The sequence below is a fragment of the Amaranthus tricolor genome, chromosome 6 (genome assembly GCF_026212465.1).
Source record: "Amaranthus tricolor cultivar Red isolate AtriRed21 chromosome 6, ASM2621246v1, whole genome shotgun sequence".
In the NCBI taxonomy this organism is placed as follows: domain Eukaryota; kingdom Viridiplantae; phylum Streptophyta; class Magnoliopsida; order Caryophyllales; family Amaranthaceae; genus Amaranthus; species Amaranthus tricolor.
In genome coordinates, this window is record NC_080052.1 from 20,957,465 (window position 1) to 21,029,553 (window position 72,089).

General features: G+C 31.0%; 4 protein-coding genes and 1 long non-coding RNA gene across 7 annotated transcripts; 1 reads left to right on the plus strand and 4 right to left on the minus strand.

Annotated features, from left to right (window-relative positions):
- Window positions 1-1,473: 1,473 nt before the first annotated feature.
- LOC130814703 (diacylglycerol kinase 4-like) lies at window positions 1,474-19,291 on the minus strand. Its single transcript, XM_057680853.1, has 12 exons — window positions 18,520-19,291; window positions 15,551-15,673; window positions 14,142-14,279; window positions 13,892-13,977; window positions 11,706-11,793; window positions 10,807-10,882; window positions 8,093-8,175; window positions 5,432-5,502; window positions 3,349-3,426; window positions 3,041-3,128; window positions 2,722-2,838; window positions 1,474-1,939 (listed from the first exon to the last, which is right to left on the minus strand). Exons 1-12 carry the CDS (start codon window positions 18,883-18,885, stop codon window positions 1,781-1,783), a joined length of 1,473 nt encoding a protein of 490 aa, XP_057536836.1. The 5' UTR covers window positions 18,886-19,291; the 3' UTR covers window positions 1,474-1,780.
- Window positions 19,292-25,335: 6,044 nt separating this feature from the next.
- LOC130814704 (uncharacterized) lies at window positions 25,336-28,883 on the minus strand. The gene is made up of 4 exons (XR_009042473.1): window positions 28,506-28,883; window positions 28,200-28,281; window positions 28,026-28,097; window positions 25,336-25,610 (listed from the first exon to the last, which is right to left on the minus strand). It is a non-coding gene; the product is annotated as an uncharacterized LOC130814704 (long non-coding RNA).
- A 5,571-nt stretch (window positions 28,884-34,454) lies between these two features.
- On the minus strand, window positions 34,455-40,742 carry LOC130814705 (uncharacterized). Its single transcript, XM_057680855.1, has 9 exons — window positions 40,603-40,742; window positions 40,378-40,502; window positions 39,744-39,844; window positions 38,112-38,307; window positions 37,934-38,026; window positions 37,463-37,522; window positions 37,269-37,343; window positions 35,274-35,354; window positions 34,455-34,876 (listed from the first exon to the last, which is right to left on the minus strand). The coding sequence occupies exons 1-9, from the start codon at window positions 40,676-40,678 to the stop codon at window positions 34,502-34,504; spliced, it is 1,182 nt and encodes a 393-aa protein (XP_057536838.1). The 5' UTR covers window positions 40,679-40,742; the 3' UTR covers window positions 34,455-34,501.
- Window positions 40,743-44,917: 4,175 nt separating this feature from the next.
- LOC130814706 (uncharacterized) lies at window positions 44,918-51,196 on the plus strand. Of its 3 annotated transcripts, none has more exons than XM_057680858.1 (10): window positions 44,918-45,067; window positions 45,434-45,551; window positions 45,630-45,716; window positions 45,816-45,940; window positions 47,635-47,731; window positions 47,829-47,906; window positions 47,997-48,216; window positions 48,319-48,542; window positions 49,884-49,952; window positions 50,822-51,196. In XM_057680858.1, exons 2-9 carry the CDS (start codon window positions 45,468-45,470, stop codon window positions 49,932-49,934), a joined length of 966 nt encoding a protein of 321 aa, XP_057536841.1. In that variant the 5' UTR covers window positions 44,918-45,067; window positions 45,434-45,467; the 3' UTR covers window positions 49,935-49,952; window positions 50,822-51,196. The 3 variants fall into 3 exon arrangements, with proteins under 3 accessions (XP_057536841.1, XP_057536840.1, XP_057536839.1); XM_057680857.1 differs by lacking the exon at window positions 44,918-45,067 and adding an exon at window positions 45,090-45,356; XM_057680856.1 differs by lacking the exon at window positions 44,918-45,067 and adding an exon at window positions 45,135-45,356 and having other exon boundaries at window positions 49,884-51,196.
- A 1,931-nt stretch (window positions 51,197-53,127) lies between these two features.
- On the minus strand, window positions 53,128-54,321 carry LOC130814707 (uncharacterized). Its single transcript, XM_057680859.1, has 2 exons — window positions 54,122-54,321; window positions 53,128-53,646 (listed from the first exon to the last, which is right to left on the minus strand). The coding sequence occupies exons 1-2, from the start codon at window positions 54,315-54,317 to the stop codon at window positions 53,267-53,269; spliced, it is 576 nt and encodes a 191-aa protein (XP_057536842.1). The 5' UTR covers window positions 54,318-54,321; the 3' UTR covers window positions 53,128-53,266.
- Window positions 54,322-72,089: the final 17,768 nt, after the last annotated feature.

Consider the following 72,089-nt stretch of genomic DNA (forward strand, 5'->3'; position numbering starts at 1 on the left):
ATCAAACACAACCCCTAAGCCAAACACATAGCCTTTTGTTTTTATCTCTTACTCAATTGTAATTCTTCTTTGAGAAGTGTTGTTTATACTCATTCTTGATATAATATAAACAGAAACTACACACCACGGAGGACGTAGCCATCATTGGGTGAACCTCCTTAAATCCTTGTGTCCTTTTGATTAGCTTACATTGTCAAACGTTGTTTTGTTCATTGTTGTTTGTATTGTTCTTAGCATCGTATCGATTTTGGCAAACATTTTCAATTTTCATTAAATGCTCCCTATTAGACACAATCTTAATTTTAACTCTATTTTAAATCTATTTTTCTTAAAATAATTGAACCAAGTGAGAAACATTCATTTAATTTCTCTTTATTTAAACTTAGTTATATGTAGTATTAAAAAAGTAAAGAGCTTGAGTAAGACTAGATGTAGGTGATTCAACCCTTTTGGGTCATTTGGTGTTTCGCCTTCCTTACGATATCTTAGATATCTTCTAGTATCTTTAAATTTGCTCATTAAAATTCAAATACATGAAAATCTTTTAAATTTTAGAATGCAAATTAAAAGCGAGTATCTTAGAAATTTGTTCTCCAAGATTATTAGAATAGAAAAATTCATACATTCGATTGAAATTTCTATATAATCTCCCAAAAAGCTTTCATATTGATAACTCACATGTTGCAAACTCAATGAAATTTCTATATAATCTCCCAAACAGCTTTCATATTGATAACTCACATGTTGCAAACTCAATGAGACCAATGAATTAAGTTTAAAAATAATACAAAAAAATGTAACGGCCCATTTGGTTAATCATCATTATCCAACCCAGTATATCCCGTTCTTAGAAATCTAAGGCTAGGGTTTGGGGAGGGAAGGACGACGACAACTCATACCCATAAAAGAGAGCACGGCTAAAGGAGTCCCCCGACTCGAGAAAGATAAAGAGACGCGAAAAATACGAGCAAGACAACTTGAAGGCCTATAGACAGAAGGATTACTACAAAAGAGAACAAAGAACTAAAAAGAAAGGAAACGGTAAGGGCAAAGGCAAGGGGTTAAGGGCACTAAGAGGTCAAAGGACAGACATCAATAGTCTAAGACGTGGATATGACGTTTCCAACTTCTTCTATCCCTAGTCAGGTCCGCAGAGAGGTTTAACGGCCCATATTGTTAGTGATACTAAATGGTGGTAATGAGAATGATTTATAATGTAAATTTTCATCAAAAGTTTATTATCATTCCCATGGTGATGAAACATTGATCACAAAAACGTTTTTTTATTTACAAATTTTCCATTACCACCTAATACTACTTCTCCTAATAGTAATGCATTAAAATGAATTTTAGGTAGAAAATGAGATGATTGAAGTTGAACAAGCATGACCATCAAAGTAGCCAAGAGATTTTTCAAACAAAATTAAACTAATTTTTCATTTTTATTACTACCTATCAAACAGGCCGTAAAAGTTCAAATGATATCCGAAGATTAGATTTAACAATTCAGCTTATTTTAATGTTCATAACGCTCAATCATACAACACTTTTACCAGTAGTTTTCACACTTTGATCATCTCAAGCAAGGATGCTTAGCTCGCTTGTCTCAACTTTGTGGCCCGCAAGTCGATATGAGAACTACGCTGGTAGATTAATTTACATTTTACAACAAACTGATACAATATACTACGGCTTCTAAGTTCTAATAATGAATTGTAGAAGTAAAAAAAATTGAAGACAAATACGGCGTGTCATAGCATTGGCAGGATAGAAGAGAGTGTTATTCGCCTCGAATCATTAAAGATTGGAATGGCACCCGCTTAATTTCCACAAATGTCGAATACTCTTTATCTAACGGCTGTTTCCATGGCTCCCCGTCCATCTGCATAAATGATCTTCTCCATTGACCACCTCGTACTTCAAACCTTATCGAAGCAGCCTGAGATACCCAAGTTGAATTTTGCATGAGTTTGAGTGAAAATAACATCGTCTCTATCAAACAAATAAATGTGTACTTTCCTATAGAAAAAATCTTAACGAGTTTGTCTGGAAAGCGAGAAGATTAGAGGAAAAGCAAGGGAAGAATACAAGGACCACGGGGAGGGGAAATAAAGAGGGAAGGGAAAGAAAGGCCAGAGGACCAAGAAGTGGCTGGTTTTAGCCGTTCAAATATTTCAAATTTGGCAAGAATTGGTTTAAAACAGGGAAAGCATTTAGATCTTTACAATTTTCCTTCCATTTTTATTTCGTTCAAGAAAATACTAATTGATGCAAAAGTCCAAACAAAACGGATAAAAACAAGCTCAGGTTTGGACTCTGGAGGGCTAAGAATATAGTCGGAATGGCTACACTTGACCTGTTTGGTTGTAACAATTCGTCACATGATCACTCCATGGGCCCACTCGTGTGAATACACCCACGGGGCACCCGTGGCCTCGGGCCCACAAACCCATGGGTAATGAGTATTGACTTGCATACACACTTGATATGGTTTACTCTTTCCCAATACCATATGGTATTAGGAGGATTACCCATCAAGCATTATATACAAGTCTACAACTCAGTATTTTAGTTTCCAACATGACCCTCAAATTATACAAACCAAACAAGATTTTGCACACTGCTTGCCAATTTTTTTCCATGAAAAATTAATAATTCAGTTCGGATTTATAACACAATTTGATATGACTAACAAAAAATAGAGATACGAGTACTACTGACCTGGGCAATGTGCTTGGCCAATATCAATTCTACCATCACAAAAGAGGCATGCCATCCATGCTTTAGACCAAAAATTTCAAGAAGACCATCATCAGCATTGGCCTCAACAAAGCCTCTCTGTCGAAGTGACGAAATAGTTGAGACAATATTTTAGATTAACACAAGAATCAAATGCCAAATCGATTTCAAAATGAGCAATAGAGGGCAAGATTGTAGCAACAAAGGCCGATGGTGAATAGGGTTTTGAAATAACAAATAAACATTATCAGGAGTAAAACATAAGAGAAAGAGTGAGGCATAGAGGTGGTGTAAAAATAACCTTTTGCATGTATTCAGGTCTCAAATTTCCCCATGGATTTCTTCCGCTTGCATAATTATGAAGATTCAATGCCACTATTGATCTTACACTGATAAATAGAGGCAACCAATATAAGTGGTGAACACAAAATAGCACTCCTAAAAAACAACGATGCCAAAACCTTAATCCAAAGATTGGGCTTGGCTACATGAACGAATGAAATGCTATTTATGCATCAACCATAGTTGGCAGAGTGCAAAAACAATAAGCTGAATCATGTCGACAAGGACTCAATGTCACTAGAAGCATGGTGTACGATTAAAACTTACTTTGGCGGAACCCGTACTTGCTCCCATTCTGAACAATTGACCTTTTTGATATGTATCCTCAATATGTTATTCAGTCCCCTGCAAAAAAAAAGGCTGACAAAATTACTAAAAACCGATATAAGAAAATCTGCATCATGAAAAAATATTCTTTAGGTTCATAGGAGATTGACTTTATTAGTTTAGTGAAGAGGATGACATCAAGAGAAAAGAATCAGGGAGTGTTTCTGCTCAAACTAGAGCGGTAACATTTGAGAGGTTCCTGTTATCTTTCGAAACAAATTTGGTTATCAATCTCTCAAATCAAACAAGTTTTAAGAGATTTGTGTAATTGAATTTGTTTCTAAGAGGCCAAAATGCAATACCAAACGGGCCCTAAGATAGTACTCCCACCATCCCATTGAATTTGTAGCATTTTCCATTTCAATCCGTTTCACTTAATTTGCCTCATTTCTATTTTTGGATAATGGCTCACCACTTTCTTTTAATCTCATCCATACATTTTAACCCTTTTTTACCTTTCATCCACACAATTTATTTTCTCTTTTCATTGATTACCACATAAAAATTATCAAGGGACAAGGACATGCATATGAGGAGAAGCTATGAAGGTACCATGGACTCAAATAACACGTCCAACAGGATCAAATTCCTTAAAACCATATGGCTCAAATCCAAGAATCCTAGAATAGAGAAAAAAAAAGTCCAAGTCTATTTGCAATTAGCTGTTTCAAACCTTGATCAACAAATTCACTTTCTTAAACTTAAAAAAACTGCAGTCAATGACTTCATTTGGACATGCTTCGAGTCATCAAAATATAAAATGATTTGGGCTTTCTGTTAAGAAGCCCGATTATGCATACTAGTGCAAATAATAAAAGGATGCATCATTGAGTACACTGAAGATAAGATGGAGGCTATAATCTTTGCAGTCAAAGAGAATGAGCTAACTAGGTCTAGATTAAGGCCATGGACCAAGATCTGACCCGGATCCATGGGGTCCAAAAATAGGTGGATCCAGATTATTAAATTAGGGTGGGTTCGGGTCTAGACTCCAAGAGTCATGCCCATCCCTACATGTCTAGTGTTTGTATATTTAAATATGATTCATGTCTTTAGCTGTATCATGTACTAAAACATAAATATAAGGCCATGAATGAGAGGAGGATAATCTGATTTTGATGATTGAAAATCAGTTTCCTTTTCCAGAATTGTTCTCTTGAAAATCTATGAGTGCTCCTCAAATCAACTCGACTTTGATTTAATTCACGAGAGCATTAACGGTCCGTTTGGTTAGTGGTACTAAATGGTTGTAATAGGAATGATTTATAGTGTAAAATTTCATCAAAAGTTCCATGTCATTCCCATGGTAATGAAACTTTGATCAAAAAAAAGTTTTTTTGTTTACAAATTTCCATTGTCACGTAATACCACCTCTTCCAAAGGTAATGCATTGGAACGAAATTTATGAAGAAAATGAGATGATTGAAGTTGGACAAGCATAGCAATCAAGGTAGTCAAGAGATTTTTCAACTAAAATTACACTAGTTTTTATTCCCATTACAACCGTTTATTAACACCTAACAAATGGACCGTAAGAGAATAATTGACTGTGTGACTAACCCATCAAGATACTTCTTAGTTATGAGTACGATTGAGTATTTTCCAATAAAGAAATTGTAACGTCTTCGGTTGCATTAGGGATGTCCCACAATAATTTGAATTTGGATCACGACATAAGATGTTTACGCTGATTTCCGTTGACCTACCACAAGCCTCCTCCTTTACCCAAACTTGCCATCAGCAGTAAGAAACACTTGCTGATTATAAAACTACAAACTATTTCTTTCTTTAAAGTAAGCTTGAAACATTAGAGTCCCCTTTATACATTTATATTTAAAAACAATTTACACCATTTTTATGCTAAGGATTAAACAGAAGTGCCTCATAAAGAGTATGGCATGGACAACAATGTCTATGAATTAGAAAATGTAAAACTAGAAAAAGAATATTCAGTTCAGAAGCAACAAATTAATTTCAATAAATGACGGTATATAAAAGTTTAGGAGCATAAAAGAAGTCTTACCTTAAGCCTGGATCACTTGCACATGGTGTGAAAAACCAACCCTGGGTACAACTGTAGCTAGAATAAATCATCTGCAATATGGAGTATAGAATTTTCATTAAGCAAAGGACAGTATATACCATGTTAAACCTTTATCTACATTAAGACCACCAAAGATAATAATTAAGCTAACAGTTTAAGCTATAGTAGCGATGACACACAAGTAAAATTTCACGAAGTTTGCAATGCATGTATGAGTATAAATTTGATGGGTTGAGGGTAAATGTAGGCATAAAAAGTATTACTCGTCATGGAAAATGGATATAAGGACATAAGTGCCACTTATCTATCCACCTCATACCCGCTTGCTCATATCCGCACACCTCTTACCCACCATATATTATTTTATAGTATATGCTACTTACAGAAGAAAAAAAGGGGAAAAAAAACTAACAAACTTCTTAAAAAGATTTAAAATTATAATTGACCAACTAAAAGTGATCTAAACAAAAATGACCACATGGGTGGGGCGGGGATGAGGTATGTCTAATGCGGGTGTAAAATGGGTATAAAACACACATGGCGATGATTGGTATACCAGGCTGAATAGTGGCTGACGATGGTTTTGTAGAGATGTTCATGTGGGTAGGAGTGGGTATGAAAATTGTACCCGCCATGGGATATTGGGTAGGTAGTGGTTACAAATATTTTAGGTGAGTGTAGATATGGTAGTAAGCGTACACGTAGTCGTCCGCCTTTTTAACCATCCCTAGAATGCAGTCTGTACATAAATAACTATGCATTTTTCATTTGATTGCAATGGTGGAGGAAAAGAGATGTGGGAGGAAAAGGAAGGAGAGGGACAGGCAAATGGACATGTGTTTCCCTTCAAATCATACTAACTTTAGAGGCAATTGATGCTCAAAGGGAAAGGATATGGGATCCTTTCATTTCTTTAATCGATAAATAATAAAAGTAAAAGTGTTGAGATTAATGGTGACTTGAGTGCACAAATTGATGTGTGCATTCATTTATAAATTATGCGATGGAATCCTATGAGTATTTTAATGGGTGCATTAAGATGGTAACTTAATGTGAGTGATTAATGATGATGTTTAAGAGTGAAGTTAATTGCTTGCTTTATGATGGCACTTAATCATGAGATAAATGAGATGATGAATGAACATAATAAGGTGTGTTGAAGACAAATGGTCAGATTTTGTTCTATGTGCTCGTTCAAGGAACTTGAAGAAAGTCCCTTGCCTTGTTCGAACACCACAGTCAGTAGCCAATAGAAGCTTCACCTGCAGCATGCTCAAACAAGCAGGTCTGAATCCAGCAAACAGTAGCCTCCTGCATCTCACGCTCGAACGAGCAGATCACTGCCTTGAACAAGCACTTCAGTCAGACTACCTAGGATTCGGTTTTTTGGGGCTGTTCAAATACTAGAAGCTGTTACATTTTTTTTTATTCTTAGCATGAAGTATGAATTACTCTGTAAATAGTGAGCTCATTTGTTCATCCAAACACATCAAACACAAACCCTAAGCTTAAACACATAACCTTTGCATTCTCTTACATCATTTGTAATACTTCATTATAAGAGTTGTAATTCTCCATTGTTATAATATAAACAAGAAACTACACACCACAGAGGACGTAGCGATCATTGGGTGAGCCTCCTTAAATCCTTGTGTTCTTTTGCATTTGTTTTATTTCTTTTGAACATTGTCATAGTCATTGAAATTTAATCAGTTCATCAACTTACTTCGAAGCTTGCGATCTTAGTAATATTAAAGGTTAAGTTTTGAAATTAGACTCTAATCAAGCAATCATTTCAAAAAGGATTTCATCTCTCTTTCTCCCTTTGCTTTCCCTAATGGCTGGCTATTAGACTCTTAATTTTATGATATTTGTCAAACCACAGGTGAAATCTCAGCTTGTTAAATTCAGCTTTGAAGAGGCATTTATAGTTTTCAGAAACAAATGGTTCCCACGATTATCGCCAAGGAGCAGCAAAAGAAACAGATCGAGGTTAATATTCATCTTGTATATGTACTACAAGTTCAATAGGATAATTGCATGCAATGCAGGGAACAGATTCCAAGTTGACGACGTGCTTATATAAAAAAGGAAGAAACTTACGAAGTAGCCATATCTTAAGAAATACAAATATTAGAGCACTGAAAAATCAGTATTGAAACAGGATGCAAGTAAAACGTTGGCATAAATTGCTAATGACATACTGAGGTTATTGTTTTGCTTTATCACGTCACAGACAGTCTAAACGGAAACCTACAAACTCAAGTCCCTGACATTGCATAAATAATATAGCCAACCAGAAACATAACATTCAAAAAGAAAAAAACAAAAACAGGTATGAAATGGTTGCAATACAGGTAAGCATGAGCCCAGTGAAAAGCAACTAATATCGTAACACTCCCACCAAAGAACAACAAAAATAATCAAATAGTTTCCTTTCAAAAAAATAAAAATGCAAATAACATGCTTTTCAGAAATGTTTTCACATAATTTTTTATAAAAAAATGTCGTATTTATTTCCTATGAAATAATCAGCCTAAAATCAACATGTTGGGTTCAGAAACAACGAAGCAAGAAAACAAAATGAGATGCAAAATAACGAAGAAGAGTTTATAATAAACTTCAATATATTAGACAAACCTTATTAACAACTGGCCCCTTGGCACGGTTCGGTTTTTCATTACGCAAATTATGGAAACCATAAGCAACTTGTGCGTCCATACCTGCAGCCACGCAACAGTTAAGGTTTTGCATCACAGAACATCTTTGACAAAACGACTCCAATGCCACATAAATTTTTAAAAAACTAAAACCGATTCAGCTTAGCTATTGGCATATTGTATGCAAGGTGGCAGAGGGGGTCATGGCTGTTGATATCTGCCTTTGTTACCTAATTTGCTTTTTAATTCACAAATCACCCATAAATAGGCCAAAAATAAATCACATCCAACCATAACCCGCTTGTCTTAATTTACAAGGGATTATCAAATTAGGTAACATAGAACGTATAATAGACTAATAGTTGGAAAACAGGTAAAAAAAATAGTCTGCAAGGACAGATAGTATAGCCAACTTCATTCTGATAATCTACAGTTCAACATATAAGTGATGCTACAAAGTAGATTTTCAGACGTGAAGCTATAAAGATGAAGACGATAGATTGGAATTATATTCTGAAAAGTCACAGAAAACATCCTTTTTATTGATTTGAGTTTGACACATCTAGAAGAAAACCAAACAAAATAAAATATAATTATCTAATTAAATAATCTGATGCTTTTCCTCTTCCTACTTCCCCTACATATAGAGATTACAACTGATCTTTTTTCTCTCTTTGCCAAGTGCATGGCTTCTCTCATCAGCCTTCTCTCCGATTTTGACACATTTTCTTGTAACTACCTTTTTTTTAATGATTCTTGTAACTTACCTAATGCTTCTTCTACAAGCAACTTCTAACAAACTCCTATGGTCTGTGGATAGTCCTGCTGTACCCTACCCCACCCAACCTCTCCCCCGCCCACTCCCCCTACACACACACACACACATACATAAGTCTGATTTTTAGGCATTATACCCAGTGGACAATGCACTAATATTCTACTTTACATAGTATAACCATCATGATTTACACAAGCAATCATACCTAAAATGTTTTACAAACTTGTCTTTTTCATTGGCTCTTTTACAGCCCCAATGCACTCAGTCAAAAGAGCACAAAATTATTGAAAGATATACATGTTTCATCCTTTCTTCAACGATCAGATATCTCCTCCTACACGTGACTTAGACTTAAACATTTTTAAGTATTTAAACATTCAACAACATAACCACTAACCAGAAGAAAAGGAGATCAACTGAAAAGCAAAGCTATATACTTCCATAAAAGGATCGTCTGAAATACCATCTTAATTCTCAATCTAGACAGCTACACCCATCATCCCTATGGGAGTTTTAGGACTATCGGTAAGAGTTATAAACAGGTGTTCACTTAAAGGCTCAGAATTATCTTGTAATCACTGCAACTCTACAGGGATCACATCCATAATAAAGTAGAACTCATGAACTCCTCGTTAGTGTTTACAAACAGAAACTTTCATAGCAACGGAAGAATCACCACATAAGAGTTTGATACAATCATGCATTGTTTCTCCATAAAATGTATCAAATAAGATTTGTTGTGGGTTTTTGACGGTAAAACTATCTTGTGTTCTACAGATTGTAAGCCAACAGAATAGGACTACAGTCAACATAGAGCAGTATGTTGTTCCCATAAGTTGCCATCATTAATGTACTCCATACATTACTCTTAGCTTGTCAAATGCAGACTATTTGGGTCAAATTTTGGATGATGGGAATCGGACTGTCAGTAACTTATAACTCCAAACTAATCATATTGAATTTAATATCATAGATTTCAAGGAGTAATAGAAGACACGTAATTTGAACTTATTCAAGGAGTAATTGAAGACACGTCATTCGAACTCATGACAATCCTAAAGTACATGTATATCAGAAATGATGACAAACTTGCCTAAGAAAAGCTAGTTGCTCGATTTAAAATCTGCCTGAACCAAGGCTTTTGTATTATTAAAAAAAATCAGGAAATAAGAGCTAAATATGAAATAGGATTACTAAGTTCAAGGAGAACAAAACAATAATGCAACCATGATAGTTGAAATGGCAGATAAAACATATCATGTATGATGGTATTTGGGGCTCACCCGACCTTTGAATAATACTACAAATTCAACTCTGAGGAAACCCACTAATCTTCTCTCTCCCTCTCTTCTGTGCATTGTGTACAAGATAATTTTCTACTGCAAACAATCAAAACACTGGTCATAATTTATATAACGCGGTATTTCACATCCCATTTTCCTTATTTCCATTTTTCCATGCTCAATATTAATTTCACAATTTTTGAGCAATTGTTCAGTGTAAACAATTTAAGAGATAAAAGACAGTTTTAATAAAATAATCACTTTGTAGCAACAAATTAATAACTAATTAGGCTTAATATATCATTCAAGCCTCATCCATCAAAACCCAACACGATCTTCGTGGACTGCTCAACAGCCTGATTGTTTACTTGCTTATAATTAATTTCTAAAGTGGCTTAGATAGTGTTTGTGAGTGAAAAGTATGAAGCCATGGCTGTATGAGCAGAGAATTTAGCACTAAACTTAGTCATCTAGAGTATTATAAACAGCTTGACATCAAGATTAAGTAAAATTGAGAAATGTGAAGGACGTGGAGGAATGAAAACAAGCATAGAAGGGAAATGAAGCCACAACAATTACTATATGAATGAACAAGAGAACAAATTACAAATGTGTGAAAAAATAGGTATTTACCAATACTGAAATAATTGTAGAACACTCCATCATAGCAACTCTTTTTCTCAGGAAGCTGGCCACCAAGCAAAATATCCTGAAAATTCCAAACTGCCACTTAAGAAAGATATGGCAAACTCCACCAGACCTTGATAGTAAAATTAAAATCTACTAGATGCTCAATAAGAAACCAACACTAGCAGTCAAAGCAGGGTCATATAGTTCACTAATCTTCTCGGCTCTCTCAAATTGCAAATTGCGAATTAAGGATGGTTATGGACAATTTTAGGGCTATTTTGAGCGAATCGCGAATTCGAAAGGCAAATTAGCTGGCGAATATGTTACATATATTCAAAGAGAAGCTCCAGCACTATAAAATTGTAACACTGAGAAAAGTGAAAAAAAGTGAAAACTGCAGCTTAATTCACTTAGGGTGTGTTTGGATGGAAGGAAACAAACGGAAAGGAAAGGGAGGGATTTGGAGGGATGGGGATCCTTTGTGTGGATAACAAAATGGAAGGGAAGGTATTTGGAGGCGAGGGATTTGGAGGGATAGGATAAAGAATTTCTGTTAAGTGTTATTTTCCTTCCATTTCTCTTCCCTTCCTTTCCCTTCCCTCCCTTCCCTTTCCTTTCCTTTCCTTTCTCTCCAAAATTTGCTATTAAGGAGTTTGCAAAAGATTGTCCAAAGGGGAGAATAAGAGAAACTAAGCATGAGATGCCATTATATTAATATATTAAGAAAGAGCTCTAGGAGGCATTCCTAAGCCAATTATCAGTACCACTAGACCCAATACTCATCAAAAACAATGTCACTCGTTCGCTATCATTTCCTCTCCATTATTTATACTATTCTTTTGGTTCAGTGATTTCTGGACTGATGATTAGAGAAGAGTGCAAAAACTGGTGATATAGAATACCTGATCAAGAGTGCATTCTCCAGTGGACTTTAACGAATGAGGAAGTTTCATAGCTTCTCCAGCAGGCATGGTTATTGACACGTGCCAACTGCAAAAGTAATAAAAAAAATATGTGTTAACGACAAAAATTACATGAACTAAAAACAAATAAATCTTATCCTTTAAACATTGAAATCAAAAAAGGCAAGTTCAAATCCTCAATGATCTTCCATGTTAGCGTGAATAACTAGTTATACAAAACAACCGAGCTTTAGAAGTGCATATCCCAACACAGCTATATATTGATCTCTCTTATATCAGGTATATCAACACTTCGCATGAAAAAAATTTATTTCCGAGTCTACCCTACAGTGCTTAACCAGTTAACCCAATCAGATGCTCTCCGTAGATAGATTGATTAAAACACAATTACTAGGCAAGCGTCTGACAATCCATTTTTGACCATAAGTTTACCCAATTTCTTAATACATTAATGACAACTTCTATCGGCGTGCTTGATGCCAATGACACTTAGTAATACAATTTCACAAAGAACTGATCAACAATTAAACAATCAAGTACTAATCGGACACCATATACAATCCAGTAATGTTTCACCACAATACATTCAATGCTCCTGTTGCAAAAGCAGGCTGCGTTTTATCAGACAATGTCTGCTACTCATTCTTCAACAAGATTGTTTCAAAGCTATGAAAAATCCTTGGAAATTACAACAATAATCATTTGAATTAAAAACCATAAGGTTGCGTTTGGAAACAAGCATTTCATTTTAAATTGTAGATTTCAATTATGAATTCATTAAAGAAAAATTTGAGAATGACAAACTTAGAAAAGTCATTCTCAAATCCTTATCTTTAACCACTTTTAAAACATTGGTGGATTTGACTCAAATCCAAATTTGAAAATTATTTATTTGTCAAATACTAAATTTGAGTCAAATCCATATTTTCAAATGAAATCAACATTCCCAATTATAGCATAAAGGAATTTCTATTAGAGATAATAATATTGGCATAATTAAAAATTGTTACAATTTGATTCATGCATTTTACTACAAACAAATGTTGTTGTGCCAAGTCCCAAATCACAAGCTATTGGTGAAGAGTTTGATCACCGCATAGCTCATGCACTATCTTGCATACTTGAGAGTGAAGATATGAGTGACATGGGTTATGGAGGATTGCAGTTTGGCTCACTTGATGAAGAGGATCAAAGTGGATGATTTGGTTTGCCTTGGAGAAGGCAGGGGAGTACTCAATATGAGGTATGGCATGTGCCTTGAACGAGGCAAGGCACAAGTGAAGAATGCTCGAGCAAGGTAGCAGCACACTTGAAGATCATAGGCTGCTAAGGCTGCCGCTCGACCTGGTCGAGCAAGGGAGCTCAGTCGAGCAAGCAGCAGTCCCATTTTGACGCATGTTTCTGTTTTGTGTGGGAAAGTCTTGGGCTTCAAGCCCTTTGGTCCTAGGGTTTCTAATATGTCTTAGACTATATATATAAGGGTCTTAGAACATACTTACAGTATATGAGAAAGCCTAATACTTAGAATCAACTAGGGTTTCAACTAAGACAGTTCATTCTACTTGTATTAGTGCATTTGAGGGAGATTAACATTAAAGGTTCAATCTTTATTTTGAGAGAGTGTTCTCAAAGGTTGTGAGGCTTATCATTGATGTATTGTTGAGTATATTAATGAAAGTAATCTTTTTTTGAGAGAGAGGTATCCTTAGATACCTCATAAATATTGTTGTTGTTCTTTGATGTTGTGCTCTGTTTTTAGTGCTTTCTTTGTCATTTGTTCTTCACCAAACATCCCAAACCCTTGCATTTCAAATGTCACCAACACTCATGTAGTTAAATCACAAGCTGGCTCCCAGCCTTATATAAAGATTAATGAATTTGGAGCCTTCAAACCATGAAAACATTGAACTTTCTTACCGCATGTATCAGTATTGCACATACAAAAGACACAAGAGAAGCACCAGAAATGACAAAACAAAGACCTAGGTTACCTAGTTCATCCAACAGATTTGGACATGCAAAAAATCTGAAAAGATGCAATGGGAAAAGAAATAGTTTTAAACGAGAAGTAGAGACAAGGAAGAATAGAGGGAGAACGCTCAAAAGGCATGTATAACCAAAAATATCAAACATGTGCAAGGATCTCAAAGAGCAGAAACAATTACCCATCTAAACGACAAATAGGACCAGAGCTAGCCTTTAGAAGAGATCTTTTGACAGCTGACTTCCAAGCAAATGGAAATGAACCACCCTGTTAACAGGTGAACCGATCACAAACAATAAAAGAAGCATGGCTCAATAGGATGCTCTTAATTATTTGATAATTTAACCCAACTTCCAAAAATTGAAAGAAATATTGATGAAGAAATAAGTTTTAACGCAATCAGAGACAATAGGTAAGAAGCTAGAATTTACCCAGCCAAAACTCCTAGACAAATCATTCCCAGTGCCAAGGGGAATGACTGCCACTGGAGGAATCGGATTTCTATCCTGTTTGTTAAGTTCACCTAGACTTACAAGTACCCAACCAACTGTACCGTCCCCTCCAGCAACCTGCCAAAACAATCTATTTCAGTTCAGCAACCAAAGCCATTTAGATTAAAACTTGTTCATTCATGGATACTTGCTAACAGAGATGAGATCAAGGAAGCAATATACTTTTGCAAACTTGCACACATTTAAACAATCTGTTAATTCCTGCATTTGTTTTCTTTATACTATTGTTCAATATATATTTATAGTATTCATGTCCATTGGGTTTCATAACTGCAAGTCTGCAACATTTCATTATTCAATGACATTAACGGCTTGTTTGGTACTCGGTATTAAATGGTAGAAATGGTAATGAAAAATTAGTGATTTTGATAGGAATATCTCTTAGCAAGTTTAATGATCATACTTATTCTCCTTCAACAATCTCATTTTCTTTACAAATTGCATTCCAACGCTTTACCATTTGAAAATATAGTATTATATGGAAATGGAAAATTGTGAACAAAGAATTTTTTTTATGTCAAGCTTTCATTGACATGAGAATGACACAGTACATATTATGAAAATTTACATTACAAACATTCTCGTTACCACTAATTAGTACCGATAACCAAACATGCCGTAAATGACTTCCTAGTTCTTACCTAGGATTCCAACTAAGCAGCGTTTGGGGGACAGGTGTACAAAACATATAAGTTGTTTTCCAATTGACCCTTGACAACAAACAACTTCAAAAACTTCACAAAAATATGCCTTTCTAAGTCACAAAGTAGGGGAAGAAATTAAAAAAAATAAATAAACAAATAAGCAACGTTAAAAGCATAGCCCCAAAATTATAATTCAAAACATTTCAAAAACTGCTATACATGTATCAGACTCCTTATTCTATAGTATGAAAAAACAGTTAGAAACCAACTAAAAAAGAAAAAAAACCAGAGCATGTTACACTTCAAATCAAAAAATGTTATGCTTGCCATGTCAATTGTCACTTTGAGACATTAGTACATAGCCATCGAAATCCGAAACGTGAAACAAACTCAGGAATGACCGCTTAATCTACTCTCTTGAGTCCTGACAGGTTAGTAAAAGATATGTAAACAAGCAGAGGAAGCACTTAATATCAAAATAGAAAACAAAATGTAAGGTGTCATTGCTGCAAATAGGAATTCTGTAATTTTCTCAAGATAAATCAGAAATCTAATGCCAATACACTTTTCATGGTAACCTTTGTCTTTGATCTCCTTAAAATCCCGTTTGTGCAACGAAATGTGGGCAATAAAGTCACCACAGTACAGAAAACATTAAAAAAAAAGTTTGAAAGGTATACATACCACCACTCTTAACTTTTCCCGAACCTCTTTTGCACAAACATCACCCAAACCAGCCAACTGTTCGAGGCAAGCCAATCCATACTGTACAAACTCATTGGGCTTAACATCTGAAAGGTCAAATACCTGAAATAATAACAAGAAGGTTACTTTTATTGCAACAACCCCAACCAGAAAAGACAATGCCACCCAGAAACAACTCTGTACAAGAAAATATCAATGGTTTTATCCTCAGAGTGATCGCTTTCGTTCCTTGCAAGCAAATCTGAACAATTGTTTCAAACATTTAGAAGTAAATAAAAGGACCAAAATGGTGTCTGGACATTTAGACACTAAAAGGTCGTTGACAAGCTTCGTCGATGGCCATGAAACATTTGTGTAGAGCCCACCAAGAAAAAGGACACATACTTCAAGACAAGTTAGGTAGCAAGTAGTTCACCAAATAAACTTCTGCAAAAATATAAAATCACATCATCATTTCACTATAAATTCCTCTGAAGAACCCATTGTAAATCATTTAAGCTCCATTCTCCTGAAAACCCAATTCAATTCCAGCAACTTCTTCCTAAAATATCATAAAAGATGCAAAGAACTACAAACAATATAATATTTAGATGTACAGGAATCAAGAGTTCTAAGCGCCCACTGCTCCAAACTACTTAACGTCACTCATTAGAAACACATGATTCACAAACACCCAAATCCCCATAAAAGACCATTACTTAAAGAAAACAAAATAAACCTCAAATTCACAGATTTCAACCTTTTACTTATAAAAACCACCCCCGAAACCCACCAACCGAATCAAAATCTAAGAAAAAACATGAAACCTTTGCTCTTGCTTCAATCCTAAACTTCTACCACAGTTTCATAAAAAAAATTAAAAAATTTTGCCACCCCTTTTGCTTCAAAACTCATTAATTCCCATTATCCCTAAAAAAAATTGGAACTTTAATTCAACAAAATAACCCATGAACTATTAGTTGATCGCTGAACTAAAAGAACCCAGATAACCAAAATAAGCCATGATCACTCAATTAAATATAATAAATACTTCATAAATTATAGCAAATCCATTTCTTTATAAACCCCGAAATACAGAAATCAACTAACCCAATTCAAAAAATAAATAAATAAATAAAACCCATGAATGATCATTCAACTCAAAAAAAACACCAGAGAATCAATTACTTGAACAAGCCAATGATTACTCAACTATAACATTAATAAACAAATGAATGAATAAATTACTCAACTAGTATTTTTAGTTTTATACTTCTGCTTCTGCTCATTGTATAGAACATGTTCATGTCTGAACATTTATTTGTTTTTCAATAAATGGTCTAGTTCCGAAAATTAAAGGGATCTTACTAAGTCTAGTATTTAGATGATTTAAAAACAGATTTTTGCCAAATCTAAATTCAGAAATTCATTAACAATGGAGAAGAACATAACATATATACTTTTAAAGAAACACAGCGTCCTCCTATGGAACTTGTTTCAATACAGAGTAATTTGTTTTTCTAAGTAGGAGTAAGAAACACAGTAGATGAATGATGATTTGGAATGTCGGAATCCGACAATAAAGAAACCAAACCCATAACTATGAAAATAACCCAAGCCCAAAAAACTATTCTGACACAACAATGAGTCTTGGTATCATCTTCATCACCATAACTGTCATCTTCTTCTATAACTCTTTTCTTCCCTTCCTTTTCCTCCAAACCCCTATTCGTATCACCGTCTTTTACGATCCCTTCAAATTCTTCACCCACATCCTTGTCATCAGAACTACACTTTTCTTCTTTAACATCTTCATTTACAATCCCTCCAAATTCCATATCTCCATCCTCATCATAACCACCAAAAAATTCCGGATTTTCATACACCTTAAACCTCATCCTAGGATAATTTCCGTTATTAAAATGATCATCGAGTTCATCTTCATCATCATCACGATCATAAACTTGATCTTGATCTTGATCTTGATCAAGGCAGGAATCAATGTTGGAACGCATAATAGGGTCATAGGACTCAACGGATGAAGAAGTGGAGCGAGCATTGGATGATAAAGCATGTAGACCTTTTTGAAGGAATTGGACACGGCGAATCATCTGGAACAAGTGACGGGTCTCGGATGGATTAGAATCCGGGTTTGTTTTCATAGCCAATTCAGCGTTAATCATTTTGTAGATGAATATTATATCCTTGTTAATCTTTTCAGAAACCGAGTTTATTGGGGGTGTTGATGGCGAGTTGAGTGAGTCAGAGAAAATTGGAGTGAGTTTAGATTGCAAGTCAACAAATTTTTTGTGTAGGAATGAATATTTCTTCTCCATCTCTTACTCCATTTCTATCCAGTCTATAAATTTCTATATTACACTTTTTTAAATATTTTTATAGGGTGGTTATTAGTTACTTATAAAAACCACCCCCGAAACCCACCAACCGAAAGAAAATATTATCAAAATCTATGAAAAAACATGAAACCTTTGCTCTTCTCTCCAATCCTAAACTTCTACCGCAGTTTCATAAATAAAATAAAAAAATTTCGCCACCCCCTTTTGCTTCAAAACTCCATAATTCCCATCATCCCTAAAAAAAATTGGAACTTTAATTCAACAAAATAACCCATGAACTATTAGTTGATCGCTGAACTAAAAGAACCCAGATAACAAAAATAAGCCGTTATCACTCAATTAAATACAATAAATACTTCTAAATACTAACCCAATTCAAAAAAAATAAATAAATAAAACCCATGAATGATCACTCAACTCAAAAAAAACACCAGAGAATCAATTACCTGAACAAGCCAATGATTACTCAACTATAATATTAATAAACAAATGAATGAATAGATACCCCAGTTTCTTACTATAAAAGTATAAACCAATCCCTCGCGCGCGCGCACACACAGAATAAAATCAAATTAAAAATTTATTAAAAACCCACACAAAAAAAAAATGAACCTGTTCTTCACTGATTAAGTGCTGAAGTCTCAACATAAGTTCAGGGCCATGTCTACCACCACTTCTAGAATTAATAAAAACAACTATTGGAGCTTCTGGTGTTACACCGACTTCTTCAGCTTCCAGAAGATTTGCTGAATCAACTCCACCATTTACATCTTTTGAGTTAATTGCACGACGCATTGCTAACCGTAGATACTGTGGAATCAATATCTTACGGCGGAGAATTTCTTTATCAATTCTTATTCCTAATAACCCACATCCTCTTAATGAATCTATCACTGATGATCTTGCTGATGATACTGATGTTCTGTTTGATTCTTCCCCTGTTCTTCCTCCCACTACTGAGATTGTCGTTTGTGCCATTTTTCTCTCTCCACTAATCTCCGTCGTTTTACACAGTCAAAAGATGAATTTTTATTAATTTTTAATGGAATGGAGAAAAACAGAAAAGAGAAGAAAAGGATTACCGGACTGTCATGAAAAGTGATGGGTTATGAGTGTAACAGCCCGGTGAGAAAAAAGAGGATGAAGGTTGAAGACGGAGATGGCTATGGAAGTTGCAGTGGTTTATTTAATTTAACAGGAAATATGATTTTTATAGCAAGAATAAATGCATTATTAAATACAAACTTGTGAATTTTGGTTGGATTCTTCTTTAATTTTTTTTTTCTTTGATGGAATTTCTTTGAAGTACTCCGCTACTTCCTAGTCTCCTATTGCTGCTGAGCGAATTTTCTTGGAAAATCGAACTATAAGTCTATAATAAAAGTAATCCAAATCCTTAAATAAAATTTAAAATATATATATATATATATATATATATATATATATATATATATATATATATATATATATATATATATATATATATATATATATATATATATATATATTACTCCAATTCCTATATGTTTACGGAAATTTCGTTTAAAAAACTTTTGTTTACAGAAATTAAAAAGTTAAAATATGGTTGATTTATTATTTTATTTAATATTTTTGCTATTTCTTAAAGTTGTTTTTATTTGTCATTTTATAAATTTTTTGGACAAAATTAGCTTGGTTTATTCTCATTTTAATAATTTAATAATGTTTATAGTCTTCACATATATTTCTTTAACTTCATTTTAACATTTTTTATATTTTTTATAGTCCCTATATGTTTTCACTAACTATAATAATATTTTTTTTATAGTTATGGACTTATGGTCTTCATATTTTTTTCCACCAACTTTTTTTTATTATTTTTAATGTTTATAGTCCCTATTTTTCCTCTATCAAATATATTATTCAATAAAGTAATTGAGTAATAAATTTAATAGAGAAAAAGTGAAGACCATAAACATTAAAAAAAACTATCATAAAAAACTTGATGGAAAAATTTGTGATGCAAATAAAATGATTCTTTAGGAAAAAAATAAAACAACCAAATTAGCAAATAAAAAAACTTTATGGAACATTCACAACTATTATTCTCCAGTTTCAATTAAGTATAATTTTGATTTAGAATAATAGAAAAATAAAATACAACTATTAAGCGGATAAAAAATACTTTCACCGTTCTAAATTACTCGCAATGTTGGAAATTATGCATTATTTATCCATCATCTTTAATTTATGATTAATTTTTAATCTATAAGTTAATAACGTAGTTAAGTGAGATTTTTAATTCATTCTATACAAAGATTATTAATATCAAATTTTTATAATTTTTATTATGCATAATTAGAGATATTGAAGATTAAATTAGTGCATTAAACTGTATGAAAAGAAAAATGTTGCAAGTGGAACTGAAAAATTATTTCTTTTATTTTTTAGTTATAATAAAGTATATTTACATAAAATTCAAACAATTAGAGACAAAGGAACAATTAATCTTATCTCCGTTACAATAAGTAGTGATGCATTTAATTCTCATATACTATCTCTCTCAGTCTGCTATGTGAACTAAAAAAAATTAATAGAGAGACATAATAATATATTTTAATATTGTACTAATTTTTTTAATACAGATAGTCTAAGGATTGGCACAATGAAAAATTAGAATTATAAGTAGAATGTCACATGAATTTTGTTTGAAAGTTGGTAATATTGGAATGTTTTTATACTTCTATAGTTGTAGTAGTTATACCTTGTTTATATTGGTATTCAAATCAAACGGCGAAACATACTTCTATTAATTAAGTGATAAAGTTAATAAAAGTGAAATTTTAAGCATGAAAAAAATGCAAGCAATAGAATATCGTAAATAAGAATATAATATTATAAAGTATATCAAACAGAATAAACAACTAATCGTTTGTCCCCTTTAATTCACATATAATATGTAAAAATAAAAAAAAAATTTGCACCAATGGTAATTAATGAATATGATTGACAATATGTGTATATATATAGCTCACTACAACTCATAAAAATAAAAATATATTTATAAAAATTAATCGAAATGACGAAAAGATTTTCACAAAACAAATATTGAAGTGATCGGAGTACATGTATATTACTCATTTTACATCAATTTTTAAAAGTCGTTACTCTTTTTATAGTGTCATCATTTATTTAATAAAATTACAAAAATGTCCTTAAATTTATTTTTGATTATTATTATTATTAAACTAAAATTATTAATAATAATTAAATTAAAATAAAAAATAGTAATTATAAATATAAAAAATAAAATAAAAAATGGAAAATGGACCTAGAGCACTTTTTGTACTAAACACCTACTTGGTATAGCATAAACACCTATTTGACATAGCATAAATCCCTACTTGACATATTTGACATACTCTAAAACCCCTACTTTATATACCTAAATCCCGACATGAATTAACTCGACATATATAAACCTCTACATACGATAAACACCTATTTGACATATCCTAACCCCTTCTTAACATACTCTAAACGCCTAGTTGACAAACTTAATTTCCTACTTGACATACCATAAATTCCAACCCTACATTAAAAAGAATAATAGACTTGTTATTTCAAGTGTATTGTTTTTTAGATTGATTTTGAGATGTAAATTATCAAATTCAAGTATTACATCTTCCAATTATGTTGTAAATGTCAAACAAAAAAAAAGTTTGGTTCGAAAATAGTTTAGAAAGCAATTTTGCGTGAGAGAAGAAATAAATTGTTTTAAAAAACGTGGCTCGTGAAAATGTCTTTTAAAGATATACTTCCTTTATTCCTTTCATTTTACATCATTTTCTATTTTAAATTCATCTCATTGTATCGATTTTTTTAACAATGATTTCACTTATATTATTTTAATTAGATTTACAAATAATTAATACTATATAATCTTACTATATATTTTTGTTTTCTACTTATTCATTGTCTTATTTTCTAATCAAATTTTTGTTGGATGTAAAATAAGAGAGGCCGATGGAGTATCTTTTAAGAGGGTGGGTGAAGTTAAATTGGTTGTCAACTTGTGGGATGAAATAATTGCTTTTGGGAGGACGGTTGGGAATTGGTCGAATAGTTCGAATTAGCACACTCATTAATTGGTTAATATAGGATCATGTTACATCCATTCCTTAAAGTTGTTTTTATTTATGATTTTAAGTTGTTTATTTATTATTTTTATAAATAATCATTTTATTTATATTACAAATTTTTGACATAATTAACTTTGTTCTTTTTTATTTTAATAATGATAATGATTATGGTACTCTCGCATATTCTACTAACTTCATATTAATATTTTAAATTGCTTATATTGGTCCTCACATATATTCCGCCTATTTTATTAAAATATTTTTTAATAGTTATGGTCTCCATACTTTTTTCCCCTAATTTTATTTTAATATATAATTTTCATGTTCAAGGTTATTACTTTTCTTCCATTAAATTTATTATTCAATAAAATGACATATCACATATCTAAAACATTTTATTTTTCTTAATCCTTTTTTAACATTTCTTGTGGGAATAACTATAAGATTTGGAGAAAATATTATTCAATAAAATAATATATTTACCGGTTAAAATTTGTTGATGCATATCTAGAAGTACTAGAAATTGTGATCTTACAAATTGGTTCAAGGTTGAAAAATCAATTCACCCATTAAAAAAGTAACATTCAGGTAGGAGGTTGAACATTGAATTTGATCATTAATAGAAGGATTAAGAAGAGTCTTTGATGAATGGATTCTTGTTCCGGTCTTCTAGAAGATCTTAGATAACAGAAAAAAGATTATTTTGTAGTTGATCATTCTTTAGTTCACAATTAAATAAAATGATTGATAAATATTAATAGGGTCTCGTGGGCATAGTTATAGTCATCAATCTAATATTCGTATAAGTTGGGGTCCGAGGGAAGAAAATAGCGGAAAAACCGTATTTGTACCCCTTCCAAGAAGAGAGCAAAGAGGAATGCACGCACTTAAAAAGATCTCAAATATGTAAGTCAGATGATGCTCTTCCCGAGGAACATATAGTATGAACTTGTACCTAGCTGACTTGAAGGTTGAATTGAGGTGGTATAACCTATCATCGAGCAGAGTCTAGTCTAATGTTGTCATATACAATACTTACACTTTAGGTTCAAAATTAACCTACACTCGACTTTAAATAACCTATACACAAGATCAATCGTGAAATGTAGACAATTGAATATAAAATTCATCATCTAAATGTGTCATCTATCGAAAATCCAACTTTTGTTGGATATAAATATGAAAAAACATGTCTTCAAATTATCTGATATTCAATTTGACTCATCATACTATTCACTTGACCTAGAATCAATTCGACAATAACCGACTCAACATAGCTAATACCAACTTGACTCGTGATTAAACTAACGTTAAACTAACAAATCATTTATTTAGTCAAAAAGTTAATTCAAAATAAAATCGGCATGGATTCAAATCGTATTAACTCCATTACATACTAATTCAACTAAAATTCAAATTTGTCTAACTATTGACCGTCTAGGGTTTATATTTATACTGCAAGCATTAAAATGATGGAGCTTACAAAATTGCATTTTTGTTGATGAAAATTATGTTGATCAAGAGATGAGTTGTGGTTACTAGACTAAGGAAACAATATTACTTTTTTGGCTGATGAAAATTATGGGTGATCTTTTGTAATGCTAACTAATCATCAATAGAACTGACTTCTCCTTAATTAAGTGGGTCTAGTTGTCTTTAAATGGATTTGTCATCCTAATTTTTAAACTTCACCATCTTTTTTATTTTATCGTCAACCCCCCTCCAAATAAAATTACGAATTTACCCTTAATTTTTTAAAAATTACAATTTTGCCACTCCCTACAAATTTCTTATTTATAATAATAATAATAATAATAATATTAATATTAATAACAACAATAATAATATTATTAACTTTTTTATATTCTTTTAAATAATAATAATAATAATAATAATAATAATAATAATAATAATAATAATAATAATAATAATAATAATAATATAAATGAATTAATAATAATAATAATAATAATAATAATAATAATAATAATAATAACAATAATAATAATATTATTAACTTTTTATATTCTTTTAAATAATAGTAATAATAATAATAATAATAATAATAATAATAATAATAATAATAATAATAACAATAATAATAATAATAATAATAATAATAATAATAATATAAATAAATTAATAATAATAATAATAATAATAATAATAATAATAAAATAAAAATAAATGAATTATTATTGTTGTTATTAATATTATTATTATATTATTGTTGTTGTTGTTGTTGTTATTATTATTATTATTATTATTATTATTATTATTATTATTAATATAAATTTTCCAAAAAGAAAAAAAAAAAAAAAAAAGTGAATCGCCCAAAATTGGGCGATTAAACCCCGGTTCAATCGCCATTTTTTTGGCGATTGAACCGGGGTCCAATTGCCCGGTTCTGGGCGATTCATTTTTTTTCTTTTTGAATAATAATTGTTATTTTTAATTTTATTATTGTTTTTATTATTATTATTATTATTATTATTATTATTATTATTATTATTATTATTATTATTATTATTATTATTATTATTATTATTATTATTATTACTGTTATATTATTAATTTTATTTATATTCTTTTTGAAGAATATAAAAAAGTTAATTATTATTGTTGTTGTTGTTATTGATATTATTATTATTATTATTATTATTATTATTATTATTATTATTATTATTATTATTATTATTATTATTATTATAAATAAGAAATTTGTAGGGAGTGGCAAAATTGTAATTTTTTAAAATTCAGGGGCAAATTCGTAATTTCATTTGAAGGGGGTGGCGAAATTTAGTAACTCCCTTTGTCATTACGGATTGCCCACTAAATATGATTTTTTCTTTTTGGAAAATAACCTACTTTTATTATTCTACTAAATTTGCCTCATACGTATTTGGTTGGTGGGAAAATCAAGTAAAAAGAGATAAAAATAAATATTGCATATGGCGAGTAAAAAAAATGCGTGAATATGATGAAAAGTAAGATAAATATACTAATGAATCAAAGTAAAAAAATGGGTCATTACCAAAATTAATAATTGAGTAAATATAGTGAAATGAATTATAAAGGAAACGGAAAAAAGTTTAATTGTTGTGAATCATATGCTGTGGTTTCTACAAGACACAACATAAAATTAATTGAAAATTTGAGGTAAAAAAAAGGATAGGTATATATTGCGGTTTTTGAAAATCCGCAGCATATAACACTGTAACCGCCTCGAATTATGAAGACAAAGACTAACTGTAATTAGTATTAACCAAGCAGAAGCTCACTTTTACCATCACAATTGAGGGGGTTACTTAAAGGTTAAACCAATGTCCAAGTAAAATACTTGAACCAAAACCAAAGCAATATAACGAAAGTCTTAACTGTCCAAAATAAAGGAAAATTACAACCAAATCGAAATAAGTCCAAAGTTCAAATTACATCTTTAAAATAGTTCAAATTTAAACAACTAACTAATAGTCTCTCAAATACAATGAAGGGATCTAAACAAAAGGGAGTCATACTCCAACTTAAGTTCATCCTCCGTTCGCATATTAATTCTCCGCCGAGGTGCCATGGGGGTTCACTCTAAAAACAAAACCATTGGAATACATACAAAGCATAATATCAGCAAAATGCTAATTATAACACACTAGTATCCGTCAACCAAGTTGTTAAAATATTTTGGTTTGAGTAAATTCATTTTGAAAGATGCTTTTTCATTTGATAAATCAAATTATCATTCAAACTCAATTCAATGGTTTCATAATAATTCCAAGTTCTCATTTTCATTATAAATCATAAGATCTCAATAGATCTAAATCAATTTCAAACTCATATTATAAGTTTGCATGGGTACTCTGTGAGTGATCCTGTGACTCGTTTGGTAGTCGGTCTACCGTCTGCGACATGTCCGGCAAGTGTAACACAATTGTATTGTGAACAATACGCGCTCAGCATTGGTGAGCCGTTTAATCATGCACACAACATTTGTTGTGGCATATGTACCCGCCATTTAGGCTAAAACATTTTTTGTATATAATATATATCTTGTAATTTCAATAGCATTTGAAAAGTAAAAAATATTATTTTTTTCCATGTGATAAACATCTTTTATTTGCAACATAGCAAAACATACTTTATTTACAACATAGCAAAAATGAAATCATAATCTTTCCTACATAGGTATAACATGCTTAGCAAAATCATATCATCAAACATAACCTTAGTATTATATTGGGGCATCACTAGCATGTATGAAAATGCATCATAACAAAAAGTGATTAAAGTTCAATACGATTTTTTAACGAAACTACTAAAATGTTTTGTTTCAATCCTTCTTAAAGTAAATATAACTTAAAAGAGTTTTGAAATTCATTCTAAACAACTAGAATATAGTTCATAAGTCTATAAAATCATTATCACGGAAGATTTCATAAAACACTATTTTCTTAAATACGAGATAGTTTTGCCGGTAATAAAATCGATAATTGATTTATAAAATACATATTAATTCTCCAACAAGGCCCAAATTAATCAAGTCTTTATAGTACCTTATTTAAAATGAATTTAAGGTTTTCCCATCGAATTATAATTGGTTATGCCAATTTATAACGATTTTATGATTATTTTCGACAATTTAGGTATTTACCATTATTTAAATGATGTCTTAAATCCATAAAATTTATAAACCATCTAAGTTAACTTATTTTATACTATGAGGCAGTAGGTTATTAATACAATTATAAGTTTTTTTATATAGGTCTATTTTTACTCAAATTTAATTATCAATATTAAACCTTTTAATAATTAAACAAGTTTTATTAATTTAATAAATTAGTAAATAATTAATAATTAGCTTAATAAAATTATACCAAAGCTCTAGAAGTCATATGAAACTTTTATTAGCCCATTTAAACTTATAAAAGTCATGTATGATATTTTATTATTTAATATAGGCATTTTATCAATAAATAAAATAAAATCAGTTTAAAATTATTTAAGTCTGAATAAAATAATATAAAAAATTCTATGATTATATGGAAACTATTTTAAGGGATATAAAATTTTAAATAACTATTACAAATCACTTGGGGTATTTTAAATAATTAATGTCATTATTTTACCGATACAACAAATAGAATTTATTTAAGTCCATATATGGTCACGAAAATTCATATAAATTATTTTAACATGTATCTAATATTTATATAAGTTTCTTATAAAATTTTCATATCCAAAGGAAGTCATTTAGTATCTATTTTATATTTTACCGTTTTCTAGCTTACCGATTTTTAATAACCGAGTAAAAATTATTAAGGTCCCTAAACGTCAACAAAAGCTTTCCAAACTTTTACCAATTTTAGTTACTGCCCATATGAGTATGTGATAAAAATTTCAAGTCCATATGTCTTTATTTTCTAATTTTTTTGTATTTTACTATTTCACAATTTACCGATAAACAATTTAACGATTACTCAAAAATCATGAAAAATTTCAAACTAAATATATTCTGGCCAAATCTTGTTGGAGACATTATAATATTGTTTTATTAATTATTTTTAATGATCAAGAGTTTATCTAATACCATATTTTATAATAAGAGTATTTTAACACCTTAAAATCCATTAAAATATCGATTTAACGAATAAATTTCAACAAAAATATCCAAGAGATTTTCTTAACATATAGCTACTGGAAATTACCTTTAAAATGAATTTCAAATATTTTCAAAGTTCATATAATCATTTCCATCACAATAACTTTCACAAATTAGTGTTAGATATGACTTTAAACATACAACAATTTATAAAATCAACATACATTATGCCCACAATAATAATACATGTAATAAATTATTCCATACTCAAAATTATCATTTTGACATTATTTTTTCAAGATTTAAGAACTTCTCTTTGGGAATTTTATTTTTAAAAAAAAGTTTATACACAAACTTTCCCAACTTATTCTTAAATCCATTAAAAATCAACCCATGTGACATACCTCGATCCTTTGCTCCAATAGTACTCTTTAACCTTTGTACAACTTCTCAATAACTAAAATCCAACTCCTTTGCTACAATTATTTTTAAAGAATTCAAAAATAGCATTATTTCAGATCTTTCTATGTAACTTAATGACTTTTGATTTCTAATTAAAAATTGTTAGATTTACTTACTCTTTGATATTTTGTCACTTTGGAGATTGATTAGTGTTGAGCAACACTTGTTGAACAAGTCCCACAACTTGAGAGTTATTGGCTAGGAAACAAAAAGAGGAGATTGTAAGTTGATGGAAGAAAAATGTTTCAAATTTCCTTCTTTTAGCTTAAATTTCTAGGCCTTCTTAACAGATTACTTTTCTTAGTTATTATGATGAAATACCCATTTTATAATAACCTTAGTTTATAGAAAGAATTCACGTAAAAAGAATTTTACATGAACAAATTTTGACAAAACTAGTGAAATAAAGGAATAAGCATAACTTAGTCTATTATTGATGGTTTTCTTCAAGTTTGGTCTCTATGTAAAGCTCTTGAAATGAAGATTATTATTATGGAATATTTGAGTTTAAAAACGTAAATTTTCAGAAGTTTTTGATGGGTTTTTAAAGAAGATTTGATGAGAAAAGAAGGTGTTTTAGTAGTTGAAACTTTGTAGGTTTCTAGTGTTTGTTCTTGAATGAATTTGGGAGCAATGTATTTGTGTTTATGGCTGGATGAAATGGCCTATTATGGGTTGTTTTTACTTCTTATTTTATCCTTTGCATGCTTGTAATGATGCACAATCTAGATTAGAACAAAGAGGATTTTTGGTAGAGTGTTTAGATTGTGTATGTAAGTGAACAAAGAGCTAAAAAGGGGTATGGGACAACCAAATGGGGCTATTGTTTAGGGTTGATTTGAGGTGATTTTTATCCTCAATTTGGATTATTATGGTGTAAGAAAGATTTATCTAAGATAGTTTAAATTTTGGGTAAAAATTATTGTAAATGTAACAAGTTATGTAACTTGTAAGTCATGTTTAAAAATCACTTGCATATGTGTATGAAATATTTTACTTATTCCCAACTTGGGTCAATAAAGTTTTCGAGTAAGTATTATAATAATTCTGAAATGTTGTAGGTAGTTGCTCAACTTTAAGTTTTACCTTCAAAGATTACGATAGCTGTTATGATTCATAACCACGTTACAAATTAGCGAGTTTCTAATCATCATAGATTTTTTTTATTACTACCATCACTAATTAAATAAAATTTAGACGTCAAATTCGTGATTAAAATGAGATTAATTTCTTCGACCATTTCAGTACATTATTTTAAAAAAAAAAAAAGGTATATGTTGTGGTTCTTGAAAAACCGCAGTATATAATACATTATATGTTGCGGTTTTTCAAGAACCGCAGCATATATCTATCCTTTTTTTTAGAAAAAATGTGCCTTATAATCTTGTTCTTTATGCTACTGTTTCATTTACAACGTTAACAAAAACCCTTCTAAAACCCACGAACATACTACTTCAACCCACGAACATACTGCTTCAGCCAACGAACATACTACTTCTTCGTTCTTGATACAGCTGCTTCTAAAATCCTTCTAAAACCCATGAACATTACAATTGCTTCTTCGTTCTTCTCTCATTGTTGTCTTTCTTCAAGCTCTCAAACCCACGAACATCAAGTTCTTGTACTTGTTCAACCCACGAAATTAGGGCTTAGTTCTTGTTCTTCTTCAACGTATAATTTTTTAAAGCTCATTTCAAGTGTTCAAGCTTCATTGTGTTTTAGGGTTTAGTTTTTTATACTAATTTTGATTTTGTTTTACATTGTATAGGTTACACATCCCAATTGTAGATACACATATCTAAACCCACGAAAATTCAAGGTATAATTTTCATTTTAATTTTGTTTGATATTTTTATGTGTTTATATATTTGATGTTATAATTAGTATGTTAATTATTTAAGTTCTTCAACTTCTTTATTTAAGTTCTTTAAGTTGTTTAATTTTTAAGTTTTACATTTTTTTCAAGTTGATGTTATAATTAGTTTGTTAATTATTTTGATATATGTGTATTTTATTTACTTAATATGTATGTTAGTTTGTTAATTAATTATGTATGTAGTTTACTTATGTATGAATAATCACAATAATTTACTTATGTATGTAGTTTGTTAATTAATTAAAATATACAAATTTGAATACTTTAAATAATATAAACGGTAAATAGGGTTAAATAGGGTAAATTTCACCGAGTTAATTAGGGTTATATATACACAAAAGTCCAAAATCTAATATATGTGTTTGGTAGTATAATTAGTTTAGATTTTGGACTTTTGTGTGTGTGTGTGTGTGTGTGTGTATATATTTATATATATATATATATGTACCATTATTGTATATATATGTATTATTTATGATATATATATATATATATATAAATATATATATATATATATATATATATATATATATATATATGTACCATTATTGTATATATATGTATTATATATATATATATATATATATATATATATATATATATATATATATATATATATATATATATATATATATATATTATATTTGTTTATTATAATGATCGAGTGTATATTAGTGATGAATTTATGGCGATTATTTGGTGATTGCAATTGTGTATATTACTAATAATTATATTCATTGGATTATTAATTAAACGAAAAAAAGCAAAAAAAAAACATCATTATATGCTGCAGTTCTATGGGAATCGCAGCATATAGTGTGTTTTTTGAATTAAAAAAAAACACTATATGTTGCGGTTCCCATAGGACCGCAACATATAATGTATTTTTGTGTTGCGGTTTAAAACCGCAGCATTTAAAATAAGCGATCTGCTGCTATTACTAATGTTTGAGGTCAAAATCGCAGCATATAGTGGTAAAAAAACCACAACATTATTTAAGGTTTTTTCCACTAGTAAATAGAGGGTACATAATTTTAGTTTTTCCATTCTTATTTACATGTTTAATCTCTTTATCATTTCATCTGCATACATTTTATTTGTGTCGTTCTCTCGTAACTCACCTTACTATATCTAAACAATGTAAAGTGTGACATTTATAGAAAACTCAACAAAACTAATACCATAATATCTAATCATCATTCATTCTACTAAAACAATAAAAGAATATGCTTTATGTCATTTTTATACATCACGTTTTCCCACCTAAATTTATTATTAGTAATTGAATATGGAAACTTTGATTTTTAATTAAACTTTATTTCTTAATGAATAATAGTAAGAAAAAGGTCAATTTTCCAACTTGGATTTTTCAAATACACTTTTTCAAGAAAAAAATAATTTTGGTAATTTTGATTTTAGTAAATTTAAATGGCTAAAATTATTAATTATACCTTATTTATGATACAAAAACAATTTTGAATTAAAAATAGTTGTTAACTAAAAATAACCTTATAATTAAAAACTCTTTAATTGTGTACTAATATTCAGAATAATGTCAAAATATATGTCAACTTAATTATTCAGCTAACTTCAATATTTGAAAAATAATAACTAAAATCTTGTCTAGAATAATTTTACACTGATAATTATGATAAAGGAAATTATATTTAGAACATGTTATCAATAAAGTGTTGTGTATGGGTACTCCGTATATTTATTTCATAGAAGAAAGTTTGATACAATGTTTGCCTAATAATTTAGCCTTTGATTAATAAACCTTAAATTAATATGTTTACTTAGACTAATCATTTTACTTAGGAAAGAAAAATTTTCATTAGTAAAATTATTTTTGATTAGTATTAAAAATTATTTTAATTAGTGAAATAAATTCATTTATTAATAATCTTTTTAGTTAGTAAAAATAGTTATAATTAATTAAAATTGTTAGTTCAGAAAATAAACAATTATATTCAATATATTTTTTTATATAAATTAACAAACTAATACATCTGTGCATCGCACATGAACATATACTAGTATTTTATAAAATACAGTTGTATAGGTTTGTCAATATTTCTATTTTATTATGTGTTTTACTTTATAATATTTTTATTTTAGGTAATGTCTCCAACTATTTCTTTAAATTTTTACGAATTATTTGTTAAAAACAACTTCGATGTTTGATTAATAAATTTATATTCCTAATTTTAACTAAAACGTGAAATTAATAAAATTAAATTAATTTTTATGGTGTATAATTCATCATATCATCTATAAAATTACAATTTAAACAGATAGAAAAAAATTATTTATAGCTAAAAAGCATAAAGTAAACAAACTATTTTAGAAAATTTTTATTTTAAATTTTTTTGTCAATTTAATAAATAATATATAAAAATATTATTAAATCTTTCCTCCGGATTTTAATAATTGCTACAGTTGCTGTAGCAACCATTGTTCATCAACTGATCTTATTTGGTATATAGTTCTCCATGTATAATGTAAAACATAGTCAAGTGAGATCTTATTTGATTCGTCTTAATGAATATTTTCATATTAACTTTTTAGAATTTTTTATCATATAAAATTAAAGATATTAAAGATTAAAATCGTGCATTGGATAGCGAAAAAACAAAAGTGTATTAACTATTAAAAGCCATGAAAAATGGTACTTTTGTATACTATAAAATTAAGGAGATACTATTACAAAATCATGATCTTTAATTTATGAATGTGGACAAATTATTTTTGGAAATACTTTATGGCTATTGAAAGTGTCGGTGGCGTAGTTGTAAATAGAGATACAACAATAAATGATCCATGTATCCACATCAAGGTTGAAGTATGGAGCTAGCTATAGATGTAGATTTCGAATGTTTAATTATAGTATGGAGCTGTCTATTAGATTTTATTAGGGCATGCATCAGAATTAGGAAGCCAGCAGATTTACCAACCTCACAACCTCAACTACCCTTTCTTTAATTCTTTTATTAATCCATCGCTCATTTGTTGCCATCAATTCTTGAATTTCATAAATTACATTGCAATCATTTCTTGAATTTGATATTGTCTTGATAGGCTAGTCTTGTAAATTTTAGGGTTTTTGTGTCAATTATATCTAAAAAACCTTAAAATTTAAGAAAAAATATAAAAAACTAATATATTATAAAATTTCTCCATTTCTTAAAATATTTGTATTTAAGTCTTTATTACTTGGTTATTCTCGTGTAAAATAACATACATCTGTTTGCGATAATTAAAATTAATAATAAATCAAATATGTATAAAAATAGATTTTTGAGCGCATCTGATTACGGAGCCCTATGCTGTAGGTTTGGACCGAAAACTCCCATAGTTCTTGAATTTGATACATTCAGTGCAATCATTTGTTGAATATGATGATTTTTCAGAATATTTCATATATAGAGAGAAAAGTTTAAAGATGATTTTTCATGAATATAAAAAACTTAAAATTTATTTCATATATGGAGAATATTAATATTTGGTTAGTACTTGAGTGACGTTGAGTGATGTTGAGTGATATCGAGTGTATAATGATGATTGTATTATTACTAAAGCTAAATTTATTTATTTTTGATCCAAAAAGCTCTTGATCATTCCATTGGATACACATTTTTTATCCTGACTTACATGTGACCAACAAATCAAGAGATTCTTATAAAATATCTTCTTTAGACCGTAAAAAAAGGAGATTAAAACCTTTTTTTTCTCGTAAAAATATAGAAAACAGAAGAATAATATTTTCTCTCTCTAAACACCATTAATAATTAATATTATCTAAGTTCTTTAATTCAAAAAATTCTAAGGCACAATACTAAGACTTCACATTCACCATAGTAAATAATTATATTCCTTCCTGATCGCTGAAGGTTCCTTGAATTGAAAGAGACTCAAATTTATCTTCATTACATACTGACTTAAGCATCAATGCAAGTATTTCGAATTCCCTTAGGGCTAAATTTGTTTTTTTAGCAAATTCATCACCATCAATAAAAGGGAAATTCCACTACTTTCAAGGTAGATATTATCTCAAAAGACCTAAACACATGCTTCTCTGTCCCTATGATATTGTGCTATTTAACTCATATATATAAGAGTTTTTTAAATCAAATAGTGCTACTTCTAAGGGAGTATTTTACAAGATCTTTAGGCTAAACTCAAAGTTTAATGGTTTTCACCCTCTATATCTAAAACAATGATAAGCGTATGATATTTTTCTTTTACGTTAGGATCAATTTAGCTAAAAAATATTAAATTAATAGAAAACGAGTTCAATGTAGGAAAAAGAATAATCAAAATTTTCCATAAAAATCAATTAGTAAATAAAAGCAAGTTTAATTCAGCTAAAAATTCATCAAAGGTAAATTAATTTTGTTTCAGCAATAATAATTCACCCAAGATTAACATAGTAAAACAAGATCATACTTGATTAAAAATAATAATAATAATAATAATAATAAAAAAAAAGAAGTTAAGTTCAATAAAAAAAAAAAAAGAAGAATGATCAAAGATAAAGACCAGCTAATTATCCAAGTTTGTGGCTTTCCACATAGTGTAATTGCATCTGTTTTGATTACTTCTAGAAACATGAGAAAATGGCACCACATTATCCACAATAACATTGCCCTTACAGTCAATCATATAGGATATGTCTAAGCCTTCCAAATTAAGATGATAAGTTATAAGACTTGAATCACAGTTTTCACTAATTTGATGGAAGATTTCTTCACCAACTTCAGAATCTTCAGCATTCTGAGAAACATCTTCAAGGTTTCCGACTATTTGATTGGATTCATGAGGCCGGTGTCTCTGCGATGATGAACGTATGTCCCATGAAAGAACCTGCTGAATCAATTTCTCCATTTCGTTGGGCGATGAATACAAACTATTTCTCCCCTGAAAATAGATCATATGACAAATTAATCACTTGGAAAATAGGGACATTCAATAGGTATATCAATATGGACAAAAAATGGATAATAAGGTCCGGTGATTCGGTTCATGATATATATGAAAGATCATTAGAATTGGTTTTTTAGTTGTAGATTAGAATTGAAGATGAGGAACGAATAATGTATGCTTTTTGTTTGCAAGGATCTCACATGTTGTTTTAATTTGGTTCATGTAGTCAACTCCATTAGTTAAGGTTAAGGTTTTGACATTGTTGTTGTATTAGATAGAATTCCTTTTCAATTGAATTTGATGCATTAATCAATTAATGGAAGGAGTATTTGTTAAGCAACACAAAAGCACAATATAAGACTATTATTGCTGCATAAAAAGAGTTACCTACCACTGATTCCCAACAATTAAGAAGAGCAGAGTGGAAGACCTCAGAAAACGTAATAGAAGCCACGGTTAACAATTTTTCTTCCTGCAAGATCAAGAAAGGAATTAAGACAGTTTTGATAAACCACTGCCTAATTTTTTCATAAAAAGCAGGAAGGACGGCCAATTAATAAGAAATTATTTTATATGTTTATTACACGTTTGATAACTCAAAGTGGTAACAATAGAGATCAAAAAAGATACAACACACAAATTTTGAGAAAAATACTTTTAGCCTCCAACAACGACAGAAGAGAAAAACTAGACAGCACTGCCGAGGACTGAAAATTATGCCTTGGCTAAACGAGTTAAGAATGAGATGAAGCGTAACAGCTAGTATTTCTTGCTTCCAGGAATCAAGAAACTCTCCCAGATTAAAACTACATTTTAACCAATCCCTTTCATAATCATATCTTTTCTCTCCAACACTCTATCTATACTTCCAATCTAAAATTTACCCTTCATCTAACAATTCTACTCCTTCTTTTCGACTTTTCCAATCTCCCCCTTTACAGAATCATTTCAGTGATGCCCACCATATCACTCCAACAGCAAGCTTCTTATTGCATAGTCCTAAATGACTAGTGACTACAAACTTCGGAAAACAAAACAAAATTCTTCATTTAAATATAAATGACTTGCATGCAAGATATAATTGCTTTGTTTAGAGTGGTTTGGATTGAAGGAAATGGAGGGAAAAGAAGGGGAGGAGGAATCCCTTGTTTGGATAATAAAATGAGAGGGAAGGGATTTGGAAGGAAAATATGGACAAGTTTTATTAAGAATGCAATCTCTCCTAAGGAGAAAAGAGTTGGAAGGAAAACACTTTCCTTCCTTTTCCCTTCCCTTCCCTTCCCTTCAAACAAACAATATACACTATCCCTCCTTATCACTCTCCTTCCTTTCTCTTCCTTCCCCTTCCCCTTCCCCTTCCCCTTCCCTTCCTTTCTTCTCTCTCCTAATTTGCTATCCAAACATCGTGTTAGAGCCCTAATAACCAATAACTTTATTCCTTTTAGACCATGCATGGAAAGAAATGATTTAGGAAATAATAGGAACCGATTAGGAGGCAGTGAACAGGTGGAAAGGGATAAAGGGTGTTGATGAATATTGGGACTTACTGAAATTACTACACCCATTTGGGAGTAAATTACACTCTATGAGACATGGAAAGTTATCACCCTCATTCACCATTAATCTATTTAAGTTTACTGTTTTAGGCAACAGTGTACCACCCATTGAGGCTTCCACAATTGATATTTCCACCGATTAGTATCCTCCCAATGGCCCCAACGTACAAGCCTAGCAGGATCTGATCTTATGTTCTACGGCAGAATGAACACATTCAAAAAAACATAAATCGTAATCAAGCCTGTTGAATGAATCAAAGACAGATGAGGCAGGACCTAGAAGAAAATTATGAGCCAATTATAGGCCACATTTGCATATATATTATTCAACAAGCCAAGATGAGAAGGCATGGCAGAGATAGCATTCAAAAATTTTTTTTAAAAAAAAAAAAAAAAAAAAAAAAAAAAAAAAAAAAGAGGCTACGTAGCCCATACATAGGTTGAGCTTGACAAGCATCAACTATCTCATATATTTCCCCATCCCTATAAACTCCCTCCAATACCTACACTGATAAAGCCATTGAACCTTAATTCTCACTTGGGCCAATACTAATGTAATCTAATTGACATTAGCACGATTCTCCAATATCTAAAGGAGAGTGAACACAAATCCTTATACCTTATGTGAGACAAGAACAAGCATGGGGAATCAATATATCAATGACATAAAGGAGACCTACACCCTCCGAATGACCAAGGAGTACAGGGAAATGATTTTAAACCCACTAAAGAACCAAAAGGTGATATGTATACAGTTCCCAATCCATCTCCAACAATTGAATATTTCATAATATTTGCAAGAATAAATAAGAAAAAGACAGTAAATTTACCTTCACCCAATCTGGCACCATTGATTCTGGTATACTGTCACAATATGGAAGATATGGTTTGACATCCAATACAGGCTGCCAATAATTTTAGACGACAAAAGCTACATGTTATACTTGAAGCCATCAACAAATTAAGTTTTCTAACCACCACAACCTTCAGGCTTCACAGAAAATATGACCAAAAGGACACTTACTGTTCCGTCAACCAAATCCACACCAGAAAGTAAAATCATGTTATCTTGTACAGCCTCAACCTGGATAATGCAAAAATGTATTGCCTAATATCAGCCTAGTTCATCAAACAGCTGCTGTATCTAAATTGTCAATCTTCCAAGAATTTCAAGTTAGCTTGTCAATCTGCCATGAGTTTCAAGTTTTGTTTCTTCCTTAAACTTTGATATGCAGAAACGGAAAAGGAGTAAATAATCACAATTCAACTTTTCTCAAGGAAAGTACAATTTTTCAACTTCCATTTAATAGAATCTTTAGCACTGTCCTCGTGATTAATGGCAACAACATTCTTAAAATTGTTTAAAATTAACCCCTATATGTGAAAATCCCGACAATTTTGCATGCATTAAGCCTGAGGGGCATTCATATTTCTTAGCCTATATTTTAATCAACACCTTTTATCAACAATAACATCAAAAGGGAAGAATACATACCTTAGCAACAGTTAGACCAATAGGACAGGGACGATGGGGGGTTCTTGTGGCATATACTCCCTTTCTTCCACCTTTCAGTCTCGGCACCCTCACCTAATCCATTCAAAGCACAAATTGTCCAATCTTGTTTGGGAGTGAGCCATAAACAATGAGTATACTAAACAAGAGTAGTACAAACCTTAGCCTTGATCTTCGATCTTGAAGGTTCCAACCATAATTTATCCAAATCAGTATTCAAGTGGAATATGTATATAATCCAAACATGAGAATACTCTTCAAGACCTTCCAACGAGGAAGGGGGAACCCTGACTGGGTCAAACATCAAGCAAGCTCTAGCAAGTGGCACTAGCAAAGGTTGTCTTGGCGTACCATTCCTACAACAATTGGAACAGGAGTTTAACGACAATACAGAAAAAGATATCAGCTTTAACAGCACCCTACGTCATCAAGATCTTTTGAACTCAGACTATGCTTGATAGCTGGTTAAATAAAAAAAATGCAAGGAAAAGGAAAATTCATCTTTTAGGATTAAGGAGTCAATTCAAAAAGATCAAGGATGTAAAGAAAAAGTTACATCATATGTCAATCTCCAGGCTAACATATTAATTTGAAGAGATAAGAAGAGAACAAACTAAACTAGAAGACTAGTCCAGTTCAAATTGTGAATTGTGAAACCTCATCAAGTACTAACACAGTAATACAAAACTTATACATATTTGCACTTCTTGAAACAGATTTACTTAGCCAATGTATTTAGATCCACAAAAGCAACTACAAATAAAATGTAAGCTCAAGATGGCTGCTATTTTTCGTATTGTGGCTTCAAACACAGTCTGTCATACGACTCAGACCTTAACAGTTCTCTCACAATCCTTTATAATTATAAATATCCAAGTTAATGCACATAGGAGCCATGCATTCACATAATAAAACATAAAAAAAAAAGATGAAAAGAAAGATTTAAAGAATAAAATCATATGAAGAAACCAAGTCAAGTAAGCTAGACTCTGGGACATTCAGTTGATTTGATTTCATTTACCAACTTAAATGATGTGTAAATTTACTACACATCAGCACATCATGCTTAGCCGGCTTGAATTTTATTTTATGGATCGTATAATTCTACACCTCTGCAACATTACAGAAAGTGCCTTGTTCTTCCATACATTTTCCATAACTTGGTTGCATTGTTACAGCCTAAAAGACAGCATGCAAAGTGTCCTAACACAACTTCATTTTGATCAATTGTGGTGCATTATGGACTCGCAAATAATTGTATCAACCCACTAATATCTTCAAACACTCTGCACTCTAAGTTGCATAAATTCGATCCCCCAAGCCCCAACTAGGAGATAGAACCTTGGCATTTGCATTGGGGTAAGCATGTTATTGTTGTATTCTTCACAACGTAAATGCTAAGCATATAGAGTCTGTTGTATGGTATAGCACATTTCTTGTCACAAGTCTTTGTCAGATAAGAAAAGAAGAACAAGTCATCCCGAATCAAACAAGTAAATTTTAGCCAATAACTACATACAAAATATTCTCAGTTACAGGTTCATTTTCTGTATGCAAGCTACGGATCAAGCCATCTAGGTTAATCATCCAGTCAATCTCCAAACTCCATAACTTCAGATTATTAAGTTTAAAATTCATATAGCACTAATAGCAATAGCTAAAAGGATGTAACAAAGCAAGTAATAATGATAAACTTTCCTTCATCATTTTTTACATTTTCTAGTCAGATATTTCAGTTTACGAATCAGTAAATCAACTAAGCGCTATTTCGGAGGGGAGCATGGCAATGTACCTTGTAGTGAAGCAAGATTGGACTGTACCGATCGGAATCATGGGATATGATGCTGGCCCACAATTACCTGCCTTCTGTTGCAGCAATGCTTTTCTCAAATCCTAAAATGAGACATCAAAGACCGCATGAACATTCTATGCATCCATTGCCTTGAATTACTTACACAAAAGCACATGAAATTTACATAATATTGAAACAAACTAGGCAGGAATGCAAATAAATAAGAAAAGTGAAGATGTGTTGCTTTATACTTTGTTTTTCTCTCAAATTTCAATAGTTTGATTCATATAATCAAACCCTTCTCACAGTTTTAAATACAAATCTATTAAAACCATTCCGAGTTTTCAGATTAAGCTGTCAATTGATTCCGATAATATTATTATGCATTCAAAATAGTATGAAAACCCAATTTGATTTTCTTCACTATAATATCTACATTCAATGTTAACCAAAAAAAAAAAAAAAAGAAGGCAACTAATTTATTTTTTGAAAAATTTAGAGTAATAAACTTAAATGTTTCCAATACTATTACAACTACAACGCAATCAAACTAACAATATTATTTAAAGTAGTTTCTACAAAGATTACAATCATAAAAGAAAACTTCTTTAAATACCACAAGCATAAGATTAACCTGTTGAGCTCTAATGCGACCTTGACGTTCAGCGGCAGTTTTATCAAGAGAAGATTTAAGTGATATTTCCAACTCTCGAATTTTTGATTCCTTGGCTTTCGATTTCTTCCCCAGTACACAATAAACTGTTCATAATCCAAGAAGTTAAGCAAAAAATTGTTAATTTTCGAGTATAAGATGAAAAGAAAAATGCATTATTGAAAAGTCAGAGAGAAAGAGAAGTACCAACAATGGCTGCAACAGTGAGGGCTAAGGTTAAGGTAGTTGGTAGCCATTGTGATCGTGTTATTGAGATGTCCATTAACCCAAAGGTGCAGGGTTTGTGTTCAAGAAATGGAGACCGGAGTATTTGCGTTCTAATGTAATTTATAACATTTTAGGTGGTTGGGATAGGAACACCAAATTAAATTAATCAAGTCCAATTAAGGAATATGGTTTATATTTAGATTGAAAATTTTTTAAGTTGAAATATTTTTGTTTGGATTAACTTTAAGTAAAAATTAATTTTTAAATCCAATTAAGGAGCTTATTTTCAATATTGGGTTTAAATTATTAGTCGAATAAATCATATGTAACTCTACATGTTGAAAGAAGACTCAGACGATATAGTAACAAAAACAAAATTTATAGAACTGTTGAGATTTACGGTGACTTGAGTGCACCAATTGATTATGCATTCATGTGTGAACTCATGGGATGGAATCCTATAGAGTAGGTTAATGGGTGTTTTAATTGAGTAACTTAATGTGTGTTGAATTTGATGGAATAATTCTTGAAGTAATGAAGGGATTAATGTGTGTGACTTAAACATGGGAGTTATGAATCTTAATGAAGAAGTGGAAAAGATGCTCTACTATGCTGGGTCGAGCAAAGTTGTCAGAATGTCCACTAAAGGCCGCTCGATCGAGCGAGTTCCAAGGTGGGTCGAGCGAGCAGACAGATTGTATCCAGTAGCTTCCTGTAGCCCGCTCGACCGAACGAGCCTCTGCTTTGGTCGAGCAGACCTTCTAACGCACCTAGGATGCTTTTTTTGACTCTTCAAGTGCATTGGGTTGTTTCATTGTCATTTATTCATAGCTTTAATGTATTAAATGTTGCTTAGTGTGATCTCCCCTATAAATAAGTAGTTCATTTGTTCATCCAAACACATCAAACATAAATCCCTAAGCCTAAACGCATAGCCTTTGCATTCTCGTACATCATTTGTAATACTTCATTCTAAGAGTTGTATTTCTCTATTGTTATAATATAAACAAGAGACTACACGCCACGGAGGACATAGCCATCATTGGGTAAACCACCTTAAATCTTTGTGTTCTTTTGCATTGTTTTATTTCCTTTAAACATTGACGATTCATTGAAACTTATATCGGTTCATCAAGTTACTTCGAACCTTGCGATCTTGGTAACATTAGAGATTAAGTTTTATACTTAGATTCCAATCAAGAAAATTATTTCTAAGAACTTCTTTCGTTGTCATTGGAATTAAATTCAATACACAAGAATTTTATTCTCTTGCTAATTTCTTAAGAATTACACAATGTTGTATGGATGACCATAGGAACTTAATTTTAACACATAATTTTGTAATTATCAAAGGGTATTATGGTGATTAAATTCCTATAGTTGTAGAAATTAATTTCCTTTGGAAGTTTAAATTCGTTTAATCTTAAACCAAACGCAATTTGGAAGTTTAAGTTTAAATTGGTATGAACCAAATAAGCTCTTGCTTTAGGAAAAATAAGCCTTTATTCAAGAATTTGAATTTTATTTTGCTCCCTCACTTTTGCCTTTTGTCTTCTAATTTAGTTTATAGCATAGATTTGGTTTATAGTTAAAAATTTGATTTGGATTGGTCTAAAAAAAATTTAAACAAATTAATTTGGTTTGATTTGATTTAATGTGTTTTGAATTTGGATTTAAAGAATCAAAAATTAAATTAAATTTGGTTTTTTAAAAAACTAAATCGTAAACGAACTTTCACCTATAAATATGCTTGTTAATTTAAATTGAAAATAATGTTTTTTTATACATTTAACTAATAAATTTATACGAAATAATACTTACTTTTGTCATCAACCTCATTTTGATCTTTGTTATTTAATTATTAGTTTTTTTAGGCATTTATCATTTGCTTATGACACCAATCATTTGATAATCAATATTAAAAAGTTTTTTATTCATTGTCCAATTGTTTAACCTTAGTTTATTCTCTCATGACAATCGTTTATCACAACACTTCATAATACTTATATGTTATATAAACGCATTCTAGTTGCATTTGAATGAGAATCATGTTTTATCTCAATTGGAGCAAGTATTGATTTTTCTAAATAAGGTCATTAATTTAATTTTAACCTAATTCCTCATCTTCTCTCATCCTTCCCTATAAACCAATAAAAAAATATATTAAATACACTCTAATTTAAAAATGAAATATTACATGTTTTTACCTTTATGCTTCATGTTCTGCCTCAACTGATGAATAGGTAACACTTTTCTTGAAAAATTGATACTCCCTTTGGTTCACAGCAATTGTTTCATTTGATTTTTACTCTATTCATCGATAACTCTTAATTTCTATTTTACGCTTAATCTAAATGTTAAAATATTTAATTCGTCTCAATGTAATTTTATTAACATAAATTTTTATAATTTTAAATTATACATAAATAGATATATTTAGAATTGAATTAGAGCATTTGATAGAGTGTAAAAACAAATGGGACAATTGAAGGTATATTTAGGAATGTTCACGAGGAATATATTATTTTTGAAATATATTAAATGGTGAATATATTATTTTATTGAATAATAAATTTGATGGAAGAAAAATGATGACCATAAGTATTAGAAATGTAAAAATAAAGTTAGTAGAAAAAATATGGAGACCCCAACTATTAAAAAATGTTTAAATAGCATTTGTTAGTGAAAAACATATAAGTAATATAAAAATATTAAAATGAAGTTAATGGAAAATATTTAAGAATCATGACTATTATTAAAATGATAGGAGTAATACACAAGGATAATTATATCTAAAATTAGTCATATAAGCAGAAAGATTCTTCTGAAAAACAACAAATAAAACAACTCAAAATATCAAATGGGAATAAATTTAGGAACAAAGAGAGTATATAATTATCCTTTTTTTATATAAAACTCAATACTCTATTCTCGTAGTCCTTCCATGTTCCTCACTTACGATTAAAACCCATATAAAATATTTGATTCACAAAATATCATATTTGTCTCTATTTGTTTCATTTTATTTTCTTTTTGTAGTCTCCACTTGTTTCCTCTTTCAATTAAAATTAATATAAAATATTTTCACTATTTACTTTATTATTACTTCTATCACAAAGTTTCATCGTTTGTAATTCCAATGAACTTTTCTAATAAAAACAACTTTTAGAAATGGAGAAAGTATAATTTGGTTTGATTTTATTGTTTAACCAAACCAAATTGGACCATGGATCACAGTAAACTCAACTACCCGTTACTTCCTTCGTCCCTCTTGACATTATTTTCTAGTTTTAGGTTGTCTTTCTTATTTTGCATCATTTATATTAATTGAAGTCATCTCACTAGTTTCTTTCCACCTAATCCATAATTTAACTTTTTTTAATTTCAAAATACAAGTCAATCTCTTTCTTGATTTATCACTCCCTCTTTAATTAAGTTCTCACAAACAATGTTCGTGGAAATTAAGAAAAATATAATATTTTAAATGGTGGCTATATTATTTTATTGGATAATAAATTTGATGGAGTAAAAGTGGAGACCATAAACATTTAAAAAATATTAAAAGAAAGTTAGTGGAAAAAATATGAAGACCACAACTATTAAAAAACTTTTTATATAGTTAGTGAGAAACATGTAGAGATCACAAGCAATATAAAAATATTAAAATGTAATAAGTCGAAGGTATGCGAAAACCATAAGTATTATTAAAATATTAAAATGTGGATAAACAAGGTTAATTTTGCTCAAAATTGGTGATATAAATAGAAAGATTGGATAGAACAGCCCAAAATCGCAAATGAAAACAACTTCAAAGTACTGAGAGAGTATTAAATACGAAGGGGGTGTTTGGTTCTTAACTTTTTGCTTAGCTTTTTGGTTGGCTTTTGATTTTTGAGTCGTTGGTTGGTTAAACAGCAAAAAAAAGTGTTTGTTAAATGACTTTTAAAGTAGCTGAAAAGCTTGCTTTTAAGCCAAAATGAAAAAGTTGTTCCAGTTAGCTTTTTTGGTTGGCTTTTGGTTTGTTAGCCCTCTTTTTCTCTAATAAACAGCTAACAACAAACACTTAAATTTACCAAACATCTCCACAAACAGCTAACTTAAAAGCCAATAGAAATAACCAACATTTCCAACTGGTCAAACAAACCAATTGAAAAGCTATAACTAACAACCAACAACCAATTTTCATATAATCTTTCATTTGTTCCTTTAAATTCACAACCTAAAATTTTAAAACTATAATATATTTCAATTTTAATATGCAAATTCAAAGAGAGATTTTTTTCTTAAAATTTCTTGTTGATGCTAAATCAAGAGCAAAGAGCCAAAGATGAGTATTTGCTTGTTTAGCACCTACTTATCTAATATCCATCGACTATCATTTATAAGTAGAACAAAAAAACAAGGGTGGTTGTCTTTCCTGGTTAAGAGTTTTTATTTCACCAAGGTAAGAGAAACTCCTGCATTCTCCAAGAACAAGTTTGACTTTCAATGATCACATGGTTTTCCTTTTTTCAATAATTTGATTTCAACAATTAACAGTACTTTAAATTTTAAACATACTCCTCTTTGATATGGGATAATGCAGATTTTTACTTGAAAATGTTGAATTCATCTCTACACATCTTGTTCTCTTTTTTCTTCTTTGGGTTTTCTAAATTTTCTGCACTTGAAAAAGGCTTAAACTTTGATGCTTCTAACAATACCCATGTAAAATTTAATTCAAATTTTAGCAGGTGGGCATTAATTTTCAGTTATTTCTTGGATTTATATGGATTCAGTGTTTAATTTATGCTTAAATTGATGATTGTAGCTGGGTATCAGCTGAATTTGTGGGTAATAAAACAATGTTGACAGTTCTGAAAGAAGACTTCACATTTCCTGTTGATTCCCGCCCATTTAATAATTGTCATGCTTCTACAATTGTTGAGGTGAGATTGTTTAATAATTTCATTATTTGACTTAATTTGTTGTAGATAGTGTTGTTGACTGAGTTTAGAAATTTGTAGGTTGAGCAAGAACATTTTCTGGTTGCTTATTTTGGGGGAACTGCAGAAGGAGAGCCAGATGTGAAGATATGGATGCAAAGATATAAGGTATTAATGCCATTTTCTGTGTTCATAGATTGTTTATTGATTGGATTTCTTTGGTGAAGAGATTGGTTTGATGTATTGAAGAATTTTGATATTTTGTAGGATAGTTCTTGGAGTGATCCTGTTGTTGTTGATGAACAAAAAGATGTTCCAATGTGGAATCCTGTTCTTTTTAAAGCATCCAATCAATTGATACTGTTTTATAGAGTTGGCCAAACTGTTCAGAAGTAAGTTGCATCTTTTTGCTCTTTTGTTTATTTGTAATTGTTGCTTGGAATTAAGAAATTGTTTGGATTGATGTAAGGGGACGGATTTGATTTTAGCTGATGGTTGAGGTTCCATGATATGTTATATACTCTTAACATTTGAAGGGATACAATTTCCTTTGTTGGTATACCAATTCGAATTTTGGTATGGTGGGATTTGAAAGGAATAGTTTGAATGAATTAAGTCGCTTAGTTTTGTTGATAACATTTTGTTGATAACCAAATCTGACGAAAGTAGCAACGCTTTTGAAGGAAAATGATAGTTCTTTTCCTCCACTTTCCCTAATTCCTAAACAAACATGGGATACTTGCCCTAGTATCTACTCCCTTTCCTTTCCCTTTCCCTTTCCCATCCCTCCTAAATTCTAATCCAAACATAGAGTAAAAGTTTCAACAATTGCTACGCCATGAAAGATGTCGCAAAAGAACAATGATGCCATTATTATAATGGCCTGCTCGGTTAAAAATATTTGCATTCAGGAGTAACCAGAGACACAATGATGAAGATAGGTGAAAGTGTTGGTTTTGCTTCATGTCTGTCACATATAGTTAAACACTAACCGTCCATACTTTCTTCAAACCTGTGTCTAGTGTTCTAAGTGTCAAGGATCTGACATAGGTGAAGTAGAGACTTTGATTAGCATAGGTGTTCGTCTAAGGGAGGACAAAAAGGTGGCGGGCTTATTACCCTTCCCATGAGACTAATAGTTCTGGACCAAGTAATTCCCCCCTCTAAAATGATCTTAGGTACACTTACATTAGGTTCTTACTTTTCTTATATGAGATCTTGCTATTACGTTCTTTTTCTATGCACATCGAGAAGAAAAAAATGGTTGAAGGTCTATCTATTACTTTTGAGTATAAAATGTCACCCATGAAAAGTTAGAGATTGTCAAATAGAAAATGACAATGGTCTAATGTAACACTATCTTATTCAAGAATTACTCGTCTATTCCTTATGAGTTGATTATAGCTCGATTAAGAAACCATGAGTAACATAATTTCTTACTAGCTTCGTTTATGACATTTGTCAACATGTATTGTCATTTTGATAAACTCCTGCCCTGCACAAAATGCAACGCCAATGGGTTTTGAAGCTTAAAAACAAGGCCGCATCGCATTGGCTGCCATGTAAAGGTTTTCAAAATAAACGAACAGATATTTCTCGCGTCTTAAAGGTGTATAAAACCCGCTATTGGGCCTTAATAAGAGATATCTTATGTTTTCGACCGATATTTAAGCGTTACAATAATTGTATCATTCCCCTGACCGCATTAGCATTCCGTTCGCGACTATTACTGCATTTTTACACCATGAGCACAATGGTATTGGTACCACTTCTATATCTGTATGGTATTGTTATTCACTCTGTTACTCAGTACTCACAACTAATATCTTTTTTTAGCTTTTCTGGATGGATTATAAGCTGTCAGATCAATAGTTGTGCCTTTGATAAGCCTATTACCTGATTGAATGCTTGAATGACTACAAAGTTCAGCAGACTGAGCTTTATGGTGGGAAATGTTTATTTTTGACATGTTCTATATAGATATTTCGGTGCTCGACGCTTTGACTTTAGTATCATCTAACGTAGCTGAAAATGTAGTAGGTTTAATCTTTTAATTTATACTTGTTACTTGGTGTATTAACTTCAGTTGGACTGGATGTTTGAAGCGTTCATTTGATGGAGGTTACACTTGGACTAATAGAGAACAACTTCCTCCTGGCATTTTGGGGCCAATAAAGAATAAGGTTTAGAACAAGTTTTTCCTTGTGTATAACCATTTGAATACATAGCATCCTCTAATTCCAAGAATTTTTCAAATTCCTCTGTTTCTTTCCTGTTCAGCCTATTTTGCTGGATGATGGCCGGATGATATGTGGGTCTTCTGTCGAAAGCTGGAACTCTTGGGGGGCTTGGGTGGAGGTCTGTCATTTTAAGACCATGTAAATAATTTTTCGCAGGATTATTATTTTGGCTTTGCTTTGTGATTCGTTCCGCCTTCCTCTTCTCCAGGTAACATCAGATTTAGGAAAAACTTGGAGAAAAAATGGACCTATTTGTATCCCTAATGAGGGTCTAAGTGTGATTCAACCTGTTCCTTACCAGACGGCAAATGGGAATTTACGGGTTCTCTTGCGATCTGTTATTGGAAAAATCTGCATGTCTGAATCCCTTGATGGTGGCGAAACATGGAGCTATGCACAGCCGACGGAACTCTCAAATCCTAATTCAGGTGCCTATTATAAAGCATTGACTTAAAATCTTCATTACGATTCTTTAGTTTCATACTATAGTTTGATTTCACTAACTTGAACCAAAAATTTGCATGAATTAGGAATTGATGGGGTGAAGTTGAAGGATGGTCGTTTTGTACTTGCTTACAACATTGAATCACGGGGATTACTCAGAGTTGCCATCTCGTACGACGACGGTGATTCATGGATTGATGTTTTGACACTTGAGGATACCCCTGGCATGGAGTTCTCTTATCCAGCCGTCATCCAGGCCACTGATGGATCAGTCCACATCACTTACACTTACAAAAGGACACAAATTAAGGTTTTCATCTCTGATTTATCTATTATATCTTTATGTAGTTCTTCCAAAAAATCTCTTAACTGTTAATTTAATATTTTTTGGGAAATTACATCTTCAATTCATATGACATTATAAGAAAACAATGAATATATTTACCAGAGTTAGGTAAACATATAATTCTTATATGGATGAACTAGATGAAGAACCACATCATATTATCTTTGAATAGTTCAACAATTGAAGTACCACAACATCACATAATAATCATGCAGATTAGTTTCTCAAAACCATAATATATACCCAACGTGGAGTACACCTTTTCTAAAGCAATACTTCACCTCATAGTGCAAAATTGCGCGCACTACTATATTACGACTGTATTAAGAATTTTGGAGCTTACTGTGACCGAAACATAGGTGAAACAATTGCAGAACTATCTAAATTAACGGTGAAAGTTGTTCCACAACCTTTATCATGATTGCAAGCACATCTTAGATTTTGCACCATGTTTCACCCCTCTTGGGTTTGCATGGGATATTGTTGAAATTTCTATGAGATACAACGGTTGCTCTCACCTTTCTTGGCACAAAGAAGTTGATCAATGGTGTGTATTCGTGGAAAGAGATGACTTAAAACTAGCACAACAGAAGATGCCAATCCCTCACACTAAAGCATGTGTTCGGTTGCTGAAATGTATGTATTAGCTGTTATTGTTCATCCTTTTAGTTCACAAACTAGACTCTTATACATAGAGTAAATAGCTTAAGTGCTTAATAACATAGTCATAGCACTTCCCAAAGGTTATGCACGAAACAATATCCACCCACTACGATAAACAACCATACAATGGAAAGAGAAAAATGTGCAGAGCTGGGTAGACCTGGCATCAGTTCATCATATTGGAACATAAATATTAACTTAATGGTAATAAAATCACTCTCCAAAATGGAACGAAATACTGGAAGAAAAAATGTAAATCCTAGGAGCAATAAAAGCAAAAGTTGACAAAAATTATATTTGTAACTTTGAATATTTGAAACATAGACCACTTACAACATGCTTAGAGGCCTTATTTGATAGACTACCATAATTAGAATATTGTGTATATTCTTATTTTGTATGATATTGTGTAATATCTTGTTTCCTTGTATTTATCAAATCATTGTAACACTTGGGGAACAGGTCAAACAAATGCTCTAAATTCCAACAATATTTATAAACTTCTGACACCTGTAAACAGCAAGTCAGCAACATACTGTTCTCATACTAATCTAGACATCTAATCTTTAGTAGTACATAATGTGATGTGCAATCTGATTATTCTAATAAGTTTACTGAACCGTCGTCTTGTTTTTGATGCAGCATGTTGTCCTTCAACTTAACGGACAAGGACAAGGAGAGGGTAAACCTTAAAGCATTTGACAAAATGTGGTAAGCTCAGCTTCTACCCTGCTAAAATAGGCATGATGCTCCCTTATCGCTGCAAATACAATCTTTCAAACAACATGTTTTCTTGAGATATCTGTTACTTGTATTGCTTCCCGATAGCTTCAGATCTAATTTTTAATCTGCTATGATACTTTGGTGGGAGCTACTTAATCGCATTGGGGCGATGAAATGTTGTGATTTTGGAACAATTTTGAACTGTGGTGTAATCTATTTTCCTTGACTATTGATGTCCATTGTAGTCTATAAATGTATTCCTCTTATCAATGTATCATAGAGTTGTGCCTTTGCTACATGCTAGACGTTAAGCCCAATGGCATTGCTAGTAGGCTATCATAAATTACTTTTATAGCTTACAGTGCAACACGCAAGATTAAAATGGAGCATTGTTTATGTGACAACTTGATGGGCTGGACTTATTATCAGTGTCAGCATATAATGGGGGAAACACGAGGTCTAAACACTTCATAAGCCAAGGAGATACCATCCCTAAACCTTATGAAAATGGGAGCAATGGCTTTAATGACTTATAGACTGTGTTTGGATAGATAGAAATGGTGGGAAAGGAAGGGAGGGAGGGATTTGAAATGATAGAGGATCTCTTGTTTGATAGCAAAAAAGGAGGGGAGGGATTTGGAGGGGAGGGTTTTACAGGGAAAACATGGACAAATTTTTTTTAAAAAAATGGAAAGATGTGGAAGAAAAACACTCAATTTCAATTTTTTTAAACAAACAATGAACACTCTCCCTCCTTATCCCTCTCGTTCTTTCTCTTCCCAGTCCCTTCCTTTCTTTCTCTTCTAATATGCTATTCAAACATAATGATAATAAAGTGTTCAAGCCTTCTTTCACAGGAGTTTATGTTACATGTCCTAAGAGCGAGAAGGAGGTAGCCGAGGCTGAGAAAGAGCGAGTTGAAGTTGAAATACCAGATGTCTGTAACTGGTTAAGTTTCATCGTCTAGCATACAACGAAAATTTTCTAGGATGCTTTAGGAGTTCGATTTCTTGCTTCTCTAGCAAACATTTGTTTTCTTGTTTTTTCGATTTGTTGTAGCTTCGCATTTTGGCTTGTTGTCCTTATTTTCTAACGGGCTAGTATTTGAACTATTAGTATTTTCCTCTACATTACCTCTTCCTGGAAAAAAAGAAATAAAAAAGATAAAAGGAGAGTGTATATCAACCTCATGTATTCTTATATTGGATTAAGCTTAATTATTTTTGAACCTACGATTTAGTTTTCAATTGAACCTTTGGCTCTAACATTATATAATTTTGACAATTAATAAAAGTTTACAACTAAAACCAAAGAGTTGTTCCTGTAATTTATAAAGAGATGTATACTTTTCTCTTTTCTTATGTGGGATAACTCACATGTGAGTAACAATGAATAGCTTTGGTAGCAAGAGGTGGAGAAAAGGAGAAGAGGGTTGTTGGTGGCCCTCAGGGATGTTCTAATGGTGGCTTGGCATGGGGAAGGGGTAGAGTTGTTGGTGGCTGGGGGTGGTTGTGGGAAGGGGAGGGGCTTAAACATCCACGCTCGTAGAAATCTTGTCAATTGAAGTTATTTGACGTAGTCATATTAATCATTTAGATATATCTCCAATCCAATTTTGATCTCCAAATTGTAATCAATTCTATTAGTCTTTTTTTTTTCTGAAGAAACAAATTTTTAGTCCTTACTTAACCGAGTCAAGCAAGAGAATATCATTTTGAGATATGGGCACAAATCAGGCCAGCACAAGTTCAACCATCCATTTTCTTGAAACGACACGACCCTAGTAGAGGCATGGCATGATACACGGCATGAAGCTACGAGTCACAATTCAGTAGGGATGACAATGGGTCGAACTCGGCTCGGATTATACATACTCCGACTTTGCTCCGGATTTTAGTCGAACTTTTTTTTTAGTCCACCTCCACTCGGAGTTGGATTATGCATACTCTAAGTTTGCCCCGACTCGGACTCTCGGACCTCCAACGGAGTCGGATTATTATCAAACTTTATCGTTGTGATATTGTACTAATGATTTAAAGCATACGAAGTTAACAAAATATATTTTTCAAATACAATTTTAACAAAAAAATATGTACTTTGAATTCAAGTTTAACATGAGAAATATTCCTAATACTACAATTTAACAAAATTTTCTCGCATTTTGATTTGGCGTATTTTATTTCTCTTAATCTGATTTGTCGTATTTTGATTAATTGATATAAATAAAAATACCAAGTAGTTTTTCAAAATTAAAATTACAATTCGTATGAGAGAGAGCTTGAATTAGCCACGTCCAGAGTTTTAAAGGAAACAAAATATTGGGTTAAAAGTCAAATTCAAAGTCGAATTTCCTTCAGGGTCGGAGTCGGATCGGAGTATCGGATTTTTAATAAGGTCCAACTCCGGTCCGTCTCTAACTCGGATTCGGATCGTGAAGTCGGATAACCTTTTCCTCGGACTCGAATTGGATTGTTTTCCTCGGATCGAGTCGGACTAGGGTCAGATTCGAACTGAATTACCATCCCTACCCAATTGACACTACACGATACAAACTAGGCAGGAACGACACGATACGAGCATGACATGGATGATGTCCACTTATTCAGTTCAGCATGACATGAATCATGTCCACTTATTTCATTTTGCGTTGTCCCTTTAAGATTACGTGTTTTCAAATCTTATTTAACATAATTATTTTATCATGATAAAATAACGCTTTACTAATTAAAACACTAGTAATTCTTGAGTGATAGGTGTTACCGTTGGTTTTATTATCAAATTAGACCATTCAATCATTCCATCCAATTCTTCATATTACAATCAAACGTTGAGCATCTTATTCTCTTGGTAAGCCCTCCTTCCATTATAATCCCTATCAAAACTCTCTACTTCCCAAGATCTCATATGTTTCTTAATCAAACTAACATAAATTGTTACTAAAAATTCCGCTAATTTTACGATTAACTAAAAAGATTGGAAAATTTCATGTGCATTATTATAAAAATTTGCCACATAGAAAATTCAATTGAAGAACAAAAGAAGTATACTTGTGCGTGTGCCTCAACTATTAGCTTTATTTTTTAATTGAAACCATCGTAAGCTGATAGATGTTATATACTCGTTTAACAACGAATTTAATTTCCAAATGCATAACCAACATAGATGAGATCAAAATAAAAAATTTATCATTCCAACTTACAAACTGAACATATAATGTTCCCAATTTCAAAGATTAGGGAAGATAAAAAGAGAATTAATATATATATGTCGATCCAAATATAAAATACAAATGAATGATAAAACTACTCAGCTTCTTCAAGTGTAGCTTCAATCCGAAGAAGCACAAAACCAACAGCAACACCAACAAGAACAAGCCCATTCATAATTGCAGCAATCCTAAAAATCTCACCTGCAGCATTACATGTTGAAGACAAAGCACCAGCACCCCCACCAGCACCATTAGTCCTCAATGAGCTAATCACATTGGCAAAGCATTGCTCAGTGCAGATGGGTTTGCCGAGGCCGAGCACCGGGTTATGTGCCTTAAGCCCACCATAAGAGTTAAGCCCATTCATGTACACAACTCTTGGTTTGTTCATCTTTCTTTGTGTTTTGCTGCATGTGATTGTTGCTGCAGCTGGTATTGTTGCTGATGTTGCTGCTGCTGTTGCCATTTTTAGAGCTGAAAGCACAAGATTTGAGTACAGTTTTAGTAATTGGTAATGGGGTGTTTGGAAAATTAGTTTAATGAGCAATTTTAGCTTATTTTGATAAAAATAAGGGGTTGAGTGGTCAAATCAGCTAATGTAAATATTTGGTGAAATAGTCAACTGAAACAGCTTATTGATAATAAGCTGTTTTTGAACAAGCTGCTTATAGCAGCGGGTTCAATTAGCTGGTCAAATCAATTAATAAAATCAGCCACTATAATCCGCTGTCAATCATTTGCCAAACACCCCAATTAATTGAATTATAAAATTATTATATTCGGTATATTTTGCTCATAAGAACTACGAGCAGGTTTTGGAGAGGGCAAAAAGATGGCAATCCATACCCATAAAGGAGGATGTGACCAAAAAATCCCTCAGCCGAAAATAATAGGAATATAATTTGTGAATTGAATTGTAAGATGAACAGAAGAATAGGGAAATTTTTACCTGTTGTGATGTTTTTGATATGTTGAATGCAAAGGGAAAGGAGGAAATGAAGGGAAGGGGTATGTAATGAAGCGTAGTGATAAAGGTGGGGTTTTGTTGGATAAGGTAGATCAAATTTGGATGGCTCAAAAATAGATGAAATATGGTTGATATCTGTCAATGGTTGTGATTTTTGTGATTGCATTGTGGTTACCATGGGTTTTTATGAAGCATTGATATTCCTAAATTCAAAAAAAAAAAAATATTTTGCGGGCATTCATATTATTAGTTTATTTTTTAATTTATCACAAGGTAAGTGGTTATTTTAAGATTATAAATAATCACTCTAAGACTATATAAAGTGATCACTTTAAATTATAAATAATCACTTATATAAAAAGTAATTATTTTAAAAATAATAGCAAATGTTTTATAAGACTATAATTGATCACTTTAAAACTAAAATGATACATTGAATCAGTTAAATAAAAATAATTTTTTCTTGACCCCATTTCACATTTTAGTTATGTCAATAAACTTTTAAGAAAAAAATATTGATACCGCAAACCTGTTTTACTTTTCTTGTTGGACAAATATTTTCCAATTTGATGGATAAATTTTCTTTTTCATGCTTGTTAAGTATTCTTGTGCTTTTAATTTTAACAACTAACGATTCTTTTTAAGAAAAAATGTTAAATTGACCGTTAAAAATGTAAAAAGAAAAATACTCTTATCAATATTTCTAATATGCCCCAATTAACACTAATCCTAATTCAAACTTTTACTAATCATAATTTAATCTATTAAATACTATTTCTAATTTAAACTTTTGCAAATGATAATTTCAATTCACTAACACTTATAATCAATAGTATGTTTACTACATGTAATTTAATAGGAGTATAATACTTAAAAGAAAAAAAAAAATCAAATAATCCCACCCCTTACCACTACCACCAGTGGCGGAGCCACATATATGGTTTCGGGTCAATTGATCCCACATGAATTTAAAATTTTGACATTTTTACTTATTAAATTTGATAAATTTGGCCACTTGACTATTGTTAGTATTGACAAATGATGGTATTCTTACGATATTTTTTTTTTATCTAAATTGATTACTCGATACTTTAATTTCCCTTTTTAATGGAGGTAGTATAACTTAGGTTTCTAAAGCAACTATTATTAAAATACTAAAATCACATTTCGTATCTTTTTTCCTAAAATTATTCTACATTTTTCATTCTTATTAGTTTAAACTAAATTATACTCAAACCCTTAACTCTCGAGATAAATGAGTGTAATTAAATTAAACGAAAACACAAATCCTTAATTCAAAAAAAATATAATTTTTAACCTTCAACTCTATCATTTGTAGCACCTCCTTATCGCTACCTCACCAACCGTTGCATAATCTATAAGAGTCCAGGTCATGTCAAAACTCCTCCAACTATATTCAAGCTTGTTATTGCTACTAATGATTCTCCAAGATTGGACTTTTTGCCTTGATCGTCTATTTGAAGGGGAAATAACAGAGATAAATAAGATCAACAAATCAATCAAGATAAGTCTTGATTGATATATTGATTATTTTGTGAATATTATGATATTATCTTTTATATTATTATTCTCATATATCTTTTTGAATAATTAGTATTATAAATAGAATGTAATTTCTATTCAATCAATCAATAATCATTTTAAATATTTCTTTTTACTCTTCTAACTCTACAATAAAGAGTAAGGTTTTAAATTGGTTTGGTTTATAAATAACCCCTATGAAAGATTCTCTAGTTGTAAAACTATATTATTTTCTACAGTGTTTGACTTTAAGTTTTCTTTATCTTTTATTCATAAAACTCCTAGCCGAAACTAGATATTTTTAAAAACTCGTTGTTGAAGAACTTGTGTTTGTAGCTGCTTCCGATTTAGTAGTGATTTATCTTCGATTTGGATCTTGTCTTATGGTTTTGTTATTCACAAATTCTTGTAAGATTTCTAATTGGGCCGGTCTATTATATATTTGTTAAAATATTGTAAATAGGCATTAAGAATAATGTAAGTAAACATTTAAGATATTAAAAATAGACATTAATGATACAGTAAGTAAGCATTAAGGATAATGTAAATAGACATTAATATTAATCTTTAATGGGCTTGACTTGAGATACGTCTCTCAAAGAGACAGTCTCTCAAGAGACTAGCTGAATGTAAATAGGCATTAATATAATTTTTAATGGACTGGATTTGAGATACGTCTCTCAAAAGACTAGTTGTTTGTTATTTGGGTCGATTCTATACAGGCCGTGACATTTATACTCCATCATACCCTTTGAGTTAATTCCTTGGGGCCGTTACTCCTCCATGATTCTCTTATAATAAAAGCACTAATTCTTAAATGAGACGGTCTCACATTGAGACCATCTCTATTGTGCCGGACCAATATACATTTTTTGTCTTAAAATGATTACTTATAACGTTAAAGTAATCACTTATAATTTTAATATAACTATTTGTTATAGTTTAGAATGATTACTTATAATCTTAAAACGATTACTTATGATCTTAAAGTAATCAATTGAAGAAATGGACTATTATATGGACCCGTCTCATGGTGAGACAGTCTCACACAAGACGAGCTGTAATACAAAAGAGTTTTCAGTGAACTTGGTTCTTTGCAGCCGGTCTCTTGAGAGACCATCTCTCAAGCCCAGCCATTAAAATTTGATGCTTACTTTACTCTATATTTTCTTTTATGAACTAGTCTTATTAGAAATAGTCTCTCAAAAAAATTGTTTCTCACAAAAATTTGTGGGTTCCAATTCAGTTTTGAAAGCTTTCCAAGAACCTCATGTGTTCAAAAACAATCTACAGCCCACTTATGACTTTAACATATGAACATTGCGAATTTGGGCTTTATATTGAATTTGGGCCCGATGTTCACAGAACATATTGATCCATTTTTGAATACTATGATACTATTGCAGTCAAAATGTTGCACGAAGCCCGTATGGAATGGTCAAACCGCGAAAAAATAAATAGACAAGATAAATTATTAAAAAAAAGCACGAAATAAGACGAAAGTCAACTTATTTCTAAAAATAAACGTCTAATTTCCAAACCTGAGGTTTGGTTCTGTTCGCAGTTACAAGTGCTTAATTTTTTAAAAAGGCAAAGAAACTGTTCCCGATTAGTAATTGGGAACAAGGCTGTTGACTTTTTTGACCCTGTTCGCAGTTACTAACTGCGAACATCATCGAGCATAATGGGCCTGTTAGTAACTGCGAACAGGGTCAAAAAAGTCAATAGCCCTGTTCGCAGTTACTAACTGCGAACAACTTCATTGCCTTTTAAAAAAATTAAGCATCTCTTCACAGTTGCTAACTGCGAACAGAACCAAATCTTGGGTTTGAAAATTAGACGCTTACTTTTAGAAATAAGTTAATTTTCGTCTTATTCCATGCTTTTTTTTAATAATTTATCTTACCTATTCCAATAATTCTCAAACCGTTAACATTCTAGAATCCAGATACTTGCAATCGTAAGACCTACCGTAAAAAAAAATATTACATGCCCTTATTTGATAAAGATCCTAAGATCCTATTTTTAGGATGACTTTTGATACAACAATTTGTCATATAGTGACTTAAAAAAAAAGAGTTGATAACTTCTATAAGTGAAAAATGTCAAAGAAAGCCCACTAACGCGCCCTCTAGAAGGATAAAAAGCATTATAATTAATTTTGTATGAGACGTTTCACCGTAAGACGGATCCATATAAGTAGTTTATTTGTAAAAAAAAATTTAAAAAAATAAAATCTAAATTCACACTTGTACAGGAAGCAGTTTTTTTTTAAAATAGTTTGGGCTAACTTAATTAAAGTTGTCTCTTGTTGAGACGATCTCAATAAAGAATTAGTGAAAGCATTAAGATTGACGGAAAGAAATATTGAGGTACGAAACACAAGAGGAGCAAATTAAGAAATACATGAGTGGGTTGTGCCCCTCTCTAAGGACTTGACTAGGGATAAAACTAGTTAGAAATATTTGTGTCCTAAACCTTAGATTGTCACTTACGCCTACAAATATGTCACTTATTCTTTATTTATTATTTTTGCCTTTATGATCGCTTTTTTATTTCTTTGGTCATGTTATTAGTCATACTTTTTATCTTGCATTGCATTGCGTTTTTTTGTCTTGTTTTGCTTTTGTTTGCAGATCTTTCTCGAGTCAAGAAATTCTTTGGTAGTGTCCTCGTTTTTGGGTATGATTTGTCATCTTTCATCCTCCCTAGACATTGATAATAGTTTGTATGAGGAGCGGGATACTCCAATCATCGGGTATAATGATGATAATAATGATGATAATAATCATGATGATATTTTTTTTGTATGATTTAAAATTATAATTTTCTTAATTTATTTACAAACTTATTTTCACTATTTATCTGATCCATAACTTTTATTTTTCTTCTATTATTTATCAATAATCTTAATTTTTTCCATTATATCAAATTAAAGTTAGATTACTCAAACAATTCAATAAAAATCAAGGAGCATTAGACTCCAAATGATACCTGATCTAGTAGGAGAAAACCAAGAGTAGAGTCCAGATGGAAACATGTCGGGAATTAAATTAGTATTTGACAAAAGAAAAAAGATTGGGTCCAAACACAAAAGAAAGGACAAGGCTTAATAAGATCTGGGTGGGAATTGGGAATCAACTTATTCATGACCATGCGCCTCCTCCTTAGGGTGAAAGTTTGGTTTTTGGTTTGGATTCGATACAAATTCAAATTAAATCGAATAAAATTCGGTTTTGATATTTTCAGTCTAAATCTAAATCATAATATTTATAATCTAAATTGAACCGAACCGAATTTTAAAATACCAATTCAAATTGAACCGAATATATCGAATTACACCGATTTGTATATTTTGCACCGAAAATCAAATTTGTATGTATTGTTTCAAACTTATTCTTTCTAAAGCTCCTAAATAGATATTAATAATTTTGGGATTTTTAATTTGAAAAAGTAAAAAAATTTTAACAAAAATCTAAAAATAAGGGCAAAAATTCAAACAAATCAAATGGAAGATATAACATGTCTTTAACATTTCGGTTTTTTCGGTTTTTCAGTCATGTTGGACCCTAGACCGAGTCCAAACCAAACACCGAATTATAATTAAAATTCAGTCCAAACCAAACCAAATTTAAAATATAGTCAGACCAAATTACTTATTCGATTTGGTTTGGTTCGGTGTTCGGGTTTTCACCAAATTAGTTACACCCCTACTACTCATATGTACAAGTATAGACTAACAGCCCACAATGTCTATATATGAGACCGTCTCGTGGTGAGACGAGCCTATAAAATTAGTTTTTTTTTAAAATTTATCACTTTAAGATTTTAATTGATCACTGTAATATTATAAGCATGACTAATAAAATCCCGATCCTAATCTACTGTTCTACGATCCTACAATTCAAAAATAGGCGATCGATCGGATCGTAGGTAGGTTCTTGAAGTTGGTAGGATCATATGATCCTACTTATCTCAAGACTTTAGGAGGTATGATCATAACATGATTCCACGATCCTACGGTTGAACGATTCAATCCTAGGGTAGTCTTGATTGTAAAAAAAATTATCTTATAATTAGATTTCACTATATATAAATATATGTTAAATTATTATAACAATATCACTATAGAATTCAAGTTTTCTTAATTTACATTTTAAATGATTATTAAAAGTTTTATTTTTCATAACATATTAGATGAAGTTAAATAAATTTTGATTTACACCTTAAAACTTTAAAATATAACAAATATAATTGATATTCAACTATCCAGGACATATTATTGTATATTTGTAGGATGATACGATCCTACTATCCGAGTCTATTGATATTAATTTTACTCTCTCATTGTACCTAGGTAGAATCCCGAACTTAACAACCTTGATTATAAGTAATAGCATTAAGACTATAGAAAGTGGTCACATTAAAACTATAAGTGATCACTTTAGCTAATCACTTTAAAACTGTAAGTATATATTCGGTCAATCCAACCGAGATGGTCTCACTGTGAGAACATTTCATTAGCAATTTGTGTGTCTTAATTAACTTTAATTAAAATGGTGTTTTAGATTTTCTTAAAAAGAAGAGATTAACTCCTACCCCTTTGTCCCTATAGAATATCACCATTTGGCTAAAATGATTCACATATTTAGCTCAAATCATGCTATTTTAAAGAAGAGAGAGAGAGTACCTCAAAACCAATACTTATATATCATGCTATTACCTCAATACTATCAAATGACTATTCAAATTTAATTACAAATTTAATTATTAATATAAAAAATGCTTGATCTTTAATGATCAAACTATTTTACACATATAAGTAAGAATTGGTATATGATAAAAGACACAATAAAACATAGAACTTGTTCCTTGCGATTTGTTTTGCTTCCGTTCAAAATTGTTTGACATAAAATTATTTGAAAAATAGCTTAAATGCTTATTTTTGATATGAATAAGTTCAATTTAATTTGATTCGGTCTAGATCAAATCAATCAGGAATATTGAGCACACATGTAATAATAAAATAATCCTACAATAATAAAATAGTACTCCTCCAATTAAATTAAATATCTCATTTTTTCAGCAAGTCTTACATGAGACCGTCTCACCGTGAGACGAATCCATACAAACAACCCAAAATTAAATTTACATAACAGTTAACTAAATAAAAACAGTTTTTCATTAAATTTTAAGAAATTAAAAATTGGGTCGACCCATATTATGTCGTCTCATAATGAGATGGTCTTAATAAAGAATCTGTCTTTTTTAGTTAATTCCATCCTAATTATCACACTTCTATTTTCAGTAATGATTTTTTGACATAAACTCTTTTTTGTTGTGGTTTTTCTTTAATTTATACATTTAGACACATTTTTGTGGTGGTCTTCATGGGCTCATTGTCTTATTTTATTTTTATAGTTTGTAAATGTTGAGACCTTATTATTGTGATCCCTCACTTGCCTTAATATTATTTTGGAAAATTTCATGCGATAATCTTGAAATTTTGTCTTTTTACGTGGTAGACAAACATTATTTTAATCCACGTGATGACCTTGAGATTTCAACTTTTTCACGTGGTAGACAAACGAGAATATATTTTTTTTAACTTTACGCTATTTTTACTAGGGGTGTGCAAAAAAGCCCGAACCGAAATATCCGATCCGGATTACCCGGTATCCGGTTTTCAAAACCGGATAATTTACCCAGTTTTTGTAAAGCGGATAATCCGGATCGGGTAACCGGGTACTGGAACCGGATCCGGGTCACATATTTTTGGAAATCGGGTACCCGGTATCCGGTTTTTTTTTTATCTTTTTATTTTATTTACTTTTTCATAAATAAAATAATAATGGTATCTATTAAGCTAATTTAGGGTTGAATCTTACTATAATTTTTCTCCCGTAGATAAATTTTTTTCTATAATTGTTCTTACTTAAACCAATGTGTAACAATATTATTCCTTAGTTTTCTTAATTTTTCTTTTATGACTAATTAAGCTAAATATTATTAAAGAGTTAGTATTTGAATTTTATATAAAAAAATATTTTAAATAAAAATAGAGATAAAAACGCATAGTTGAACGAAAAAAAGACAAAAAAAATAAAAAAAAAAACATTCTAAGAAAACTGGGTATCCGGTTTCCGACCCGATTTAACCCGGGTCGGAACTGGATCACAATTTTAGGTACCCGAAAAAAGAGGGTACCCGGACTTCCGGATCCGAATCGACCCAGTATCCGATTTTGAACACCCCTAATTTTTACCCATCGTAATGACATTTTTTTCAAAAAAAACAAATGTCGTGGTCATCCTAATCAACCACATATTTCGAAATCCAGTTAAAATAAGTACTTACTTTCTTTAACCAACAACTTAACATTTTATATACTACATGAAAAAGTTAAAGCTTTATGTCACCATACAAATTTAAAAAATATTAATGAAAAAACTAAAAACTACCTACTTCCTCCGTTCCAATTTACTTGCAACGTTTGCTTTTTCACGCAGTCCAATGCAAAAATTCAATCCTTAATATCTCTAATTATAAATAATAAAAAATTATAAAAATATAATATTAACAATCTTTACAGTGAGACGAATTTAACAAGATTTCACTTGACTATATTTTAGCATTTAGATAAAAAACTAATCACAAATTAAGAGTGATGAATGAATAATGTCAATTTTTCAATATTACAACTAATTTGAAAACGGAGGAATTATATTATTTTAAAACTCAATCCTTAAACATCGCCACCTTTTTCATTTTATCGCCACCCCGCAATGAAATTATGAATTTGCCCCTGGACTTTAAAAAATTACGAATTTGCCACTAGACTTAAAATTTCTTATTTATACTCTAACCTCACTAAATAACTCGTTTACCACACTTCAAAAAAACAAAATTACAATATAAAATTTTTGGAGCAAAAACTAAGAAATTTAATCCGCAAACAAATAATCGAGGTAATTTTTATTTGAATCGTATTATTTTAAATTTTAAAAAAATGAAAAAAAAAAAAAAATTGGGCCAGTCGCACGAAATCCGCGAGCCCACCGCGGGTCAATCGCACGAAACCCGTGACTAGACCGCGGCTTTCGTACGACTGACCCGCGGTGGGCTCGCGGATTTCTTGTGACTGGTCCAAAATTATTTTTTTTTTCGTTTTTTTTTATGAATAATAATCATTAATTTTATTTATATTATTATTATTATTATTATTATTATTATTATTATTATTATTATTTTTATTATTGTTATTATTGTTATTATTGTTATTATTATTATTATTATTATTATTATTAAATTTTTATTTTTGTTTTAACTATTATATTTAATTTATTTTTTTAAATATTATTTCTATTATTATTATTATTATTAACTTTTTTATATTCTTTTAAATATTATTTTTATTATTTTTGTTCGTGATGTTGTTGTTGTTGTTGTTATTGTTATTGTTAGAAAATTTTTCTTTAATTTTATATTTAAATATTGTTTTTGTTATTAGTGTTATGATTATTATTATTGTTTGTGTTATTATTGTTATGATTATTATTAATGTTATTATTTTTGTTAATATTATTATTATTATTATTATTATTATTATTATGATTATTGTTAATTTAGAAAATTAATTACAATAATATTAATAATAATAATAAATATGTTCTTAAATTATATTTGTTGATAATGAATAGTTAAATATTGTTGTTGCTAATTAATTATTGTCTTTTGTTCATATGGTTAATTTAACGAAACGTTTGATTATGTTTATTTATTAATAATGGTTAATTAAATTATCAAAAATTGTAGTAAATGGCTAGTACTCACGGGAAAGGGAAGGGTTTTTTTAGAAAAAAAACTTGCTGAGCGGGAATAGTTCTAGGCCTACCCTGCTCAGAGGGGACCCTCATTAGAGGGGGGTGACGGGTTCTACTAGGAGGGTTAGGCAGGAAGAGGCTGCCAGACATAGTGAGGCCCAACGGTCGAGTACGCTGAACCAAGTGCGTACTCGTTTTGATGACCAGGCTAGCAGCCTCCAGAGTAGTTGGGGGGTTTCTAGTGATGATGATAATGATGCTGATGATGTTCAGTTCCAAGGTCCTGATCTTCGCCCAGTGGACTGGACTGTTGTCCGGGGGCTCGACGGGAGATTCGCAAGTGCTGGCCCTAGTTCTTCAGGCGCATTTGAGCGTGCCGGACATAGTCTCGTTGATATGAGCCGCCACGGGGGAGCAGGCGCTCACAGTCCGCTGGAACGGACTGGTTGGTCACATCGCCCCAGCCCGGGGGGCCCACAGATACGCGCCTGATACCCTGCTATGGTGGGCACATAGCTAAAGTTATTTTTGACGGCTCTAAGCGTACGCCTCCGGTTCTGGAATGCCGTAGTAGAAAGAAGCCGTTGGAGGCGATCATCAGACTGCCGGATATGACCGATGCGCTTTACGATGTTCTACCTGCTACTCCCCTCGGCCGGCTACTGTACGTTATGCACCAACACATCGACTGTGCTTTGATATCGGCCTTCGTGGAGAGGTGGCAGCCGAATACGAACACCTTCCACATGCCATGGGAAGAGATGACGATTATGTTGCACGACGTGCAACGCATATTGGGCATAGGTATTGAAGGTTCGCTACCAGCTGCGCCTTCTGAGGGGGAGTGGCAGGTCGGTATTACTAATCTGGTTACCCATGTGTAAACATTCATTCATCCACGCACGCACAAATTTCTCTCTAAGTGGAATCCATGTTCCAGCCAAATACCGAACGACCTTTTTGTTCCTAACCGATCAGGTAGTCACGATCGATTGCCATCTCTGTTCAAATTCGTCTATTGTAGAACTTTCAACCAAAGGTTTCCATCTACTTTTCCTGAATACCTGCCCTTGTTGATTTCTTTTCCCGCCACACAACTTGTCCACCATGTTCTGAACGTCGTTTGCAATATGCCAAATGCATAAAAAATGCCGCACATCTACATTAAACACAACATTGAACGTAATTAAGACATATTCAATAAATTGAACAACAATAATTAATCAACAAAACCTTTTTACCTGGGAAGACGTCACGAATAGCTTCAGATAAACCTTCGTCTCGATCAGTTACAATGACGCTAGGAGTATTAGCTGTGCCAAAAATATCTCTCAATCCCTGCAACACCCACGAATATGACACAACCGCCTCATCTCACATCAAACAGAACGCAACCAAGAAGTTGTGATTGGTTGGCGTCATTCCGATTACTTCACACAGTGGCCACTTTTATTTGTTTGTTTTGTACGTTGTATCTATCAACACAACATACGGCCACGTACGTATCATTTGGATAGAGGTAGGATTGCAATAATAATCTGCTCAATCCCCCTTCATTATCCAAGTCTATCCAAACCACGTAATTAAGTTCTGTGGCCATATAAAGACAGTGTTGAGGGGGAGTCCTACCCTCCATCTCTTCCCTCCTTATTGATTGCCTAGCATTATAAATCTGATTCATACTAGTAAAAAAACTAGAAAAATTTTCTCTAATAGAAGTCATGATAAAGGTCGGTTGCATGCCGATTGCACTAAGTTGTCGTATGTGCTCTCGAATATCTACATTGATCCTATTTGTCCTTACATGACCATCTCTGCACACTAAAAACAGGTGGTTGTGTCTTCCTTTTTTACCAGGACACACCCTTACCGTCGAAGGTCTTTCTCCTGGTTTACGACTACTTGCTACAATAAAAAATTTACACACACAAGTTCTACTTTTAGAACCAGGTCGAACAGCATTATCTAGATTATGTAAATCACCCCTAATATTACTATAGCGGTAACATCTTAAATACACACTAACTCTAGAATGTCCTTCTTTTTATTTATAAGAAGCACGTGTAAATTGAAAACCAATTGTTAATTCTATCGCGTCGGCCCAACTATGTAATTCATCTAAGGAATCAAATTTCCTATCCGTAACAAATCTACCGGAGTAATCTACGTTGTCTCCTAAGTTTTCAAAGTTCTGCAAATTTGAAATATGAAACAAACCATACATTAGGTCATTAATAAAATAATACATACAAACATTAAAATTAAAAATATTCAATAATAAATGAAAATTATAAATTACTTTAATAATTAATATTAAAATATTAGTAATACAAATTAGTATTAATTAAAAATTATAATTTACTTCAGTAATTGATATTAAAATAATAACAATACAAAAAATATAATAAAATAATTGTAATAATAATAAAACAAATTAATATTAAATAATAAGAAAGTAATAATAATAAGATATAATTATAAATTATTTAAAATAAATAATAACAAAATAATAGTAATGTTAATAATATAAATTACTTACATTAATAATAATAATAATAATAATAATAATAATAATAATAATAATAATAATAATAATAATAATAATAATAATACAAATAATAATAATAATAATAATTTACTAAGACGTATAATAATGTAAGTAAAAAGAAAAAACCAGTCGCACAAAAATCGCGAGCAGATCACGGTGGTGTCGCACAAAACGTGCGAGTGGACCACGGTGGAGTCACACAAAACGTGCGAGTGGACCACGGTCCAGTCGCAGGTTTTGTGCGACTCCACCGTGGTCCACTCACACGTTTTGTGCGACTCCACCATGGTTCACTCGCCCAGTTTTTGCGACGTCATTTAAAAAAAAAAAAATATTTCACCGATTCAAATCAATTAAAGTACGTAGCGGATTCGATTTATAGTCGCTTTCGTTAGCCAAAGTTAATCGATTGCAACTAACAGCTTTTTTAAAATCGAAGAACGTTTTTAGAGAGTTTATAGAGAGATAGTACCGTGTTTGAATTCGTATATCATACAAAGGCGCTTCTGAAAATTCAATATATATAGGGTCGCGATAAAAATGTTCGGAATTACGTTTAAACTTTTAATTAAATGTTTTTTAAGTGATAATAGTGTTATTAAGTGCGATTTACATTTGTTAAATAAGTTTTAAGTCCAGAGATAAATTCGTAATTTCATTAGAGAATGGCGATAAAATAAAAAAGATAGCGAATTATAAAAATGCTTTTTTAAAAAATCTCAAATCAAATGTTAACGCCGATTTAATGTGGGGCCAGCGCCACATTGTTAAGTTGGTAATAAAAGGAGTAAAGCTCAACTTTAAGCATTAATGAAGAGCAGTATGATAGTGTTGTTGTATCTGGACTCTGGACTGTACGTTTATACTATACATATACAGTACTCATAGGGAGAAAGACAAACTACAGGTCAAAAAAAGTTTCATTTATTGCGCATTAACAATAAAGTTGTTACAGATCACATCGCTGCATTCACAGAAAAGGATAACTATATTTCCAAATTACTTGAACATTATAAACATTGGAATATTTAGTTATCATTTTTAATTTGTACTTTAATTAAATCTTAATCTATAAATTAAAACATAATTAAATGTAATTTTGTTTGATTTATCTCGATGTAAAAAATATTAATATTATTTTTTTATAATTTTTATTATGCATAATTAGATGTATAAGTATTGAATTAGTGCATTAAACTACGTGAAAAAACAAATATAGCAAGAAATTTAGAACGGAGAAAGTATATAACGGAAATGCTTTTTTTTTTTTAAACAAAACCTAATAATTCTTGGATATAAAATTCATATGACATTTACAATAGGTTAACATTCGATAAAATACATTACAATTTTATCAAACAAAATTCTATATAGATAAAGCTATGATCATTATAAAGGAGATCTAAGTATTCTTTCTATCACATCGTTGTTTGATACAGCCTTCTTTGAAGGGGTCTTTTGATCTGGTGTATCTAAGAAATATAGATAAGTTTGATACTATTGTTTGTATTAGTAGAATTAACACAAGTGGTGCAATTGATAAATTCTTTCAAAACTCTTTTTACCATCGAATTGATATCTAAACTCCAAACTCTCACCATGAGTGACTATAAAACCCAATATATAGGTAGATTTAATCTAATAATTGGATAGAAGAACTCTATGATACAGAGAGAATAGATTTTATTTGTAACTAAAAATGAAAAAGGCAAAAATAAAGAGATTGGGGGCTTATCATTAACGACACAAAAGTTAATAATAAAGGCTAGAGTTTTTTTAGAGAAAAAAAAAGGAAAGAGCTGAGAATTAGTATTGATTATTTATTAATTAATTATTTTGAATTCTATTTTATTCTTAATGTATAAGTTAAAACATAGTTAATTAAGTGAAATTTTATTTATTGATTTCAATATAAATTGTATTAATATCAATTTTTATAAATTTTAATCATACAAAATTAGGGATAAATAGGATTGAATATGTGTATTTATGTACCACTTTTTCAAGTAATATCTTGGTTTGATTCTCACATATTTCTTTCACTCCTTCAGTCTATTACCCTGAATAATACGAATTTTCACTGATTTTCCCAACAATAATACGAACTTTCAATTAACCATGAATAATACGAACTTTGACATGTGTTTTCCGCTGGCATACCTGACCGGTTTATGACCAGGAGAAACGGTCACTTCCTCATTTCTTCATCAGTTTTATGGGTTTATAGACAGCAGGTCAGCGGCCTTCATCTTCCTCATTTCCTTACTTTGCTCTTCCCATCAAAATTGGGTTTAATTTGAGCTTAGATACCATCAAAAATCCCAACAATTAAAAAGTTCTCAACTTTTTCTCCTTCTAGATTTTGTGTGACACGAAAAAGGGGGCAGAAGAAGAGACGATTAGTATGTAAATTGATGAAATTTTCTGGGGTTTTTTCACTTTTTCTTATGTGTTTTCATGTACCCAAAAGCTTGAACTTAGTTTCTTTAATTTTTTTCAATGCAAATCTATGATCTTTTGCCAAATCCCGCCTTGATTTATTGCACTCAATACACCATCACGTTGAGATTTCAATTGGGTTTCATACAACAATCTACCAATCTCGGCCATTTTTTCTTCTTAGGCATGTCAAAAAATATGCATCTGCAGAAATAAAAAAAAAGAATTATATACATAAATTAATCAAAATCCCAAATGATTATAAAGCAGATTCATTGTAATTTGTAAAGATTAAAAACTTAAGTATCATTAAAGATACATAATTAACAGATTTATCAATGTACTATAAAAACCCAGAAAAGAAAAAGAAAAAAAAATAATTAATGGGTATTTTGATACAATAATTAACTAATTAATGGGTACACCAGCTGCGTGAGGGAGAAACAGCTCTTTCTTTTCCTTAATTTTATTAGCAAAAAAAATTTTTTAAAAAGAACTCAGCACATTTAGCGGTTATAGGTAAATTAGTATGCCAGCGGAAAACACATGTCAAAGTTCGTATTATTCATGGTTAATTGAAAGTTCGTATTATTGTTGGAAAATCAGTGAAAGTTCGTATTATTCAGGGTAATTTTTCCTAATTCAAAAAGGAAATTTTATAGTCTATAAATAATGCGCAAAAATTAATATAATAAAAGTTTTAGTTTTTATTATAATATAATTAATAGAATCTTAAAAAGTATATAAGCTTAACTACTCTACTTCATTTGTTCTATACTTCTATTACATTTGCAATGTATTTTATTTTCAATCTTCCATTTAATTTAGAATATTTTTATTCATGAAAATATTCGTACTAATAAATTAAGCTTGACTTAATATCAATGTCAGCATGAAATTGAGAAAATACAAGGTGCACGTAGTTTATAAGCTTAGGAGATAGCATGAGCATCCCAAAATTATATGTCAATAAAAGATCAAAGGGCTCTAATGACTTATAATAAACTTTACACACCATTTTTAATTAATAAATGTGACAAATCATCCCAACACTCCTACTCACATGTGAACTCCCATCAAGTTCTAACGTGAGAGTAATCAGTTAGGGTCCTGGTTAATCTGAACCGTAAGTTTTAAGACAAATAATCCATACTGCCATCTACCTTTTTTAGATCTCGACTTCATTTTCTTTCCCATTAAATATCAATCCATACAATTTATTGTCCCATCATCTCTTTATATTTGTCTCCTTTCCTTCTAATTCGATTATATCAGGATAGATAGAATTATATAATATAATAAAACACTGAAAAATTTTAAGTGACAATTTAATAGTTTTGTCAAATGGAATATTTTTACTGGATTAACATGTATCACTTGACATTTAAAAGAATTTTTTTTACATTACTTATGATTTATCATAAGTATTACAAGGTAAATTTTCAAAAAGTTTTATTACATCAAATCATCATAATATCATATCATATTGTTATGAATATTGAATGGTATCATGAATGGTGTGACTTGAGTGCACAATTGATGTGTTCATTCATATGTGACTCTTGGGTTTGGCATCCAATGAGTATGGCAATGTGGGTGATTAAGGTGTTAACTTAACAATTGTAGTGTTTAAGTGTGATTTATTGTGGTGAAGTATTCATGAGAATTATTGGTGTTAATGATGATTAATGAAGAAGTGCAAAGGGTCTTGGAAGATACTTTGCTCGAGCAGAATCTGACAGAGGAAGTCTAATGGTCACTCGACCAAGCGAGCTCTTTGGGTTGGTCGAGCGGTCAGACAGAATGCATCCAGAAGTTGTCTGTAGCTCGCTCGACCAAGCCGCTCGACCGAGCGAGCTCTCTGTTTTGGTCAAGCAGTTCCTCTGACATGCCTAGGATGCTGGTTTTCGACCTTTCAAGTTCTTGGAGCTGTTTCATATCATTCATTATTCAATATTAAGAATATATTAAGTGAGCAATTGTCATTGAATGTACTTAGTACTATAAATAGAGCTCTTATACTCACTCCAACATACATAAAAAACACAACTCCTAAGCCAAACATATAGCCTTTTGTTTTATCTCTTACACAATTGTAATACTTTACTTATAAGAGTATTTTATACTCCATTGATATAATATAAACAGAAACTACACACGACGGAGGACGTAGCCATCTTTGGGTTTTGGGTGAACCTCCTTAAAGCTTTGTCTCTTTGCAAGTTTACATCATCAAATGTTGTTTTATTCTTTGTTGTTTGCATCGTTCATCTAAGTTCTTAACGTCGTATCAATCTTGATAATTTATTTCACATATATAATAAAAGAACTGGAAAAGACTATTTTAAAGTGTTGTCAAATAGAGCATTTTTACAAATTAACATGTGATTGCGTGACATTTAAAAAGATTTTATTACATTAATTATGATTTTGAGTATCAAAATGTAAATTTTTCAAAAGATTTTTTTACATCAAATCATCATATTATTATTATTATGCAATATACAAGAATTGAAAATTTTCACATTGCGATTTTATATAATTTTGTCGAATGGAGCATTTTTAGAGATTAAAATGTAATTGGGTGACATTTAAAAGATTTTATTACATAAAATATGATTTTTATCATTAATATTAAGTTTTCAAAAAAAATATTTTATTATATCAAATCCTCATATGATCATACAATATAATAAAAGAGTTAAAAATTTAAAATCTCAGCTTATTAGAAGTTCAACAAATGGAATAATATTATTAGATTTTATTACATAAAATATGAAATTAGCATTAAAATTAAGTTTTCAAGAAAACATTTTATTATATCAAATCTTCATATGATCATACAATATAATAAAAGTATTTAAAAATTTAAAATCTCAACTTATTAGAAGTTCAACAAATGGAATAATATTATTAGTTATCTTTTGATTACATGGCATAATATATTGACATAATTAAAATTTGTGTTCAATTAAGTAAATATATTTTCTACAAAGATGCGCGAAAATAGATTAAGATGGTTTGGATATGTGTACAGGAAGACTTTTGACGCTCCTGTGAAGAGGATAAGCATTATAGTAAAGGGTAAGAAAAGTCAAGGAAGACCTAAAAGAACTTGGGAGGAACAAATAAAAATTGACTTGCACGAGTTACACCTCCCTAAGGACTTGATAGGGTGAACGGTAGTTGGAGGCGCCTTATTCATGTCTTAGACTTCTGATTCTCTGTTGCTTACCTGTTGGTGTTTTGTTCTTTGCTTTTACTCATTTGTATTACTATTATTATTAGTACTTTTTTATTTTTATTTTATTTATATGCTTTCATTTATTTATGTTTAAGGGTTAATCTTGTGTGATAAAAATACAGGCTTGCGGACCTATCTTTAGTTTCACACAATCCTTTTCATTGCAAGAACATCTCTTGATCTTTTTTAGTTGAGGGACTCTTTGGCCGCGTTCTTCTTTATGGGTATGAGTTTTCGCCTTCTTTCCCTCCCCAGACCCTGATCGTAGTATTCTATAGGTGGGATACACTGGGTATGATGATGATGATGTGTTCAATTAGGTTAATAATGATATGATTTAGTTACATTTGAAAC

What these genes read in the sequence shown, in the direction of transcription:
- LOC130814705 (XM_057680855.1), bottom strand. Translation starts at nt 40,678, where the DNA reads ATGGACATCTCAATAACACGATCACAATGGCTACCAACTACCTTAACC. An exon ending in CACTGTTGCAGCCATTGTTG is followed by an intron (nt 40,503 to 40,602) that starts GTACTTCTCTTT and finishes GATTATGAACAG; the next exon opens with TTTATTGTGTACTGGGGAAG. An exon ending in TGGATTTGGTTGACGGAACA is followed by an intron (nt 37,344 to 37,462) that starts GTAAGTGTCCTT and finishes AATTATTGGCAG; the next exon opens with CCTGTATTGGATGTCAAACC.
- LOC130814707 (XM_057680859.1), bottom strand. Translation starts at nt 54,317, where the DNA reads ATGGTAACCACAATGCAATCACAAAAATCACAACCATTGACAGATATC. An exon ending in TATCAAAAACATCACAACAG is followed by an intron (nt 53,647 to 54,121) that starts GTAAAAATTTCC and finishes TTGTGCTTTCAG; the next exon opens with CTCTAAAAATGGCAACAGCA.
- LOC130814706 (XM_057680857.1), top strand. Translation starts at nt 45,223, where the DNA reads ATGTTGAATTCATCTCTACACATCTTGTTCTCTTTTTTCTTCTTTGGG. An exon ending in ATGCTTCTACAATTGTTGAG is followed by an intron (nt 45,552 to 45,629) that starts GTGAGATTGTTT and finishes AGAAATTTGTAG; the next exon opens with GTTGAGCAAGAACATTTTCT. An exon ending in ACTCTCAAATCCTAATTCAG is followed by an intron (nt 48,217 to 48,318) that starts GTGCCTATTATA and finishes TGCATGAATTAG; the next exon opens with GAATTGATGGGGTGAAGTTG.
- LOC130814703 (XM_057680853.1), bottom strand. Translation starts at nt 18,885, where the DNA reads ATGGCACAAACGACAATCTCAGTAGTGGGAGGAAGAACAGGGGAAGAA. An exon ending in TGTCTAGGAGTTTTGGCTGG is followed by an intron (nt 13,978 to 14,141) that starts GTAAATTCTAGC and finishes ACCTGTTAACAG; the next exon opens with GGTGGTTCATTTCCATTTGC. An exon ending in CTACAATTATTTCAGTATTG is followed by an intron (nt 8,176 to 10,806) that starts GTAAATACCTAT and finishes GCGTGGCTGCAG; the next exon opens with GTATGGACGCACAAGTTGCT.